The following is a 58850-nucleotide window of genomic DNA, read 5'->3' on the forward strand; positions in this document are numbered from 1 at the left end:
GAGCAAGAGATGATGCCAACAACTTTGGGTCCAGGTGACCACTTTGAGGAAAGTCACCTTGAAGCAGATCATCTTTGGCTTTTCCAGAACTTTAAAGTGTTCCCTTTTAAGGATGTAAATGTAAGGTGCATTCATACCATCACGTCGGGGAAATGGAATGACAGAGTTTTGCAGGTTATACCCTTCATAGGAGGAGATGAACAAATCTATACAGGGCTCAAGGAACCTCTTCTTTTTTTGTGTGCCACACAGCATGTGGGATCTTAGTTCCCTGAACAGGGATCAGACCAGCATACCCTGCGCTGGAAGCACGGAGTCTTAACCACTGGCCCACCAGGGAAGTCCTCAAGGAATCTCTTAAAAAGAAAAGGAGTGAGAGCGAATCCTTTCCTCATGAGAGTCTGTGTTACTAACAGGACCTCTAGGCTAGATTTGTGAGGTTTTGACTGAATCAGCTGACAGAATCTGAAGCGGTTGTAGAGGGCAACTCTCTGAGAAGAAGGGCCCCCTGGGTTGGTGGGGCAGGGCCCAGGGGCTCAGCGGAGGGCGGGGAGGAAGGCGGGGAGGAGTTCTGGCTTCTGCCTGCCTCTGGCAGCCCCTCTGAACTAGAAGCAGTGGAGAAGAGGTAACCAGTGACTTGACAGCCATGTCTGGTGGCTAGTTTGTTTGGACCTCCCTGTGTTTCCACAGTTCTTTGCTTCTGAAAGAGACACAAGAACCTGAGAATCTTTCAGCTTGCGAGCCTAGCACCCAGTGCGTGTCCAGAATGAGGCAAGTACTCACTAAAGATTGTGGGACTGGAGTAAGCCAGAAGGGCAGGCAGGACCAGGCGCTGGGAGCCAGGACGTCTCTTCTCTTCTTGCGTCAGTCCTGGAACCAAGTTGTGGGGAGAGTCCTCAGTGCTGGGGACTCTGTGAGTGAGGACCATCCTGTGGGACTGGAGGACAGGAGTTTTCTTCTCTTCCTCATGGTGCGTCAGAGTTTCACTCTGCCTTTTCAGCACTTAAAATCATAGCGTTTAAAAATGGAAAAGGTTTGTCCAAGGAATGAATCTTTTCATCTTTGCCTCTCTTTTCGTGGGTTAAAACCATAGTATAGTGAGTCCAGAGCATTAGGTCTAAATGGTTTTGCTTACAAAGGTGGGAAGAGCTGGCCTTTATCTAATTGTGCAAGAATACAGAGTGACTCTAGAGCCTGGCAAACACCTCTCCTGCCTCCTGGACCAGAACAAGAAGGCTGGTCTGCCTACTGTGTCTACAGCAGCCGGCATCGCATAAACGCAGCACCATGCTAACTGGCACAGTTTCAGATCCATCCTTTTATTACTTACACCTTTATCCCCCCTCTCTTAAACTGTCAAGAGTTGTGCAAAGAAAGCAAGTTCTGTGTGCTCCACCCAAACACATAGGAAGGGCAGACTTCAGCAGGGCGACCGAGGAAGGGGAGGTAATATCCACCTACTGGAAGTGAGACAGTTCTGGAATTCTTCTCCACAGACTAGCTGTGCGACCTTAGACGTGACTCTCTGTCTCGAGCTCCAGGTTCCTTAAAGGTCAAGTGGGAATGACAGGAGTAAATTCATCTCCAAGACTTTTTGGAGGATTAAATACACTAACAAGTACCGTATGGTAGTTCCTGGGTGAAGAGTTCCTCTTCTGTGGGGGCAGCCAAAGGGCTGTGTGTATCAGCCGGAGAACACCAGCAGGGTCTCCTGCGGGGCTGGAGGTGTTCATTTCCCAGGCACTCCCTGACATTTCCCCGGACATCCATATTTGACTAACTGTCACAGGCATATTCAGACAGAAGTTTCTAGTGTTCAGGACCTCCTCTCTAAACCGTTTACATCCGCAGGCTGCTTTTCAGTGGGCTCCCAGCAAGGGCTCCTAAGTAGGAACCGTTAACTCCTTCCTCAAGTGCTGCTGTTCTGCTCAGGATAAACTGACCCAGAGGAAGGCCCAGCCACCAGCAATTATGAGCAGCCCTGCAGTGCTTGGTATCTCCCTGCAGGGCCCTTAGGCTCACATCTGGGGAAACGGTTGGTGGGAGAACTAGAAAAAAAGATTCCTCTTGTTCTTCCTGATGGGCTGTACTCCAAAGGCAGTAGTTGACAGGAGCATCTTCTGGGCTTTTCCCAATCCATTTAAAGGCATCTAAAAGAAATGAAAACTGTCTTCACCCCACCCTTTCTTTGCTCTCCCTCTTTTTTTTCTCATTTTGTCACTCTTTTCTATTCTCATCTCCTAATAGTGATAGCTTTTTCAAAGTATCCTGGTACCAACAGCTCCATACAAAAAAGCACTATTTTCCCCTAAACTAAAAAAAGCCTATAATATAATTTTGAGGGAGAAAACTCAAGGCCAAGGTAAGAAGTGCAATTTTTAAATCTTTTTTTTTTTTTAATGAATGAAGTACCACACACTTGTGGGGAAAGGAATCCAATATAGACATGTGGGTGTTTGTATGCTTAGTCATGTCTGACTCTTTGTGACTCCATGCACTGTAGCCCACCAGGCTCCTCTGTCCATGGAATTTTCCAGGCAAGAATACTGGAGTGGGTTGCTGTTTCCTCTTCCAGAGGCTCTTCCCCACCCACGGATCAAAACTGCAACTCTAGTGTCTCCTTCATCTCAGCTTTTTTACCACTTTTTTCTTTTAACCACTTTTTTACCACTGAGCCACCAGGGAAGCCCCCAATATATGTATAGTATACATATTTTATGCAATGAATAGGATAAAAGCCTTCCATTCTCACCCATTCCCTCAACCCTCTTTCCTGGAGGCGATCACTACTTAATAGTTTGATATGCCTTCTTCCAGACATTTCTGTCATTTTTTTTGGTCATTTGGCAGTTATGTCGTGCTTGCCTACTAGGTTCTGGGCACAGTGATAAGTGTTAGAAACAACAGTGAATAAATGTATATAGATACACATACATGTATTTATCTGTCATATCTATTGGCAAAAGCGAGATGACCAGGGTAATGGGCTGACCCTCAGGACTCAACCGGCCACGCAGAGCAGCTGGAGCACAGTCCACCTGCCCACACCCAGCTGGCTAGAGGGTAACTGAGCTCACACCCTGGCCACCACTGGCCACCACAGCTCTCATTACGGTCTGCCGTCCTGGTCTTCCTGTTTCTAGGGTCTCCCTCAGCAACAAATTCTGTAGGCACCGATTAAACAAGGAGAAGGAAAGATGAAGAAATGAACTCGAGGACATGAAAAATGCAGCCAGAGGAAGACTGTGTGTGTGTGTGTTTTCGTAAAAATAGTCACTTTTTCATGCCTGTGGATGGGGTAAGGAATGTGTGTGCTGGGGTGGTTGGGGTGGGGGCGGGGAATGGGCAGTGTGTCCCCCCTTTGTGATTAAGAGCAGTAAATACAGTTACAGACAGTAAGAAGTTTTGCTCCATACTCCTCCCCACGATCTGCCCCACCCGTTTCCTGCTCTGGAGCTGCTAATGAGTAACCCATCTTACCAACCCTCCCCGGGCACCATCTCAGGCCTGGGTGCTTCGACAACCCTGAGGTTCAGGGAACATTCCTCAGCAGTTACTTAGCTGGGTGATGGGAAAAAAAAAAAAAAAAAGCAGCCTAATTGGCTAGTGGCCTTTTCTAGTGAATGAAGGTTTCTGTTTTAAGAAGTAAAGTGACTTCTCAGCGGCTGTTGATTCACTGCCCACAGGGAGATTTTTGAGCAGAGGCTTCCTAGCCTCGGTAGAAATTTGCATACAGCTTCCACTTCCTGCTTCGGAGCCTGTTCCACGGCTTACCTGGGCCGGGAGAGGGTGCAGGGAGGCCTGGAGCAACCCAAGGTAGAGAGGCCCCGAGAAGGAGAGAGCGTGACCACCCGTGGCCGGTCTGCCTGTCCTTGGCGGCTCTAAGGTAAGTGGTTCAGTTGTCACCTGACCAACCTTACTTCTCAACTTCTGATCCATTTTCCAAAACAATGTTTTCTCCTTTACCGAAAGTGCCGTCTCACTTTCCTCCGCCTGCCTCTCCCCACCTTTCATTTGTTGGTTCGTGTACAGAGAGACAGCTCCGGCTTAGAACATGACAGCTACGTGTCGGCTGTGAGACAGGGCCAGTGGTTTAGTATTTCAGACGGGAGAGTGAAGATTAACTCTTTGAGGAATAGACATCCACACCCACACACACACCCCTGTGTTTGAGGACTTAGTGTCCCCACAAGTTTTGATGAAGAAGACGTCCCCCCCGTCTCCCTCCCTCACCCCCCTTCTCCAGGGAGGGAGCCGGGGAAATAAAAAATGAAGAGTTTGGCTTCCAGCCCCACGATGCATCAGTGGCAGAGGTGGAAGGAGAACTCCCGAGTTTTCTTGATCCCTCTTTCACTCAGGGGAAAAAACCAACACCCTGTTCTTGAGCCAGGAAGTCCAGCCCTGTTCCGTGCTGGCCGCGGCTCTGCCAGCCCCTCTGCCCCAGCCCTCCACCCTCCCACACCACCCAGGCATTTGCTGGCACAGACAGCCAGCCTGAGCCTTTAGGAAAAAACAAGGAGAGAAGTGCTATTATTTGCTCTTAGAAGCTTATCAAGCTTCATGTGACTGTCAAGTTCAAGATGGTCTCTTAGTATGGGGGGATATTTTTAAAAGAACAGGAAAAGAAATAATAAAAACAGAGGACCTGAAACTTGGTTTCAGATTCTCCCTTCTCTGCTTGCTGACTCTACGCTGCTGATGCTGCTAAGTCGTTTCAGTTGCGTCCGACTTTGTGCAACCCCATAGGCGGCAGCCCACCAGGCTCCCTGGGATTCTCCAGGCAAGAGTACTGGAGTGGGTTGCCATTGCAACTCTGTGACTTAGGCAATTTACTTTTTTTTTTTTGACTCGGGCCTGGATTTCTTCATCAATAAAATGTGGATGGGGGTGGTAAGCTAAGATTATGTTGAAATTCACTTCTAAGAAAATAAGGCGACGGTGATGAAAATCCCAGAGGGGCAGCCATAGTGGGCGGTCTCAGAAGATACGTGTTTTTTTTACTGATGATTCAAATATATTAATCTTACCTAGCCTGCTAGATAGTCCCTGGAGGAAAAGGACTTAATCCTTCTTTACCCTCTAGCACTCAGAATACTATCAGACACCTCAGGGGCGCTCAGGTTTCTTCCACATAAACTACTCTGATTCGTTTCACTCATCTATAAAAGGTGAAGCCTTAGCCTGGGTGAAAGGCTGGGGGTGGGTAGAGGAGGGGACTGGGCAGCCGCATGGCTCTGTGGGAGAGCTGCCTGGAATTTAGGTATTATTTTTGACTCTAGTTAAATAGGAGAACACAGGGGGTTTCTTGAATTAGTTTATGTCCCATTTGGGTTACCCAGGAAGAAATGGCCTGTGCACTTGCCCACAGAGTCCAGGCAGCGCCAGAGAGCTGGCACACAGGCCTGGCTCCAGAAGGCTGTGTTACTGACAGCTGGAGCTGGAAATGACTCCTTGGCTAGACCAGTCACTTTGTGTGGGGCCTTTAATGGGAGGTGAAAGGAAGCTGTGAGGCACATCCTGATACCATGTAAGGGTGATGACTAGGATCAGACACATTATTAGATGGTAAACACCCTGAATTCTTAACCTTTTCCAAACCACTACTTTGTTTAAAAAAAAAAAAATCATTGTTTCTTTTGAGCTAATTGTCTCCCTCCATACAGTTCACACAGGCCCTGGCTGAGTGGGATGGGCTGACTCAGGGCTTTTGGTTTTGCTCAGCTGTTTCTGTGGAATATGAAGGCCCTGCTATGGTCCTCATCGTGCTTTCAAATAGCTATCTCTCTCATCCTGGGATGAGAGGACAGGAATTTCAAGATGTTTCACCTGTGATGCGTTACTGATTTTTATTTTCAAATAACATGCACCATTATCTGAAATCAAGCCAACTGTAGTTTGCTGCCAGCCAAGCTTTGACCCAGAAAGACCACCCACAGACATTCTTCATCTTGTGTCATTTGTGATGGAGCGGCCCCTGCTTCGCTCGGTGCTTGGGGTGAGCTGACTAAGCGTGAAGTCTGGGCGTGTTGGGGAGAAAACTGTTAACTCAGGATACTCACTTTGGGAGGGTTCAAAGATGGAAAATATTTAAGCCTGCTTCTCAAAATTAAGGAGCTGGTGACTTTCAAATGCTCTGAAAATAAGACGGCAGTCATAACTGCAGAAATTCAGAATCATAGTTGCAGGCACTCAGAAAGATCAGCTATGAGGGTAGTTTGCCTAAATTAAATCTATGTTTTGAAGAGTTGAAATCTTGGAAATATCCTGAATTCGAATCATTTTTCCACGACAGACAATTTTCGATTAGCCTTTCAAAACACATATGAATTGCAGGCCACTGCTGCATGGGAAAAAAAGAGCATACAGATGAGGCATATTAAACTTTAAATTCCTTTCAGATCCAATGAAATGACCCCTAATGTTTGATCATATTTCCTTATCAAAACAACCCTGCAGTCCTTCCGTGAGAAAGCATCTGAGGATCAGAGTCAAGCAGCTCTCCCCCGGGCCCCTTCTGTTTCTCCTAGTGCATTGTCACCAAGGTATTTTTAGTTCATGAAGCCCAGGCTGTCCCTCTCCCTCAGACATTCGGCATTCTTTGTGTCTCTTGCCCAGCAGGCCTCCTACTCACCCACATGTGCGTTGATGGCTGAGAGTTAATCTCGCTCTGTGCCTCTGTGCATGTGTGTATGCAAGTGTGTTTGTGTGCATGTGTGTGTGTATGTGTGTCTACACACAGAACTTCCTGGAGACTTGAAGCTATAAACTGGCTGTGGGAGGAAGGTGAGCTTTCATCCCCCTCGTGACCTGCGAAGCTGCGCCAGTCTGGAGTGATTTCCTGACAAGGCAGCTGAGATCAAGTCGCTTGGGACCGAAGGGAGCCCCAGCCCGCATGACGCCCTTCCTTCACCCTGAAGACCCAGGCTGGCTGAGGTCTGGGCAGCTCCTTCAGTGATGATGGGAACTTGGCTTTTCCCACCTCCCTGTTTCCTCCACTAACGGTTCCAGTGTTTTTCCTTCTTCCTCTCCCAGGCGGGGTTCCCAGGTCTGCCTCCCATCACCCTTCCTCCTCCGTGCTGTTGGCCCGACTCTTCCAGGCTCTGCAGCTCCTCTCCAACACTCTTGCCTTTTACCTGCACTCGTTCTCTCCCTCCCCTTCCAGCTGCCCCCTGTCTTACCCAGCAACACGTCAAAATCACAATTTAAGTGAGCCTTTGTCCTCCACCAATAAAGGACAAATTTTTTTAACTTTTCCTTCAAAGTTTCCCACTCTTCTGGCTTCTCTTCCATTTTCCTTTCCTCCTTTCCATCCCTTCTTCTCCCTCTCTGGATTTTTTCCTTTCTGTACCTTCTTCTCCTTCACTCTGGGATCTGGACTGAATTAAGAATCACAAATGTGTGTTTAGAGAAACCGTATCTGAAACAAACGAACAAAAGAACCCATGGGCTGGTTTGAGGTTGTTCTCTAAACAGTTTTTACCAGCTTCCAGCACGGTGGAGTCAGTCCATTCCACTAGCCCCGTCAGCCAGTTAAGCAGCTCAGAGGAGTTCCAGAGCGAACTTGTAATCAGGTCGGGTCACGCTGCACTGCCTTCAGCCTGCTGTGAGCTGTACTGTGCAGGACACCAACAAGGGCCAGTAAACGTTCCCTCATCTCCAGGGCTCACCACTGCTTCCAGTCCTCTGGCAAACCAAGTGGAAGAACTTCTCTGTCTGGGAAATTCTGCAAGTAAACTTGGAAATATTTACTCACTGGAATTTGAACCTGAGCCACACAGTTCACTCAAAACCAACTTCCACTAAGCCAACTGACGTTGGGAAAGTTTGCATGCATTTGGGTAGTAAATGAAGAATGTTAATGAGTTTAAAGTTTTGTTGTTTTTTTTTAATCCAGAACTTTCAGACACTTATTAAAAAAAAAAAAAATTACTCCCTGGAGAATGAAGTAAGACCTTGAGAATCTGTGATTGCAAAGATCTGATCCAAATTGGATCTGAGGCTCTTCCTAGCTGTAAATTTATATATTTATTAATATATCCCCCCAAAATATTCATGCTATGTGTCTCTAGGGCCTTTCAACCCCATGGTTGACCCAAAGAATGCTTAAAAAAAAAAATCCAAGCAGTTGGTAACAGCAAGACTTGATCATTTAGGAGCTAGTAATGTGGGTTATTAATTACTCAGGCTGCTCACTCCTGCCCTTCCTCTGCTTCTTGCTCTGCTATTTGTCTTCTTCTAGGGACATAACACCTTCATTAAATCCCATCCGTCCTTGCCTCAGAGGCGTCCCCTGGAAAATATCCCTTCTCTAGATGCATCGCCATTTATCATCACCCTTTGTTTGTGCTCTGTCAACAAGTTTTCAATTTATTTTGAATTCACTTTATGATTAAAATTTAATGAGATCCAATCAAGTGCTTTTCTCAAATCAAGATGCCTCGGCAGTCTCACCCATATCCTCTATTGTAGTGACATGAAGGAAAGCCATCACAGGTTTCCAGCCTGGCCATTCTTCATAAAACACAGGTGGCAGGTATCCACGCCTCCTTAGCTTCAAGGTGAATGGTTCTGAAACCTATTTATTCCAGAAGCTTCTAAGGTTTACTCAGCTCCTGCCACCCCCTTTCTCTGCTGCCCCCAAAAGCTGTGCAAGTCCATGCTTCCAACCAAGAATCAAGAGGATTCAGTGCACAGGCTCTGGTGCTGAACTGCCTGGATGTGAACCCTGGCTCTGCTCTTTACTAGCTCTGTGGCCTTGAGAAAGTTACTTAACCTCCTTGTGTTTGGTTTCCCCATTCCTAAAATAGGGCTGACAGAGTGCCTACGAATAGGCTGTCTGTGAGGATAAGGTAATACATCCAAAACACCTGGAATAATATTTGACCTGTAGGAAACATTTGACAGATATTAACAATCATTGTTAGAAAGGGTCGGCTTTCTTAAGTATATCCATTTCATTAAGTTTATATTGATTTATCAGTAAAATGTGTATCAGAGGTTGATAAACTACAACCCTTGAGCTAAAGGTGGCCTATGGTCTATTTCTATACCTGCCTATTGCTAAGAATTTATATTTTTAAAGGGTTGTGTACAAATGAGCTAACTAAAAAGAAAGTATGAGACAAAGACAGTTTGTTGTCCACAGGGTATGAACTATTTACTGTCTGGTTCTTTACAGAAAAGGTTTGCCAGTGTCTGATCGATGTGGTTTAACAGAAAGAGTTTGGAGATCTATAGGCTGGAATTGGCTGTGACTTTGAAAAAGCCGTGCCTAAGGGTCTCTATAGTAGGAATGGTAATGATACCACATATCCCTCCTCCGACCCAGCTGTTTCAGGACCAGATGAGATGATGTATACCGAATCTGCCGAAAATACACATGTTGGTTAAAAAGACACAGACTCCATACACTTCTTTGTTGTTCGGTCACTAAGTCGCATCTCTTTGCAACCCCATGACTACAGCACGCCAGGTTTATGTAATAGTTTTAGCATCCAAGTATAAAACAAGCAAACATGGTCTAGAAAAACAGTTCCAAAGCCAACTATTTGTTGTAAAAATAATAACAAAATAACCTTTGTGTTTTGAGAGCTTGATATGGGCCAGACTCCACAGTCAGCACTTTATTTACACCTCCTTTTATCCTCGCAATACCCTCCTGTGGGGCAAATGCTGTTATCTCCCCTCCACACACTTCACAGATGAGAAAAATGAGGCCCAGAGAAGTTCAATAATTTTCTCAAGATCACACATCTGATCCTGCCACTTCAGTTTAGTTCAGTCCCTCAGTCGTGTCCGACTCTTGCGACCCCATGAACCGCAGCACACCAGGCCTCCCTGTCCATCACTAATTCCTGGAGTCCACCCAAACTCATGTCCATTGAGTCGATGATGCCATTCAACCATCTCATCCTCTGTCATCCCCTTCTCCTCCCGCCTTCAATCTTTCCCAGCATCAGGACCTTTTCAAATGAGTCAGCTCTTTGCATCAGGTGGCCAAAGTATTGGAATTTCAGCTTCAATCATGCCACTAGCAGAGAAAGAATCCAATCATAGGGAGCTTGACTCTAGATCCTGTACATCTAAATCCTGCATATTTTCCACATCATAGAAATACGTATTGATTCAGGATAAGCCTGTCTGGATGGCAGAAGCCATAGTTAACTGTGAACATGGACATCAGATCTGAAAGTGTGTGCTGAAAGAGACTTGTGTTCTATGCACAGCAGGGTTAGGGTCTAATCTAACAGACCTGCAGAAAGACAGGCAGACATGATGGGAGGAAGAGAAGTTTTGGATGAACTATGAGAGGAGAAAGGTGGGACTATGAGATCAGACGGATTGATAATTGGAGGCAGAATGTGCTGGAGGAAAGAAAGGTTGCTAGGAACAGATGTGAGCAAAGACTTAGAGGCAATGAGAGAGAGAGAGAGATAGACAGACAGAATGAATGAATGGGAAATTCTATGAACGGGACACCAGGGAGCACTGCCACAGGGGATGTCAAAGCTGCTGATGTCTTGATAATTATCTGCAAACCGGGCTACTCAGGAAGGAGAGAAAGCAGAGAGGAAGCCAGAGAGACTGGGACAGAAAAACTGACAGATTTGAAGAAAGATGCTGGTCAGAATCTAAGGGCTAGAAACACAGCTCACAGTCCAAAGGGCAGTGAGATTCCAGAGAAGGAAAACTGCTGTCTCTTGAGTCAATCAGATTAAGAACCAGACCCACGTGCATCACTGGTTCACCTGGTTGTATGCACCTGGCGGCAGGGAGCGGCTCTCCAGGTGGCATGAGTGGTAAAGAACCCACCTGCCAATGCAGGTAGTCATAACAGACCTGGGTTCGATCCCTGGAATGGGAAGATCCCCTGGAGGAGGGCATGGCAGCCCACTCCAGTATTCTTGCCTGGAGAATCCCATGGACAGAGAAGCCTGGCGGGCTACAGTCCATGGCGTGACAAAGACTCGGACACGAATGAAGTGACTTAGCGTGCACACACGTGGGCCTGGAGCTAGTCTTCCGTTCCTAGCTCGTGCCACTCCAAGTCCACCCATCCCCACTGCGGACAAATGTCTTCACCCTCTGCTGAATGGTCTTCTGTATTTTAAGGAACAGTTTACTCTCCCCTAGGTGGTCAGCAGTGCTTCCCTCTCACTGACTCTTAATCTTTGTGGACATCAGAATCACTGGTGGAGCGTTTCCTTTCCCTTTTTTATCTTGTAAGTAGATATACAGGCACTTGGTACAAAACCTAAAAGGTAAAGAATGCTCTGAAAAGCAAGTCTCCCGCCCGCCTCCACGCCCAGTCACCCAGTTCCCTTCCTGGAGGTACCCTCTGTTCCAGCTTCCTGACCACCCAGCGTGGGCACAGACAGACTTAGATTGGACAAAGGGTAACATATACTCTACACAGTGTTCTGCTCCTTCCTTTTTTAACTTCACGATAAATTTTGGAGATAGTTCCAAGTCAGTTCACACAGCACTTCCTCAGTCTTTTCAAAAAGTTGCGGAGTATTCATTGCAAGGCTGAAACACAGTTTTTAAAAAGCAGAAGCTTTTTGGATGGGTGAGTCGGTTGCAGTCTTTGCTGTTACAAACTTTGCTGCATTGCCTATCTTCAGAGCCTCTTTGTTTTTACAAAATAAATGCATCTCCCTATGGAGGAAATTCTTGGAAATGAAATTACTAGGTCCAAGAACATTAGATTTAAAAATCCCAATAGTCATGGCCAAATCATACAGATGACACTTCCCTTAGTTAAACATGAGAGGACCTATTTACCTGTGGGACTTGGTGGTGGTGGTTTAGTTGCTCAGTCGTGTCCGACCCCATGGACTGTAGCCCTCCCGGCTCCTCTGTCCATGGGATTCTCTAGGCAAGAATATTGGAGTGCGTTGCCATTTCCTTCTCCAACCTGTGGGACTTAGAAACAAAAGGGCTCCCTGGCCTTACCTCAGAATGTCAAGGGCTGGAGCATCTGAATTGTGAGCCTCAGAAAGCGCTTCTGAGTCAGAAACTCTTCTGAGGGCCATGGCTGGCCAGCCGCTCCCTTTCTCCAGCGATCTGAAGCCATGAGCTAGACTTGTCTGTTGCCTGCATCCCCAACAGCCTCAGCCACTCCTGACTTTGTGAGCTCAGTGTTGTGCTGATGAGCTGAGACTGCCCACAGCATGACCACCAGTCGGGTTCATTGGTGGGAGGTCTTCTAACTGGGAGGTCTTCTGTCCCCCTGAGGTCACAGACTTCTCTAGATCATGGCGACAAAACAGGGCTTTTTTGCTTAAAGCCAATTTGCACCCTCTGAGGAAGATGGGAACACAGGCTGTGCCAGGGATACAACCACCTGGATAGCATATAGAAGAGGTCTGGAATAAAACAGGGGAAATGGAAATGGTTAGGAGAGATGGGATACTGAGTTAATTTTTTTTAATGTCTAGTCATCTTTTTTATTACAATATTGACATTAAAGACCAAAAACTAAAACTGCCACTTCCGACCCAACCCACTGACCTGCTCATGGCCCTCTGACGTGGCATTGTATTCTCTGTGACACCCTCAGGAGGGTGGCAGGGTTGTTCTGTCAGTTCTAGCTGAGGTCTAGGGCTGGAGGGCCTCTTCTGGTGACCGCAGGCCTGCCACACCTGCGCTGAGGATGTAGGAGGAGGCCGGGTATCCCGTGTCTGAGCAAAGAGAGCAGATACCCCACCATGCTGCGGGGTAGGCTCACTGTTACGCTGCCAGCAAGGGTTCAGGTCAGCCCTGTCGTGGATGGGACCTCTTCAGGCCTGGCCTCAGGGTCTGACACTTAGTGGAGCTTAATACATATGTGAGAGGAAGAGGGAAGGGTACCCATGTGGTCTAATTTCAAGAACTCTGAGGACTTGGCCCACCAAATCCTCCCCTTCACCCTTCATGGACCTGACTTCCTCACAGTCAGGGATCCTTCCAGCTACATGGATCTGTCTCCTCTCTAAAACAGGCATTGGTCCTTCATTCATTCAACAAATAGTTATTGAGTGCCTGCTAGCTACCAGGTATAATTCTAGATGCTGGGAATGCAGCTGTGAACAGAAGAGTCGAAAATCACACCCTCAAGAAGCTTACATCCTGGGGGGAGAGGAGAGACAACACAAGGAATATTGTAGTAGGTATTAGAACTGATAACGTCTCTTATAGTATATACAATGGTGACAATTGCTGAGAGAAGGATAAAGCAGGGAAAGGGAGACGGAGTGAGAGAAGCATGTGAAAATTTTAGAGGGTGACCAAGGAGCCCTCACAGAGAAAGTGAGAGCCGAGTAAAGACTTAAAAAGAAAAAGAAAGCCATACAGATATGTAGGGGAAGAGTGTTTGAAGAAGAAGAAATGATAAGTGCAAAGGCCCTCGGTTTGTATTAGTGTGATTTCCTGTACTAGTCATTTACCTTCGGCTAGATTACAAACCACTTGAAGGTAGGAATAATGTTTTATGTCTCCAGAAATAATTTTGTTCACCTTTTACTAGATACCCTTTTGGACCTCTTGAGTTATGTGTCACTTGTAGGTTCAAGCTGTAAAATAATTTTAATTGAGCTTATGCTTCAGAAGAGGGGGTTCACAGCACAGTGTCAGACACACAACAGGGATCAGTAGTCATTTGCTGTTTGAATATTTGTGGTGACAAATTTAAAACATCAGTGTTCAGTGTGTTTGTTAAAAATTACTAATCCCATAGTTTTCCTGAAAGGCTGTTCATTGCCATGCCAGGTTTATTCACTGTCATCCAAGGAACCACTTGTTCTTTTTCAGACCAGTTTCAAATCTAGAATTCCCCTCCCTAGGACACGACCTCAGAATTCCAGTTATGTGACCACACTCCGGAGACGACCACACTTGTCACCCTTTTTATTAGCTTCCTCCAAGTCCTTGAAATCTCCTCAGCTGGAAGAGAATTTGCAACTTTTTGAATTTAATTTTATAAGTTTTAGGGAAGCACTTCTAAGGCATTCACATTTGAAACCCAGGGAGAATATAAACAATTGTACCTGAAGTGTAGAAAATGAAAATGAATCGCATACCAAGAAATAGCCGACAGCATTTAGTTCTTTTGCTAGCTGGTTCTCTGGCAGCTTCTCTACCCTCCCCCCGGTCCCTCTCCCCGACCCCCATCATTCAGCTGTGGGTCCACAGATGCTTGCTGAAGATTATGTAACATGCAGCCAGTCCTTTGGAAAATACTTTTGCTTCCTGACCAGCTGAAGAGCACGTTGTATGGCATATCCAATTTCAGAGCTGTAGAAAAACTGTGAGAAAGAAAGGAAAACAATGGTGAACATTTTTAAATGCTCAGTAGTTGAAATATGTGTGTTTTGGGTAGGTCTAATCAACTGATATCAGTGGAAAGGTGTGTGTTTTTCCAGGGTCTAATCGGTTTCAGTGATGAGGTCTCTTCTCTGCAGAGCCGTGGGGCAGGAGCACACCCAGACTAGACAGCAACCTAGAAAGCCCATGGCAAGGAGGGAGGGAAGGCTGGCGGGGCCTTGGAGCTGAGGGAATTTTCTCTTGTGAGAAAGTGGTACGAAGGTTGTTTGGAGCAGATGGGTAAGTCTGATACCAAGTGAGGGTCAGAGAAGTGTTAGCGGACATTCATTTGGCAGGGAGTGCAAGGGAAACTGGGGATTTCCTGATGGGTCAAGCGGTAAAAGATTCGCCTGCAATGCAGGAGACAGGTTCAACCCCTGGTCCAGAAAGACCCCCTGCAGAAGGAAATGGCAACCCACTCCAGTATTTTTGCCTGAGAAATCCCATGTGTCCTCCATACATGTTTATACATGTACAAGCAGATGTGCACGCACACACACATGCACAATCCAGGGCTACAGTCCATATAGTCTCAGAAGAGTCAGACGCTACTGAACACACATGGCAAACTGACATCTCTATTTATAGGCCAGGAGGAAAAATGTGGGAAACCACTGATCCCACTTCTGCTCTGCAGGGCAGCGTTTTAAGATGCATGTGACTTCCCTAGTGGTCCAGGGGCTAAGACTCCAGGCTCCCAGTGCAGGGGGTCCAGGTTCCAACCTTGGTCCTTGTCAGGGAACTAGACCCCACATGCCGCAGCTAAGACCTAGTGGCAGCCAAATAAATAAAAATATTTTCTAAAGCATGTCGCTTAAAATGCATGCAGTCATGTTGCCATTGGGTTGGGTACTAGGCTCAAGAGAAGGGGAATTTCTATTTTTCTGACTTGTCTTAGAGCAGGAACTGATGGGCATCGTGCCTTGGGGCACAGTAAGCCCTCAGTGAGTGAGTGTGGTTGAAATTCTACATGGATGAAAGAGGAATTTAAAGATCCAACCACCAGCACCACTCCTTTTCTCTGTATGGCATTTGAGGCATGTTATGTACGAGGCCCTCGCGGAACAAACCACTGGGATCTTTTCTTGGGACTCCTTCACTCCCACTCTTTGCTCTGGCTCCCCATCCTCACTTCAGAGACGTCTTTTCCCCTGACCTGCCTCCTTCCTTCCCCTGGAGCCTAAGTATTCTGGGGCATCATTGCAACCAATCTAATGATAAGGGGAGGCCAATTTTCCTTCCCATTCTGTCATGTTGGTTAAGAGTTCTATTTCTATGGGTAAAACAGTATTCCCTGGACTATGGGCTGACTGCTGTGGGCTAAATGCTAGTTTATTGAGCCTTGTCCATGGAGCTGCTACATCACAGGCCAGATGGTCGTGCAGGCATCATGCAAGAGGGAATTAAGTCCTCCCAATAACCTATAGCTGTAACTGGAAAATGTCACTATGACCTTTTTTCCAGTGCTTTTTAAACTCGGGCTTTAAAATTCTTTTTTTCTTTCTTTCTTTTTAAATTAGGCAATAGGTCACATGGAGCAATAGTTTAAAAGCTCAGAAGGTGAAAATTCTCCCTCATCCTCCTCTCCCTCAGCTTAGCCCCATTCTCAGAGGCAACCAATGCACCAATGTCTTATGTGTCCTCCATACACATTTTATACGTGTACAAGTGGATGTGCACACACACACACACACACACACACACACACACACTCACACATTCCCTACTTCTAATATTTTCCCACAAAATAGCAGCACCATTTACACATTGGTCTGCACCTTGCTTTTTTTTTTTTTTAAATCACTTAACAGTATATTTTGGAGGTCATTCCACATCTGTTACTGATATTTCTTTCATCATGGATTCCAAACACACATGAAGCAATCCACGTTCTGATCATTTCTCTTTCCTTGGAAACTGGCCATTGGTTTTCATCTGTGTCTTCCCCTTGCTGGTGTATGACTTCTACCACACGATGGTCCAGTCACATTCTTTGACTAGCCTTCCAGAAAAAATGATCTTAATAAGTCTTAGTGCCTTTCCCTGGAGGATAAGCAAATGATTTTACATGACTGGGGGCTCTGCCAGCACGTTGGTGTCACACTACTGTTAGTTTAAACCACATCTTCAATGGGGTCTCTTAAGGTCATGAAGTGGGGACTTCAAGAACTGACCTGACTCCTGAGGTTGTGGCATGTTTTCTCTTGTTCCAGACACTAGAATGAACCGAAGCATTCCTGTGGAGGTGGATGAATCGGAACCATACCCCAGTCAGTTGCTGAAACCCCTCTCAGAATATTCCCTGGCAGAGGAGTCAGAACCACCTGCTCCAGATGCAAGGAACACGGCGCCTAACAACTTGTCTGCATCCCCGACTGCTCAGTCTTCCTCCATAGACTTTCCTCAGGCTCACCCGCCCCTGCAACTATCAAATCTCCAGCAGCCTGTGTCCCCGAGGGTCACCTGCCTGCGCGCCAAAGTCTTGGCAGAGAGTGAAGACAGCTTGTGGAGGAGACACCTGGATCCCAGCAAAGACTTCCCCTCAGGCTCCTGTGCAGCCAGGGAGCCCGAGACTCAGTCTGTGGCTGGAGCCTTCCCTCAGGAGCACCAGTTTTCCATTACGGAAAAACGTAGTCAATGGCTGGGATCTTGGCTTTCAGCAACTTCCCCCGACACCGGCCATGACTCTGAAAAATCCGACCAAAGTGTATCTAATGCCTCAGCAGCCCCCCAGAGTGGTGGCCAGGAGATGGTGCCCCGGCCCCACAGGAGCCGAGCAGCCCCAGACCCACCTACAATAGACACGGGGTATGATTCACAGCCGCAGGACATCCTGGGCATCAGGCAACTGGAAAGGCCCCTACCCCTCACCTCCGTGTGTTACCTCCAGGACCTCCCCAGACCTCTCAGATCCAGGGAGTTCCATCAGTATGAACCTCAGAGATACCCAGCGTGTGCACGGATGCTGCCCCCCGAGCCCTCCGGGCAAGCTCAGTGGAACTATCACTACTATTGTCCTGGAGACCCTGACCACCAGGTGCCATGTAAGTGAGTTGCTCTCCTCTGGATGTCGTGGCCCAGGTAACTGAGTAAACGGGAATCTCGTGTCAGTGTCTCGCATTGCTAGACAAGTACAGGCAGGTCAGAAGGCAGGGAGGGCATTCTGCTTCCTATGGGGCCCTCCATGTGTGTTTGGACTTGCAAGGGGCTTTAGAAATATGCTTTATCTTGGCCCAGAGCCTGTATCACTTGGAACCTGCCTCTCTAGGAAACGTTAAGAAGAAAACAGACTGCTCTCTAGGGTAGCTGAAGTGAAACTTACCTAGAGGCAGGGAGCCATCCCAAATGACTTCTAGAAATTTTTGTTGTCCAAATTCTTGGGCATTCCTTACATGCTTGTTCTCCACCTTAGATTTTCCAGAGAAAAATCTCTGAATTTTTTTGCCTTCAGTCAAAAAAATCAGAAGGTGCCCAGAATGTCATTGAGACTTCAAATTCATGGCATTACATGAAAGTCCCATCATTCCTGTATTTCTGTTGCTTAAAGCCCTTTGGAGGTTGAACCATCCACACCTACCCTACGATCCAGCCACACTCAAGGACTGGCAGCCCCCTAACATGTCGAGCTATTTCATAGACTCCTGCATTGTCCACATTCTTCTGTCTACCTAGGATTTTTCCCCTTCTTGTATGCATTTGAACCAGTTCTATACCTTTTAACTGTTTTCTCAAGTTCTAATGTGTATACTGTAAAGTTTGCCCTTCCTCATTCATTGAAGGGTAATGTATTTAGTGTATGCAGCCATCGCTACATACATTTTTTAAGACTTAGCTCAGGTGTCCCACTGACAGCCTCCCCAGATCACTCCCTTCTTCAGGCTCTCTGTTTCCTTATGCTCTGCCTGGCACACCTAATGCCAGTGTGGCATCTCCTTTGGGCCTTTTTTACTTCTCTTGTCAGACTGTAAGCTTTTCACATCAGCAAATTGTGTATTTTCAATCCATAATTCCCCAGCATTTAGCACAGTGACCAATATCATACAAGACTCTCAACAAATTATGTCCAATGAACGAATGAAATGCATCAGTACCGTAAGCATCTCTGAAAGTGATAAACTCTTAGACTGAGGTAGAAGGTCCATTACAGTTCTTGATGTCAAGTCTCCATGAGGCTGCTGGAAAATAGCAATAGGGCTTTACAGATGAAACACTGGCTGAGAGGCTGGGAGATGCAATAATTTTCTTAGCACATAAATACCATATCAAAAACAGTTTCAAGAGTCTGACCAAATCTGATGCCTAGCTTTAAAATAATCATGGAAATAATCACGAATCCTGTAGTCAATCACAATTTATTTATTTGTACATGTACATTTAATATAAAGCTTCCTAAAGCAAATTCAGCAACAGGGTAACTCATAGTTTAGAAAAAGAAAATGGGGGGTAAAGGAATTTAACTTAGATGATGCCTGAAAGAAAACAGGGAAGAATGAATGTGAGTTAAGAGTGAGGCTAAGAGATGAGGCAGCTGCAGGGCTTTGGGAGAAAGAGCCCCTGAGATCTACAACTGGGACTCTGGTGTTGGTGTTGGATGCTGGGCGGTCAGCTGACTGTGAGGCAAGAACACCACTGGTGCTCCAAGTTCAGGAACAGGGTGAGTGTGCTGGTGAAGCTCCTTAAGCACAAATCACTGAACCTTGGCAGGGTCAGGACTTGCATTTTTTTTCTCAATGATTTTTAGGTTAAAAAGGAATCCCACAATACTTTTTTATTTTTAAGGTTCTACTCTCTGCATTTAAAGGTAATTTTTCTGATCATAATATTTGTTCACTTTCAAAACTCAAATATACCCAAAAGCCTAATTCATGTTTCTATCACCCAAATACAATTCCTTATTGGGGTTTGACATATTTACTGGGGTTTTTTGCATGTGTATATTTAATATGATATTAAAATAACTTCAGTATAATTTTCTAGCATTGTCTCAAAATGTTGCATAGTATTTCATCTGATGGATCTATCAAGTTGTTTTTAAGCTATTATCTGTTGTTGGATATTTTAGTTTCCCATTTCTAATCCAATAAGCAATTATACGATACATCATGTACCTATGCTTTTCTCTGCATTTCTGGTTAATTCCTTAGATTAATGTGTGAACGTATGAATACTTCATCAAGGGCTTTGTGATACTAAGTCCCAAGCAGTTGCCTTAAACCACTAGCAAGAGAAAGCCTCACTGTGATAGACAGAGAAAGCGTGGACTATTATCATTTGAGGGTCCCAGAAAGATCTTCCCACTTGAAGATATTTTTCCTGTTGAACCCTGAAATGTCATCGTTAGCAATCTAGTCCTTGGAGGTAAGCACTGCCCTCCCAGGGCAGGCTCTGTTAAAATGCAAACACGCCCACTGGGAATACTCATAGTCTGTAACACCTGCTTTCTTTATTCAGATTGCCTCCCCTTGTTCTCTGTATTATATCCTTCTATTGACTTGGAGAGGAAAAGGGGGGGTCTTAGGATCCTGGGAGTGAAGGCAAGTGATGAAAGGAAGAGAGGAGAAAACTGGGACAGGAGAAGGGACTAATTCACGGAAGGTGTATACATAGCCAATAAGTGTATGAAACCCAGCTTCATGTTACTGAATTTAAGAAATGCAAAAATTTTAAATATATATTTTTCCTAATCAGATACACAAAAATAAAAACCTGGGACAATATCTAGTGTTAGTGGGATTATGGGGAAATGAACATTCCCATCTACTCTTGGGTTTTGTTTTTTTATATATTTTGTGATTTTATCTGTTTATGTTTAGCTGCTCTGGGTCTTCGTTGCTATGCTAGGGCTTTTCTCTAGTTGCAGTAAGCAGAGACTGCTCTCTAGTTGCCGTGCACGGACTTCTCGTTGCGGTGGCTTCTCTTGTTGTGGAGCACAGGTTCTAGCGCACGCAGGCTTCGTAGTTGCAGCTCCCAGATTCTAGAGTACAGGCTCAATAGTCATGGCACACAGGCTTCGTTGCTCTGCGGCATGAGGGATCTTCCCAGATCTGGGATTGAACCCGTGTCTCCTGCATTAGCAGGCAGATTCTTTACTGAGTCACCAGGGAAGCCCCCATCTACTCTTGATAGGAGTATAAATTGGTACAGTCTTCCAGGAGGCAATTTCACTATCAAAATTTTAAACATGTCCTATTTGGTCCAGCATCTCACTTGTAAGAATCTATTCTATAGACACATTCAATTAGCGTGTAAAAATACATGAATGAGGACATTTATTAAAGCATTGTTGCATTAGAGTAAGAATAAGAAATCTAAAATGCCTATCAATAAGGGGGAAATTATTATAAATAATTATCAAATTATGTTATAAAGGATATAAATTATTGTAAATAAGTTGTGATTTATTTATACAATAGACTATTAGGTCCCTGTTACTACACTCCGACATAAAAAAGACTAAAGAAGCATGCTATGTGGATCCCATACATGCTATTTTTTTTAACTATATATGTTTAAAAACAGCATGAAAAAGACTGGAAGATGGCCACAACCATTAACAGTGATCGTGACGGGGAGGGGAATAAAGAGTTAGGAGAGACAGGGAGATTTTTCCTCTAACTCTCTATACTTTTGTTAAATTTGTTATAGCAAACAGACATTGCTTTTTTTTAGGGATTACTTTTATAATTTAAGTAAAAGTTAAAAAGAAAAGAGAAAATGGAAATGAGAACATGTGGGCTCACCCTAAATCACCCCGCGTGTGCCTTGGCCCTAACCTCCAGGGACCCCTAATTACAGGGAAGAGGGTCAGGGTTGGGCTGATTTTACCTGGGAAAACCAGTGCTTATATTTTGTCCTCAGGGCACTGCAAACCCAGAATATTTCTGAAGCCTCCGATAGCAGTGGCTCCCAAGAAGGTTGCTGTGAGGATTAAATGAGATAATGTATTAAAGACACTAGGAAAGTGGCTGGCTTGTAGTAAGCTATCGATAAGTAGCAGCTCTTAGTTATTATTGCTGTTATTTAAATAGATCCTGCAGCCCAGCCCTGTAGAGTGCCCCTCTGCTTCTAGATCCCTCTCACTGGCACAGATTTTAAGCATTCAAAGCAGGTGTACAAATGATCCGTTTCGTGTCAGGCCTATCACTGCACTTAATTGCCAACAAAACCGCTTTAAAAGAGCTGTTCACCTAAGCAATGCTCTTGCAGCTGGAAACCATGGCTACATGATTCTACTTGGCTTTAGAAGAGCATTACTTCCTCATCTGCTAGTGAAAATATACATAAATGCTCATCATGCAAATGGCACAGCTTAGCCCCTGCAAGTTACAGCACATTGGTTACTAGTCACTGCTTTCATGTAAAAAAATAATTATCAAAGTAGGTGAAAACAAAAAGTGGAAAAGTCTATTTCTTTCCTTCCCCATCATCCCCCAGAGAAGTCAGCCTCTTACTGCCTCAAAATCCTTCCTCTGAAGGTCACCGGAATGGAGGTCATGGCTCTGCAATCAAATAAAACCCTTGATGCAAATAAATTGGAAAAAAAAAAAAAAAGAATGTATTAAGTCTAAAGTGCTCTTATCTTACTGTAAAATTCTTGCTTTCTATACCAAAGAGACTGAATAAAATAAACCCATGGACACATGCCCACTATGGCTCATATAGACCCCCAAACATGATTATTTGTGTGCTAGAATGCATGCGCAGTTAAAAGTAAGGAAAAAACAGAGCAGATGGAAGAGATGATAAAGAAAGGCAGTCCCTTTCAGGAACTACAGCTGTTTACAGCTGGGGGAGTTCCTGTAACAGTTTATGTTGGCCATCTTGTCTTCCTGGCTAAACTGATTGTGTTATATCATCATGGTTTTTTTTTTGACAACTTGAAAATCACATTTTACTTTCTCCCTCATAAATTCTTTTAATATCATTCTTAATAAGGAAGAAAAATGTTGACTGTTTTGACTGATAAGTGGAAAACCTCGTTTAGGATTTGGTTTACAAATTCCAAGTGGTCAAAGCCCAGTAACACGAAGACTGTGTGTAACTCAAGCCAAGAGGATCATAAGATTGACGAGTAACATGCAGTTCTGGGCACCCACGCATGATTGTGCAAGATTTGTATTTTTGTTCGGTGATGAACACTGCGTCAGAATCTAGGAGTTACTCTGCTAACAAATCACTTGTCTATCACATCCCCCACCACCTTCTAGTCTCCATCCTCTTGACGGAATTCTAGGCGCAGAGCACAAGTCTCTGGGGGAGATATCTTGGGGAGAGGTTCCTAAGTCTACCGTGTAGGTGGCTGCTGGCTTGCGTGTCTCCTACTCATACGCTGACGAGTGTGGGTTTATGTTTCAAAACAGACATCCACAGACAAACAGATTTTCTCTTTCTCTCCTGATTTATTTTGAGCAGCTCAGGAGAACTATAGCCTATTTATCTCTAGTCATTGCATGCCTCGCCATAGAAGTTCAGTAATATCTGTTGAATGAATAAAAAGAAATCTGTTCCCTACTTCCTAGAAAAAGAAGTGATTCCCTAATTATGAGTAGAGGCTTTGTGATCTCAAGCTTTTGAAAGGCCATCTCTTTACTTGTCTTATGGGAGGGCAGGGAAAAGAAAGGAGGTCCCTAGGATTTAGAAACAGACCTGCTCATTTCTTCATCAATTTATCCAAATATTTGCCCAGTTCTATGCTAGGCACTGGGTGTACCGTAGTGAATACAACACCCTGTCTTTGTGGAGTTCATAGTCTACTGGAGATAAGTCTACTGATAAGTAGAAAACAAACTAAATAGCAAACAAAATAACAAAGAGTACACATTATAAAGAAAACAGCCAGGTGTTAGAGCAAGCATTAACAGCATGGTGAGAGGAGGCCTCTTTGAGGAGGACACATTTGAGCTGAAATCTAAAGGATGAGAAGGTCCAGGAAGCAAGGACTTTAGTATTGTTAATGTACTGAGAGCGAGTGAATGGAGACACAGCAGAGTGAGCAGTGAGAGAATGATATGCTAGAAAATGAAGGAGGCAAGGACTGTGATATGGAATTTGGATTTTTTACTCAGTTTAACTTCATCTTCAGGAAAGCAAAAAATTAAACTCTATAATCCTGAATAAGGAACTCAGAACAGTACTTGGCATGTAACAAGTACTCAGGAAATATTAGCCATTATTACATATACCATACCCAACTAAACTAGCAAGCCTTGGTCAAATTAGTAGAAGGAAACTACCAAAACTTGAGCAATGAAAAGACGTTCATTTATCTGAAAATGTAGATTTTTTTTCTCAACTTCTTCACACAACCAGCCAAATTCCAGTGGAACCAGTCAAGTTCCACTAAGGAAATCTGATTTTTGATTGACCCTCTAATATTCAATATTTCTTTGTTTTAAACAATCAAAAGACAGCATAGAGAACTATTTTGTCAGTACCCTAATTTTAAAATTGAGGTGGATCATTTTCATCTGCTCACATAAACCATTGTAAGTTTTTATCACAGGTGGCCATTTCAGAAACAAGAGTTACAGCTAATCAAACACTTAGTCCTCATGCCTTAGTGATTTTAATGATATGATTTGTTGCTATGAGACAAAAACATGTTGTGTGAGAAATAATCTGTTTGAAATCATATGACCTTGCTTCAAAGGCTTTTGATTAACAGCGCTAACATACACTTTCTGGAAAAGAAACAAACCCTATGATTAGAGCTTGGTAGTCCTTTTAAAGCAAATAAAACCTTATTAGGCATTTATTAATGGATATGAGAAGCAAGAATGGCTCCAAGCATTAAAAACTTTCAAGGCCACTAGCAAAGTTGCTCCTCTTTTGCCTTTTCTTTCTTCTTTCTACCTCCAAAGGAGACATTGAAAAATACCCCAGATGGATAGCAGATGAGAAATAGACTCCCTAGAAGACCCAAGACCTAGCAGGCAGATTGTGCCATCCTACACGGCGTTGCTTGTTGTGCGTATGTATGAAGTTGACTTTGTCACTTTCAGTCTTCATTCATAGGTTGAGCATCCCCCAGGTACTGGCACTGTGCTTTGAGATGTGGTGGCAAACAGACACAGTGTGTACTTTTACAAAGCTTAGAGTCTAATAGGTAAGGCAGGCAAGAAGTTGACAAGTAGGAGTCATGCTTACTTACACAAACATGAAAAGTGCTAGGAAGAAGGTAAACTGATGAGATGGGATAAGTAACTGGTGAACAGATGATATCTGAGCTGAGCCCTGAATGTCAAGAAGTTGATCTGTAAAGATACAGGGCAAAACACTCTGAGCAGAGGGGATGGCAGACTCAGGCTCCCAGAGGTTGGGACCAGCTTGGCGTTCAAGATGAAGAAAGACAGCCAGGGTGGCTAGGGCTTGCTGGACTTTTGAGAGTATAGTAGGAGATAAAATCAAGAAGGGCAGGGAGCCCATTCATGCAAGGTGGATTTTAAATGCAATAGGAAATCTCTGAAGGGCTGTATCTATAGCTAGCTTTGTAAAGGGTCTATCCATACAAGACTCACCTAAAAACATGGCTGCTGCTGCTGCTGCTGCTAAGTTGCTTCAGTCGTGTCCAACTCTGTGTGACCCCATAGACAGCAGCCCACCAGGCTACCCCATCCCTGGGGTTCTCCAGGCAAGAACACTGGAGTGGGTTGCCATTTCCTTCTCCAATGCATGAAAGTGAAAAGTGAAAGTGAAGTTGCTCAGTCTAGTCCGACTCCTAGTGACCCCATGGACTGCAGCTCACCAGGCTCCTCCGTCCATGGGATTCTCCAGGCAAGAGCACTGGAGTGAGCTGCCATTGCCTTCTCCAAAAACATGGCTAGCCCTTGCCTAATGACCTGATGGCATTGGTACTTTTTGCTCTGTTCTAGCTGGGAAAGGGCCTTTCCTGGTGGCTCAGTGGTGAAGAATCCGCCTGCCAGGGCAGGAGACATGGGTTCAATCCCTAGGTCAGGAAGTCCCCTGGAGAAGGGAAGGCAACCCACTGCAGTATTCTTGCCTGTGGACAGAGAAGCCTGGAGGGCTATAGCCCATGGGGTCTCAAAGAGTCAGACAAGACTTAGTGACTGAACAACAACTGGGGCAAAGAGCAGCAAGAGAGACCAGGCCTATAGCCCTGAAACTCCAGCTGGTGAGGTGGACCCCTTGGAACTTATCTGACCTGACCCAGGATGGCCATAAAAACGAAACCTTGTTTTATCTTCTTCTAGATCATAGGGGTCTCTGTGGTCCTGTCTCCCCATTCTTAGAGATGCCATTCAAGTCCTGGTCTTTGTCAGCCAGCGGGTAGGCCCAGGCAGATCTTTTTATCCTCTTCCCCTTCCTTAAGCCCCAAATATCATGACCAGGCCTAAGCAAGAGCAGGGCAAGGGTCATGGTCAGGGGCACAAGACAAGCTGTGTTCAGAGGGATGTGGTCAGTTTTGCCAGAGGAAGCATGACCTGATGTCATGGGTCAAAGCAGACAATAGACTAAATCCAGGGAATCTGACCAAGCTTGAAAGACTGGCTGGGGCACATTTCCAGGGTCACCAGTCACGTTTCCTGAGCCCACACAGTGGGGACCCGGTAGTGGCCACACTAATGAACACACATATTATTAGTTTTCTGTACTTGAGGCCATATTCCTCTAGACAGTTCTTGGCTACTTAGCAAACCAATAAAGATCTTAACCACATTCTCACCCTCCACATCCTGGTGCTGCCGACCCGCTTCTTCTGTTATTTCTCACTTGCAAGTTTTGTTTTACCCTACTTCCCTGCAAGTATCCTACCTACACGACAGGCAAATTGGTTATCACTTTTGTAATCAGAAGAAGAATAAAGACCAGTAACGATCTTTTGAATATCAAGGTTCCTTCTTGCCCTAACTAGCTATGCCTGCTTGATCATCCAAGTTCTTACTTGGGCAGAGGTGGCAATACTTGGATCCCCAGGACATGCTCGTGGGGGGACCCACATGGCTCTTTTTGCAGGGTTATACATGCCTCTCTCCAGTCCTTCTACAGGCTGAGCTCACCCCAACATGCATCCAGCCTCTCAGACTTCCCACACTCGAGCCCCGTTGGATCTGGCCGGTCCCCCAGAGCCTTCCTCTCTCACCGTTCCTGGGTTCCTTGCATCCCTCCCCTGGCCCTCACTTCTCTTCTCTCACTGGGTCAGCCTAGTTGCCTTTAATCCTTTGGGATTCTGTTACTCCTGGGCCTGGCTGGGGCTAACTTTCTCCCAGGTTAGAAATTCATATAAGTTGATGCGAGAACTGGCTTTGCTCGAAGACCTGCCCTCTTCTAACTGCCTGGCCCCAAGTGCACATGGCCTTTAGCAAGAGAGGACTGACACAGTTGTGAGGTGTTGCCAACTGCTTGGCTACTTCCCAGGGATATGAGCCAAGTTTTCATTCATTTACTTCTTCCTAAGAGGGATTGAAAAAGCTGACTTGAAACTCAACATTCAAAAAACAAGGATCATGGCATCCATTCCCATAACTTTGTGGCAAATAGAAGGGGAAAAAGTGGAAGCAGTGACATATTTTTTTCCCCCTTGGGCTCCAAAATCATTGCACTGGTCATAATAGTCATGAAATTAAAAGACACTGCTCCTTGGAAGGAAAACTATGACAAACAGAGACAGCACATTAAAAAGCAGAGACATCGCTTTGCCAACCAAGGTCCATCTAGTCAAAGCTATGGTTTTTCCAGAAGTCTCATACCGATGTGAGAGTTGGACCACAAAGAAGGCTGAGTGCTGAAGAATTGATGCTTTCAATCTGTGGTGCTGGAGGAGACTCTTGAGGGTCCCTTATATGCAGAGTATATCATGAGAAACGCTGGGCTGGATGAAGCACAAGCTGGAATCAAAATTGCCAGGAGAAATATCAAAAACCTCAGATATGCAAATGACACCACCCTTATGACAGAAAGTGAAGAAGAAATAAAGAACCTCTTGATGAAAGTGAAAGAGGAGAGCGAAAAAGTTGGCTTAAAGCTCAACTTTCAGAAAACTAAGATCCTGGCATCCAGTCCCATCACTTCATGGCAAATAGATGGGGAAACAGAGGAAACAGTGGCTGACTTTATATTTGGGGCTCCAAAATCACTGCAGATGGTGACTGCAGCCATGAAATTAAAAGACACTTACTCCTTAGAAGGAAAGTTATGACCAACCGGGACAGTATATTAAAAAGCAGAGACATTACTTTGTCAACAAACGTCTGTCTAGTCAAGGCTATGGTTTTTCCAGTGGTCATGTATGGATGTGAGAGTTGGACTATAAAGAGGGCTGAGCACCAAAGAATTGATGCTTTTGAACTGTGGTGTTGGAGAAGACTCTTGAGAGTCCCTTGGACTGCAAGGAGATCCAGCCAGTCCATCCTAAGGGAAATCGGTCCTGCATGTTCATTGTAAGGACTGATGTTAAAGCTGAAACTCCAGTATTTTGGCCACCTGATGTGAAGTGCTGACTCATTTGAAAAGCCCCTGATGTTGGGAAAGATTGAAGGCAGGAGGAAAAGGGGACAACAGAGGATGAGATGGTTAAATGGCATCACTGACTCAATGGACATGAGTTTGGGTAAACTCTGGGAGTTGGCGATTGGCAGGGAGGCCTGGCATGCTGCGCTTCATGGGGTCGCAAAGAGTCAGACACGACTGAGCTACTGAACTGAACTGAACTGGACTGCAAGGAGATCAAACCAGTCAATCTTAAAGGAAATCAATCCTGAATATTCATTGGAAGCACTGATACTGAGGCTGAAGTTCCAATACTTTGGCCACCTGATGCGAAGAGCCAACTCATTGGAAAAGACCCTGATGCTGGGAAAGACTGAAGGAGAAAGGAGAAGGGGGCGGCAGAGGATGAGTTGGTAGATAACAGCACTGACTCAATGGGCATGAATCTGAGCAAACTCTGGGAGATAGTAGAGGACAGAGGAGCCTGGCATGCTACAGTCCATGGGGTCACAAAGAGTCAGACATGACTTAACAACTGAACAGCAGCAAAGAGGGGCTGGTGTGTGTGTGGAGGGGAGGTATGTCCAGGGAAGGAAATGAGCAAGTAGTGATTCTGTAGCTATCATGAGGATAATTTCTCCTAATCTTGGGTTTTAAAACTTGGGGAATTATGTTAGGAATAGTGGTGACCTGGACCCCTTGGAATGTATGTGACCTGACCCAGGAAGGCTGTAACAGCAAAACCTGGTGGTATAGCTCATCCTAGACCAAAGGGTTCTCTGTGGTCCTACCTCCCCATTCTTAAACATACCCTCCAAATCCTGGCCCTTATCAGCTGTGGGGCTGGAATCAGCTCAGTTTGGATTGTTTTAAGCATCTTATTTAAATGATGCCTAAACATTAAACTCATCATTTCACAGATGTTTTTGTTTAGGAAAACAATAAAGACAATGACTCAGTTTAATGAAAACTATGAAGTAAATAATAATACAGAAGTGTGGCAAACATCTCGGAGGTGGTAAATGATATATAGAACCCTCAGTTGGTATAAAGACAAAATTTTGCACTGAGCTTACCTCTCTTTTCATGCAAAGGAGCCACAGTCAGTCTTCCCTGTTTTCTTTGCTGTCTTCACCTACAGATGGCCATGACTACCCTCGAGCAGCCTACCAGCAAGTGATCCAGCCAGCTCTACCTGGGCAGCAAGTGATCCAGCCAGCCCCACCTGGAGCCCATTTGAGAGGCCTGCACCCTGTGCAGAAGGTCATCCTGAGTTTTCCCAGCTCCTGGGACCAAGAAGAGAGGCCTCCACAGAGAAACTACTCTCCCCCAGGTCTCCCCAGGTATCAGTAAGTACAACTCATGGGGCCAAATTTCAGACAGTTTTAATGTGAAAAAGAATGACGCCAATGCAATCAATATGTATCAGAACTCTATTCCTTTGCCACACAGGCTGGTGACCAAGTCTCACAGTTGAACACCCCACATAGACTTTTCAGGTCAGGAGGAAACAGAAGCTGTGTGATAAGAATCTGTTCACCAGACACATGAAACCCTTGAAGGAAAGGCTCTTAAGATGCTAAGTCACACCTGCTTTTACTTCCAGATCTCTTGGCCTTTTGAATCAAGAAATAGGTTTTCATTTTCACTATGACTGACTTCCAAGGCTACAAAATTCTTTTTTTATATCCCTAGTCTCTACATCTGTTTAAGTCCATTTCTTACTTTGAAATTTTGAATTCAGTTGGTTCTCAACAGAAATTTAAAACAACTGTTATTTTGTAATAAAACATTCACTCATGTTTAACACCATTATTAGGTCTTTCCAATATTTCTTCTAGAAAAATAATTTTGGCTTTTCTTGACTTTTATTGTCTAATCTTTTAATCATATTTCTCTTCATTGTTCTTTTTTGACTCCTCAATTTTTTTTTCTCTTCATTTATAGATCTAAAATATACAGGGAAACCTCATGTAAATGGAGCTTCCTAATTTATGACAAAATTGGAAAGAGAGTAGATAAAACATTTGCTATTGCTCAAGCACAACTTTTATCTATCACTCAAAGTAAATCTATATTCCATTTTGAGAACGGAATGAGATATGAACCTCTTATTGAAGCAATTTTTTTCAGAAATGGAGAAATAGGTAATCAGCTCAAAAAGTGTATTGAAAAAAGAGCCTACTCTATTTACAATGGCAAATAAGGTGCCTTTCCTCTTCACTCAAAAGCCAACAACCCTCAGATTTTCTTTGCAGACAGATGCCTTATTTTTTTTTTTTACAAACAAAATAGAATGGAATTTAAGTAATGGAATTAAGTAATGATTTTATAGTCAGATCAGCACTCTTGCAGAAAGCAATCTAAAATTTCAAGAAAACAAAATTTGAGCATCTCTATGTGTAGTGTTGAATAGGAGAGGCAATAGTAATTTTTAAAATGAACTTTTATTTTGAAATAATTTTGGATTTATTTATTGTAAATAGTACAGAGCAATCGCTTTCATAACATCAATTAAAGCTTGCTATGGTCTCCAAGGATTTATCATTTTAAGATAATGAAAAGTAAGTTCAGGTATTGAGATTAATTCTCTTCTTACTGATCTTTGGAAGGAGAACCTTAATACAGAAAGATTACTCGGTCATTACTCTCCATGATATTGTTTACATATGAAAGGTTTTTTTTAATAGTATCAAGGCCCTAAGATTTCTTTGTCAAATAAGCATGCATGCATGAAGTCGCTTCAGTCATATCTGACTCTGTGACCCTATGGACTATAGCCCTCCAGGCTGCTCTGTCCATGGGATTCTCCAGGCAAGAATACTGGAGTGGGTTACCATGCCCTTCTCCAAGGTACCATGCTCTTCCCAACCTAGGAATCAACCATGTCTCTTAGGTCTCCTGCCTTGGCAGGCGCGTTCTTTACCACTAGCGCCACCTGGGAAGCTTTGTCAAATGAGCAATCATCTTTTGTATACAACTAAGTAACTTTTTTTCAACATTCAGAAAAGGAAGATCATGGCATCCAGTCCCATCACTTCATGGGAAATAGATAGGGAAACAGTAGAAACAGTGTCAGACTTTATTTTTTTGGGCTCCAAAATCACTGCAGATGGTGACTGCAGCCATGAAATTAAAAGACGCTTACTCCTTGGAAGAAAAGTTATGACCAACCTAGATAGTATATTCAAAAGCAGAGACATTACTTTGCCAACTAAGGTCCATCTAGTCAAGGCTATGGTTTTTCCTGTGGTCATGTACGGATGTGAGAGTTGGACTGTGAAGAAGGCTGAGCGCCGAAGAATTGATGCTTTTGAACTGTGGTGTTGGAGAAGACTCCTGAGAGTCCCTTGGACTGCAAGGAGATCCAACCAGTCCATTCTGAAGGAGATCAACCCTGGGATTTCTTTGGAAGGAATGATGCTGAAGCTGAAACTCCAGTACTTTGGCCACCTCATGCGAAGAGTTGACTCATTGGAAAAGACTCTGATGCAGGGAGAGATTGGGGGCAGGAGGAGAAGGGGACGACAGAGGATGAGATGGCTGGATGGCATCACGGACTCGATGGACGTGAGTCTGAGTGAACTCCGGGAGTTGGTGATGGACAGGGAGATGGTGATGGACAGGGAGGCCTGGCGTGCTGCAATTCATGGGGTCGCAAAGAGTCGGACACGACTGAGTGACTGAACTGAACTGAACTGAAGTAACTTTGGGTACAAAGGCACTTAATGCAAAAAGAATATGGAATTGGATCCCCATTATATGAAGGCATATTGTGTAGAAATTTTTTACTATATTAATATAAAATAAAAGTAACTTCCTCAAACACCACAATTAGAAATATATTATTAACAGCATAGTTGAGATTTTGTATAATTTTAAATCTGGTTACATAGGACTTTCAGAATTTTTTGATTACTCTTTTGGGTAAAAATATGAAAGCAGAAGCAATAATCCACTAAAACTAGGCTTATACACATAGATATTACATTCAAAACTTTTTTAAAATTTATAATATAAAACAATTGCAAACACATAACAAGTAACATTCCTGTTCCCGCTACCTAGATTTTTAAAAATGTTAACAATGCCACATTTACTTCATTTTTTTTTGAAGAAATAAAATATTATAGATACAGTTTTAGTGCCCCTAGCAGTTAGAATTCACTTACCAAAAACAGAAACAACTCTAGCTGTTGTAAACAGAAAGGATTTAATATAAGGAATTGAGTGCTTATGACGTTGGAGGTTAGAGGTTTTAGGTTGGGCTTCCAGGAATGGTCCCAGGGCAATATCACAGACCTGGGGAACAGAGGGGCTGCTTCCTCTGGCCTGGTCAGAGAGGCAGAGGGCCAGAAAGCCACCACAAGGCTCTCCATTCTAGGCCATGCTGCCAGCACCAACCAGAATCAGGAAGCTGCCACCGCAGCTATTGGAAACATTCCGTGCCTACAAGATCTGCACTGGCAAAATACCGATGCCCATGCCCTTCTCTTGACACTGTGAAGCTGTACTGGAACACTGGGAGGCCTCCTCAGCACCCCATGGCAGCACTTAGCAACAGAAACCACAGAAGGGGCAGAAGCATGGCCTGCATGTCCTTCTGCCTTCCAAATCTCACACGAGTCCATCTGATCATTCTTCTCAGCAGACTGTTCATAGGAATACTGGTGACCAAAATAATAAGAATGATGCCATATGATAATATGGTAGAAATGTCTTTAGTAGGTCTTCAAAATTGGATTCATTTGTGAACTATTAGCAGCATAGATACTTTTTTTTTTGGCTGTGCCATGCAACATGCGGAATTTTAGCTCCTGGACCAGGGATCAAGTCTGTACCTCCTAGAGTGGAAGCAAGGAGTCTTAACCACTGGGCCAGCAAAGAGGCCCCACAACACAGATACTTTTAAACCTACATGGTCTTTTCTACCTTTTAATACATCAATAAATGTTATCTGTTGTTGTTGTGTTAGTTGTGACTCTTTGCGACCCCATGGACTATAGCCCACCAGGCTCTTCCGTCCGTGGAATTTTCCAGGCAAGATTATTGGAGTGGGTAGCCATTCCCTTCTCCAGGGGATCTTCCAGACCCAGGGAGTGAACCCGTACCTCCTGCATTGCAAGCAAATTCTTTATTGTCTGAGCCACCAGGGAAGCCCAAATGTTATCTATTATGAGCTTAAAGTCCTGTCTTTTTATCTGAATGCCTAAACATCAAACCTTCTATGTCACCCATTATATTACTTTGTTTTGTTGGTGGTCTTGTCTGATCTGAACATAAGAATTATCTTCCCCATTATACAGTCCTTAAATTCAGAAATCAAATCCTGCTTCCCTCTTTGACCCCAAGCACAGGCCCTTACAAATGCCAGCTGGCTGAACTGCTTATTGACAAAAACTCTGCGGAAAAAAAAACAACACCAAACCTTTGTCCTTCTGGCTCAGAAAAAAAATGGAGGCAGAAAGATAGCTCACTGGTATTACCCACAGTCATTAAAGGCTTTCTGTCCCTCTAGGGTTTGCCTTTATGCAACATGAACATTTACTGTGAATGTATTCCTTTCCAGGGACCAGCTGTATAACCAGGCACCTAATAGAGGTGGTGCTCCTGAGGGGTCCTTGGATTGTCCTGCAGAGTTGAGGCCACAGGATCCCCAGGCTCCATCGCCAGCTGCTGTCCCTAGACCCCCGAGTCACCCTCTAGCCAGAGGAACTCTGAGAACAAGCAATTTGCCAGAAGAATTGCGTAAGTTGTTTGCAATGTTGTTTTTTCCTTCTTCTTGGTCACGTCTTACACTTTGAGAGTACTTGATGATTCTTCATCTATAATCTTGGATATTTCTCACATACTACACAGTGAAATGAAATGTCCTCTTTTGCTTTTCGTTTAAAAACTAACCAGGATTTTGTGTGTGTTTGTAGTGATTCTGACACTACCTGCAATACTCCCAAAGTGCTTACCACTAGATTTTCTGCAACTGTACTCCAACAACAAATAACCCCCATGCTTTCTCCCTCTTCTAAATGATTCTCTTGAGTGGACTTGTCCCTGGATAAATTGATTGGATGTCCATGTGGTATTGGCCAGGGACCTAGTGTCTCACCATAAATTAGCAGCAGCCTTCAAGAACGAGGTCATTTCCTGTAGGAATGAGCAATCGTGTTTGGAAAAACCAGTCTCACATTCTCCATACTGCTGTGCAACCAAATGCAAACTAAGCCTTTTATTTAAAGAAACATTCGACTAAGTGTCAGGTGATGATGCTTTTTCCACATTTTGCAGCCAGAACCAGAAATGTTGAAATATCACCAAAATGTCCTCATATGAAGGTCAGTCAGGACAGTAAGTTCCAGAAATCTTAAGAAAACAGTCACCCGTTATGAAATTGTTATATTCTGTTGTGCTTGCCATAATTCTAATAAGCCCTTTCCAAATCTAGGCACTGCTTTGAACTAGACTTAAAATTAAGCCCTTTGCATTTGTTAATTCCAACTGGAGAATCAATGTTCTTTAGTCATTTAAGGCTCTGAAAGATTTCTATGACAATTGTTTTTTATTTAAAAAATTTTTGTTTTAATCTTAAAATCTTATACATTTAAATTTTGAGCATTTCTGGAGAATGGATACTGTTGAGATATAGTCTGGATATCAGTGTATAGAGCATATTAATTTTACCATAACCTGTAAAGGAGGTCCTAAAATTCATACAGAGGAATTGGTTGAATAGTATGTGTCGAGAAGAAAATATATTGAGTGCCATCAATATGCCTGGCTGCTTAAATGAGTCAATATGACCACTGAACATCCTCTCATTTGAGAGAGGTGCTTCAAAAACAAGAGCCTAGGTCCCCTGGAGGAGGGAATGGCTACTCACTCCAGTATTCTTACCTGGAGAATTCCATGAGTACAGGAGCCTGGTGTGCTACAGTGCATGGGGTCGCAAAGAGTTGGACACGACTGAGCAACTAACACTTTCAAGCGTAGTAAGTGGGTTCTCTCCAACCCGGCCCCACTGTCTTCTCCACCCTCTGCCCCCAGAGCTTCCTGAGATGTAGCCAGCTGATTTCAGACTAAATGCCAGCAGAGAGAGATTATTCATCTACTACGTTAACACGCTAGCCAGATAATTTACCCAAGACGTTAGCCTGGGAAAACACTGGTTCTCATCCTGACTGGGTTAAGCTTATGGGCACAATGCCATCTGCTGCTCTAGACTGACTCACAGACTAGTAAGGGAGTCAGTGATGCTGGACTGCCCAGAGGCAGGGTCTCTGCTTCAAGCTACTGAAGTTCTTAATAACATTTCTGAGCTGCCCTTTAGTCTACTTTAACTTCCTGGCCAGTCCCTGACCAATAAGTAGTGAGGGGAAGGAGGCAGTGGAGAACCACTTTCTCCCTCCCCTCACTTGCTCTCATCAAGTTCAGGGTAGCAGAAAGCATCACATCATGAGATCAAAAGAGGACATGGCTGGGTGGCCTCTTAGCAGGGCTCAACTTCCAGGCCTGCTGTGAGAGTATTTTCTTGGGCACAGTGCCAAGTGTGTCTCATATACCCGGGGTGGCCTAACCTTAAGGCCCCGCAGGTTCTGGATGATGGATTTTTTTTTGTTAATGCATCATGTGGTTTTTCAGAAGACCTCCTCTGCTTGTCTCAGCTTGCCAGCACTCTCTCTGATGCACCCTGAGCAGTCTGCGCACCCTGGGACGGACCCCCTGCCCCTTTGGGCCTGCAGATCTATGTCTTGAGGACAGTTCACCCTGCTGCAGCTATAAGCCCTTAGACTGCCCCCTCATTCTGAGGAGTCCCTTCACTTTTCTAGAAGGCCGCAAGACACTGCATACGATTTGCAAGTGTTGTTTAGAGTGGAATGATTTGACTGGTTTCTAATAATTGACAAAAATCTCTCTTTAGGGAAAGTCTTTATCACTTATTCTATGGACACAGCCATGGAGGTGGTAAAATTCGTGAACTTTTTGTTGGTAAACGGCTTCCAAACTGCGGTAAGTATTTTATCCAAAGAAAAGAACAAACAATTAAAGTGAGTATAATGAAAACAAAAAAATGAGAGAAACGTGTCAAAAGTTGTTGATGGCTTAAACTCTATTATTTGATTTATGTGATCATAACCTAAATGCTTATGGATTTAGGTAATTGTTTTCTAGAATTCAAACTATCCAAACTCTCCAGCATGTTTTTCCTGCATGCCTTTTGAGTGACCCCAAGTGCCTCTGAGGACTTCCCTGGTGGCTCAGACAGCAAAGAATCTGCCTGCAGTGCAGGAGGCCAGGGTTCAATCCCTGGATTGAGAGGATCCCCCGGAGGAGGGCATGGCAACCCACTCCAGTATTCTTGCCTGGAGAATCCCATGGACAGAGAAGCCTGGTGGGCTACAGTCCATGGGGTCACACGGAGTTGGACACAACAGAAGCAATTAAACAGCAGCAACAAACAAGTGCCTCTGAACAGCTAGCACGGTGTTAATGCCCAGCACGCATGCAGCTGGTGCCCAGCCTAAAGGAAAGCCGGCTCTCACTGCACTTGGCACCTTTGCCCTTCCTCACCAATCATGCCCACTTAGGTTGTGCTTCTTGTGGTCACCTGCTCATCTGACAAGATCCTTTCATTCTGCATTGGGTTGCACAGTTTGCAATGGAGGCCCGGCAGCCTGGGGCCCCCCACCCCACTGTGCACAGCTGGCAGTCCACACTTTGCTGCTGCAGCACCAACAATTCTAAACAGGGAGCCAGGTTCTGCAACCCAGGGCCGGGTTCTCAGTTTGGTCTAGGCTAGTTCAGGAAGGTAGACACCCCAGCCCTGCAGTCCACTGTGATCTTAAGCCAAGAAATTTCAGGAAGCACACACTCTTCAAGTGCCCTGCAGTGCCTTGGAAAAGCACAGCTTACACCCATGTAAGTCTTCCTTAAGATAAATAGAATACTGCAGGAGGCTACTCGGAGGACTGGCTTTCCTCAAACACTGATATCACTTCTCTTCCTTCCCCGAGGCCTCCTCTGGGTATTTAGTAACAGTGGATTCTAAAGAGTAGTGAAAAATTAAGGGAAATATCTATGAATACAAATGTTGAAGAATAAAGAAAGAATACTTAGTAACTAAATGTCCATTTTAAGGATTATTTAGCATTTCTAACAGGAGGTTTATTCAAATATTTCTTTAGTCTGTAATTATTTTTAAATGGAAGTATATGAAAATTTTTACAAGCATACACTCTACACCCCAACTTCATGACCATATAGATATATGAATATATAGAGATCAACATTTCAATTTCTCGTTTCTGGGATAAGAAACACTGGGGCAAGTCATATAAAATCAAATTACAGGACATAAGGCCAACATTGTAGAAAAGATCTTACTTTTAGTCCTTTCCACATAAGCATACTGATTGCCCCCAGAGAAGAGGACGGGTTTTTGTGAACTTAACAATTAGGGGCTGCTTAGGCCCAATTTAAATTTGTCCCTAAACCCTAATCCTCATCATTATGAAGTGAAAAGTGAAAGTGTGAGTTGTTCAGTCATGTCAGACTCTTTGTGACCCTGTGGACTATAACCCACCAAGCTCCTCTGGGAATGGAATTTTCCAGGCAAGAATACTGGAGTGGGTTGCCATTTCCTTCTCCAGGGGATCTTCCCAACCCAGGGATCGAATCCAGGTCTCCTGCATTACAGGTGGATTCTTTACCATCCAAGCCACCAGGGAAGTTCTTAAAGCTTGTGGTAAAATCCCAGAGCCTCATCCTGGATAGCTAAGTTATTGTATCTATACATCAAAATCCCCTTAGTGGATAAAAATTAATTTAATGGGTAATTTAATAAATGGATCATTTTCAAAGTTCTAGGTGAGTCACAGGAAACCCATAGAGAATGAGTGCAATAGCCCAGGACTAGCAAAAGCAAGGAGAGTCTACCACCCTGAGGCCTAAAGAGGCAAGGAAACAGTGACTCCTACAACCTAAAGGGGGCGCTATATTGGTTTACTGGGTCTGCCACAGAGTACCACAGGCTGCTGCTGCTGCTGCTAAGTCGCTTCAGTCGTGTCCGACTCTGGGCGACCCCATAGACGGCATCCCCCAGGTTCCCCCGTCCCTGGGATTCTCCAGGCAAGAACACTGGAATGGGTTGCCATTTCCTTCTCCAATGCGTAAAAGTGAAAAGTGAAAGTGAAGTTGCTCAGTCGTATCCGACCCTCAGGGACCCGGTGGACTGCAGCCTGCCAGGCTCCTCCGTCCATGGGATTTTCCAGGCAAGAGTACTGGAGTGGGGTGCCATTAGGGAGCTTAAACGGTCCTTAATTTCCACAGTTGTGGAGGCTCATAGTATAAGATCAAGGTTTCAGCAGGGTCGGTTTCATTCTGAAATCTCTCCCTTGCCTTGCAGAGGACCATCTTCTCCCTCTGTCTTCGCCTGGTCTTTCCTTTGGTCTTTCTTTATAGTCTCCTCTTATAAGGACACCGGTCATACTGCATCAGGGCCCACCTACGAGACCCCTTGCCCTGTATCCAAATACAGTCATAGTCTGGGACACAGGGGGTTAAGACATATACTGAAACATGAATTTGGAGGGACACAATTCAGCTCGTAACAGGAGCTGGGTGGAAAAGTTGGCCTGACAGAAGCTGTATATTTTAGTAGATGTCTGGAGAGACCAGTGGAAGACCTCCAGCACATTGTTCCTTCCAGAATGCCTACCTCCATAGCAAGGAAGAATTGAGGTGCTGGGATAATAATAAGAATGACCATTTATTGAGGACTTACTTTATGCCTGGCATTATGATATGCCTTTTCCACTCTAACTCATTATAATCCTCACAAGCACTCTAGGAAGCAGGTTTATTAACCACATACTAAGATGAAAATAGTAAGACTTAGAGAACTTCGGGAACATTTTCAAAGTCTTCCAAGTGGAAAGAGAAAAGCCACGCTGCCGGTCTCTTGTCAGCCCTGACATACATTGCTTCTCTCTCATAAAACAGAAATGGATAACTGATGCAATCTCAGAGAACTGCAAAGCTTCAAGGTTACCTAATGTAGTCATTGGCCATTGAACATTTTAAAGCAGGAATCATCCAAACCAAAAGGAAAGCCATTCCATCTTTTATGTTCCGTCAGTCTAAAAATACATATTCTAAATTCATATTCTATACTGTATATATCTGAGTTTGGTGTAGAGCAGGATCTTGTTCCATAGGAAGCTTAGAACCCGGCTCAAGAGATAAGCCAGACATCCATGAGACATTCAGTACATGAAAGAATGCCATAATAATGTGCTTGTTGTCCGGTACCATCAGTAGTCACAGCGGGGTGGAGTTCATTAAGGGGAGGAGGAGAAAGGCAGTGAGTGGGGAGGATTCACACAGCAGGGGGGCTTGCACTGTGCTTTTATGGTGCAGGGAGCGCAAATGTGGAGAGTAGAGTAGATGGGACATGTGTGGGGAAAAGACGTGGCGCTGGATCATGGACGGCACGGAAAGCTTGCTGAATGGCTGGAACTTGACTGGCCCTAAACGGCAGCATGACACTGAGGACAATGGACGTGGGAGCAGTGTGGCTGAATCAAATCACCCCTCTTCATGTACCCTCTCCCTGCATCACCCATCCCTGTACATAATCCATCTTCCAATCAAGAGCACCTTGTGCAGACACACACTCCTCTCTGGCTGCAGGACAAGCCTGAGCCCAAGAAAGGTCTTGTTTGGGCTTCTGTAAAATGGAAAATAACTGGTTTTTCTCCCCTTCAAAAATTTGATATTTAATACCAGTCTTTTCAAGGCCCAAGAGTTCTACTTCTCAACTTTCATCATAAACCTTTCCCCCACTATGTCAGTAATTGTTTTTGCGACTGTTTCTTGGATTTGCTTCAAGTTTCACACGATCCTTTTTAAATATATAGGTCAAAACTGGATATAATACCATAGTAATGACCTGGCTAATGCAAGCAAAGTACCATATTGTATCTCAGAACTTGCATACAATACATCCATTAAAATCCTCCAGAATCATGTTTGCCTTCAAATTACAGATATACATATATATATGCATATGTTTTGTGTATATATATAATGCATATGTTGCTGGCTTACATCCAACTTGGTGGTCTACTATGTCCCTCAAATTTTTAAAACATAATTACAAATATTAAATACTCAAATGCCTACTAATCTTGAAATAAGAAACATTTTAAGAAAATTACATCTTGATTTTTAGACTTTCAGGCTCTTCTTTGCAAAAAAGCATTAGTGACTTTTTCAGCCTTAAATGTATACAGCCTCTTGTGCTTTCTCTTGCTTTGCATCTAGACAAAGCTTCTCATTATGAGCCACTTTCCACATCTTTTTTTCTTGTAGATTGACATATTTGAAGATAGAATCCGAGGCATTGATATCATTAAGTGGATGGAACGCTACCTTAGGGATGTAAGTACATTCCAAAATTCTGAGCTTGTTTGCTGGTGAGAAAGACAATTAGCTCGTGGAGTTATTTTATGAAAGAAGCACTGGCATACCCACCAAGGCCAAAGCTGACCAAGTCCCAACAAAGCTTCCCTTGTTGGCAGCCGTGCAAAGACTTGGAAAGGAAGGATGGGGTCACCCTCCTGGACACGCACAGGCAGGAAATAACTGTCGAACCAGACACAGGTGGTTGATAATAATCAGAGCAAACAATTTTTTGACCAGAATAGGAAAGGAGGAAATGAAGGCGGGGAGTAGGGAGGGAGCAGCAGAATTCAATTTAATCTGAGGCCAGCACCAAGTGTTCTGCAGGATCAGCCAGCCTGAAGAGGCTTCCTGGGCAGCCTCACAGGCAGGGCAGCATGCCGCCCACCCCCCACCCCAGACGCCCCCTCACAGCCTTGTGATTTGTTTTTCACGGACAGAATCTATACCGGCCACTGGGACACGTTGTGCTTTAACAAGATAGAAATTGATTGCCGCCAGCCTGTCCGCGTCAGCCAGTGGGGGACGGAGTCTGAGCTGGCTGGGGTTTTGAGGCTTTTCCTTTTGTCTGCAGCCTGATGTTTGCTTTGTGCTGAAGGGTCTGCTCCTCCCGACTGGGCTAAGCGTCAGCGGCAAGCAGGGCAGTCAAGGGTGCAGTAACTGACAGCTTAGATCCCGCTGCCGGAGGGAGGCATAGCCTCTCTGCCACAATGCAGATTTACTTAGTCATTCTGGGTTTCATTAGACCTTTATTAGCGATGGTTGTGGAAGATGGTGGGCAGAACCGCGTCCATTTAGGAGAGGCTCTTGTGTTTGAAGGGAGCTGGGGAGGGAGACAGGGCGGTGGGGAGTGGGGAAGGAGGTGGGGAGCCAGGAGTCTGCCTGAGTTGGGGCCTCGCCTTTCACTTTCCGTGGATGGGGGCTGGCCCTCCACCCTGCAGTATATCAGAAGATGCTCACAGTCTTGCTGGCCGGTTTCCAGCCTGCCTTCCCCAAAAGGACCACACGCCACACTTCCATAAACATGCTTTCTCCCTCTCATTAACAGAAGACAGTGATGATAATCGTAGCAATCAGCCCCAAATACAAACAGGATGTGGAAGGCGCTGAGTCGCAGCTGGACGAGGATGAACATGGCTTACATACTAAGTATATTCATCGAATGGTGAGTGATGAAACCACAGTACCTTGCCAGCCCTCGGAGTCGGGCTTCTGCTTCTGTGAAAGCCTGTCCTTCACTGGATACCCACTGAGGTTGGGGGCTGATGGTTGAAGAATGAGGCAGGAGAGGCGGGTGTTGGTTCTGGCTCCGTCTACCTTGGGGATCTGGGGTAAGTCCCTATGCCTCTGGGACTTCCTGTTCCTTCTCAGTAACAGGGAGATTAATCTGTGATCTCTAAGTTTCAAGATTCGGGAAAGCAGAACTCTGCTGGTTTAATTGTTTACCCACAGATGTGAAGTCCTGGGAGGGCAGGAGACAGGGCTGTGAAGAGAGCAGGCTCCCTGCATCTGTCCAGTTCTGTCCTCTGCCTTTTCACAGAGCCAGAGTAGCACATCCGAGAAGACACACAGTGTCAGATAGCCCGTGTTCAAATCTGGCTTCCTCCTGTATAGGGTGTATGACCATGGAAAGTGAAAGTGTGAGTCTCTCCATCGTATCTAACTGTAACCCAACGGACGGTAGCCTGCCAGGCTCCTCTGTCCATGGAATTCTCCAGGCAAGAATACTGGAGTGGGTTGCCATTTTCCTCTCCAGGGGATCTTCCTGACCCAGAGATCAAACCCAGGTCTCCTGAATTGCAGGAAGATTCTTTACCATTAAACCTCTTTGTGCTTCCATGTCACTATTCAAAAAATGGGTCACTAAAGAGGAGAGTGAAAAAGTTGGCTTAAAGCTCAACGTTTAGAAAACTAAAATCATGGCATCTGGTCCCATCACTTCATGGGAAATAGATGGGGAAACAGTGGAAACAGTGTCAGACTTTATTTTGGGGGGCTCCAAAATCACTGCAGATGGTGACTGCAGCCATGAAATTGAAAGATGCTTACTCTTTGGAAGGAAAGTTATGACCAACCTAGATAGCATATTGAAAAGCAGAGATATTACTTTGCCAACAAAGGTCCGTCTAGTCAAGGCTATGGTTTTTCAGTGGTCGTGTATGGATGTGAGAGTTGGACTATGAGGAAAGCTGAGCACCGAAGAATTGATGCTTTTGAACTGTGGTGTTGGAGAAGACTCCTGAGAGTCCCTTGGACTGCAAGGAGATCCAACCAGTCCATCCTAAAGGAGACCAGTCCTGGGTGTTCATTGGAGGGACTGATGCTGAAGCTGAGACTCCAATACTTTGGCCACCTCATGCGAAGAGTTGACTCACTGGAAGAGCCCCTGACGCTGGGAAGGATTGGGGGCGGGAGGAGAAGGGGACGAAGAGGATGAGATGGCTAGATGGCATCACTGACTCGATGGACGTGAGTCTAAGTGAACTCCGGGAGTTGGTGAAGGACAGGGAGGCCTGGCGTGCTGTGATTCATGGGGTCGCAAAGAGTTGGACACGGCTGAGCGACTGAACTGAACTGAACTGAACAGTGTTGTTGTGAAGATTAGGTGAAATAAAGTCTGTAGAGCATAAGGCCTAGATCGGATGCTCAATCAAGGGAAGGGATGGTTCTAGGTCATGATAGATAGGCAACACATGAACTCTGGGGGCCTGGTCAAACTAAAACCAGCAGAGAAACCTTACAGGAAGTTAGACTTAGCATCTGACAGAACATTCTGGCTGAAAATATCATCCAGTTTTGAAATGGACTGTGTTATGGGCAAGCAGCCTCTCTGCTTTCTGTGATCATACTGACCTTTGAGGAGACGGTGCCTGCTTGACTGGGATACCAGACTAGGCTTATGACGGTCACATTCTCCTGTGAAGCCGCCCTTGTGCCCATACCTGCTGGGCACCTCCCCGAGAGCTGTCTGCCTTTTTCAGGCTTGTTTACCAAGGATTCTGAGACTTAAAAAGGCTCGAAACTCACTGGACTAGAACTTGTAAGCTCCATTTCAGCTTGAACATTCCATAAGGCGGGGAAGGCCCCTGGAATGGGCATAAAAGGTCCCTGATTAAGACAGGAAGATGGGGCAGGAAGCAGAAGTGGCTCAGACGGAATAAGTAAGCAGCCCAGGGCACCAGAGGATCAGGAGAGGCAAGGACACACAGCTTTACCTCAAGGGAAGTGGACTGAAATCCTGTGCCTCAGGAGGAGCACAAGAAAAAGGCAGGCTGGATGCGTGGATATCCCCATCTGGTTCTTCAGAGTCTCCGGTTCCTCTTCTACCAAGTGCTGACCCCTTACTTGAGCTCACAATCAACCCAAAGTAAAAGCCAAGGCAAGGTGGGGAGGTCAAAGAGTGAGGCCAAGGAGTAAGATGAGTATCCCTCTTATTTCATTCTTACCCAGCCTGGCAGCCCCTGGGGGGAGCCCAGAAAGGGGTACTGTTTCTGCCCTAAAAGGTCACAGCTGGCTCTAGGTGCTGTTCCCCTTCACTGTCTGCCAAAGCACTTCATGGCCCCAAAGCACTCCATCTCTAGGAACTGCCAGTCCCCAGGCCGTCAGCTCGTGTGTGTGTTGAGGGCCCCAGGTCGCTGCCAGTTCCCCAGGAAACCTGTCAAGCTCTGCTGGTGTGTGGTGTCGCCTGGCAGTAACAGGCAGCTGAACCTTGGAGCTTGTCTGACAGCGCTCAGCCGTGAACCAGACTGTCTCCAAACTCCGTTTCTTGCAACAACAGTGTCTCAGGCCCTTCCTCATCAATGGAGGGATCGAAGAGGCCAGATAGGAAAGTGCCTTTCTGCCCAGCTGGCTGACCTCCTGGTCCCCTCCAAGCAGAAGAAAACTCCAGGGCAGAGGGGTCAAACAGAAACCCTGGAATAACTGCATTCTAGGGCCAACAGCTTTCCAGAAGGTCTATCTCTGGAAACATGAGAGAGAATGAAAAAGCGCTGTTGCTGGGGTAGCCTAGTAGACAAGCAAAATTTTACAGGATGCAGTGTCCTGGGAGTCAGAGACTGATCCAGTTCTTCACGTTTATCTTAGAAGTGCTTTGCCCTTCCTCTCGCCTGTTTGTACTCGTGTGGTTGGTGCTTTTAAGTACACCGCTCCAGCGCCCTTTTAAAATAGGCTTTTGGCGTTATCTTCTGATTTTTAACAGGAGGTGATTCTGAGAAAACACCTCCTGGAAGATTTGTGTGTGTGTGTGTTTATGAGGGGGTTTCTATGGTGATTTCAGTCGTTACCACTGTCACTTTCCTCTCGGTTTTGTTTTTACTCCCATGCATGGTGAAGATTTCTCAGTTATAAAATTCAGTTGGAAGATGAGATAGTTGGGAACACATAATTCCTCATGTCCTTTGTCATCAGGTGACTGAAAGCTTTGTGCTGGTCACAGGATTCGGAAGACTAACTCCTCTCATGCTGAAATTTCTGGTTTTGATCGCGTTCTTGGCAGCTAGATCTTTTGGGGGCTGCCGCTGTGTCAGAGTAGTGTGGGGAACCTAAGGCTTGGCAGATGGAGCTCATCTTATTGACCTCCAGCTTCGCTTCCCTCACCCTCCCCGGCCCCCCTGCATTCCTAACCAGTCCCAGCCCCCAAACATTCCTTCACACCTCCAGACATTTGCTCATATACTATTTCATTTGCTGAGGCCGTCCTTCCCCCACCTCTCTCCATTTTCCCTACCTGAGCAAATTCTTCTTTTCTTTTAGTATCCAAATGACACCTCCCTTGTAACTCCTTCAGACCATTGATGTAGAAAAGGATGGCCCCCGTTGGGCTACCGCAGCAATTTGTTCATTCTTTTCACACTGCACTGTGGTCGGTTATTTTCTTTCTGCCTGCTCGGTAAGCTGCTGGCTTTATAGCTGTGGTACCTGGTAAACTGGTCCTCAAAAAACAAAAAGGAGGGAGAATCCTGATTTGTAGCAATTTGTCCATTTCCATGGTACAAATACGCTCACAGGACTGACTTCAAACTACCACTGCGAAGTCACTGAACACAGACTTGGGAAGGCATGCACACGAGGCTTCTGTGAACTGCTGTGCAGCAGCTCAGCACACCTTGGAAAGTATCCTAGTCCTTGAAACCCCAAGTCTAACACAGAGCTTGACTCTTAATAGGCTTTCAATACGTGATTGACGAATGAGCAAAAGGCATGGATGTGTGATGGACAGCTTAAAATTAGGAGTGTGTGGCACTGACGGAAAGCAGAACAAAAATCCTTCGTGGGCTTGCATGACTGTGAGAACCATTAATTCCTCATCCTCAGTCCCGAAATTAAACCTTCAAGTGTGTTCTGTTCCAGATGCAGATTGAGTTCATCAAACAAGGAAGCATGAACTTCAGATTCATCCCTGTGCTCTTCCCAAATGCAAAGAAGGTAAATGAACAAACAAACGAGTCTTTAAGTCCAGCTTTGGTTTCAAATCTCCAGGATTTTAAGTGGAAAACCTTGTCAGCTCTTTATCAATCCTTAGCAGTGTTGCCAGAAAGATCAACAAGTTTTAGCACTTGGTGCAGAAGCCTGAATCAGGAAGATTTTAAAGCTTTATCTGATAGACCATCGCTGTCCTAATTGTTCAAACAGCCATTACACACAAAGAAACAGTTTGTGTTTTTAGCCCATGAGACAAAAAGAGGCTGTTCATCTGATACTTCTTATCTCTTGTACTTAAAAGTCAAGATGTGAGCATTTTTGGCTGGCTGTTGCAAGGAAATGTTTTGTTGAACTTAGCTCAGTGCTCAAAGCTGTAGAATACAGGAATTAAACCTACACAGTTACCTAAGGGAACATTGCTGTGGCTCATAGGAGGGATTGTGTTCACTAGAAGGGCAGGCCAGAGAATTTGGAGAACAGGGACGAAAATCATCTGAGAGCCTGTGCCAGGCTTGGAGAAGTGATGGCAGCTGTGCAGTGAAGGTCTTGGGAGCAAATCCCAGCACCCTGAGCTCAGGCCCAGCCTTGCCCTGGATTATCCCTGGATGTCAGCACTGCATTGAGACTTCTGCCCTGGATGAAGGAGGGTCCAGTTTATGGGACCAGGACCCCTGGGCTGGCCCAGTTCACAGCCTGCCCAGCAGCATGCCTTCTGTCCCTTGCCCAGCCTCTGACTGTTCTCATTGCACGATCTCCTTGCTCGCTGTGCTGTGTCCACTTCGATTCTGTACCAGCCATCCTCTGCTCTGCCATCAAAGAGGAACATCCGAAATGTAGATCTGATCTATCTGTCTCCAGCTTAGAAGTGTCGTGGTGGGTTTCCTACCGACTACAGATCGCACTCATCTTCCTTGTGTGGCATACGAGGCCCTTGAGAAGAGGGCTCTGCCTGCCTGCTCAGCTTCCTGCCTTGCCACTGTGCACACGAATGACACTGTGCTCTGGTCACTGTGGACCGTTTCAGGTGTCCTGCCACATGCCACCCTCTTCCTCTGTCTTTGTACTTGTGTCCCGGCTGCTTGCAGCACCCTTCCCCCGCTTGCCTGTCTGGTGAGCTCTCAGCCCTCTAGCACCCAATCTCTTAGCCTTTCCTGACTGCTTCCCCTTCATGCCCCAAATATTGAATAGTCCCTCTCTTGAGAGTACCTGGAGTCAACAACGGTATGTGGCTGGGGGTGGGAGTGTTGGGAGTAATTGTTTAGAATTGCTGGAGCATGGTGACAGAAAAAAAGCAGACCCACTTTTAGTTGGTTTTGTTAATGTTTTTTAAACTTCTTCAAACAATCCTCTTATTACCCACACTCAGGGCAGACTGCTCCCATCTACCTGTCCCCCTGGCATGCTGCTGCCTGGAGAATAGTTACATTTTGACTCCATCATAAGACTATGAATTCCTCAAGGCAGTAACTGTTTTTTTTTGTTTGTTTTTTTGTTTTTTTTTAATATATTTGTTTGTTTGGCTGCACTGGGTCTTAGTTGTGGAGTCAGTAGTTGCCCTACGGCATGTGAGATCTTAGTTCTCTGACCAGGGGTTAAAGCTGGCTCCACAAAGTTTCCTCACTCTACTTTTAACATCTTTACTTGTTTTCTCGGTGAGACCTTTCCCTGTGTGTGTTCAATCTCTCAGCTGCATCCAACTCTTTGCGACCCTTGGACACCAGGGGAGCCTGGCAGGCTACAGTCCATGGGTCTCAAAGAACTGTACACGACTGAGCAACTGAAAACATACAAGGAAAGGTCTCACTGAGAAAACAAGTAAAGATGTAGAAAAGCAGAGTGAGGAAGCTTTGTGGAGATCTTTCCCTAGTGCCCTCCTTAAAACCGCAGATGTTTCCTCCCTGCCCAGCACTCCCCACCCCTTTATCTCTGTTTTATTTTTCTCCACGGCCTGCGTTGCCATCAAACACACTACACCTCTGCATCCTCTGTCTGCCCCCAACAGAATGTCCGTTCTCTGAGGGCAGTCTGAAACTGCGCTCTCTTCGATCCTTGGCTGACAGGTTCGGCTTTTGCCGGATCGCTGGGATATGCCATGGGGGAACCTCCTTCTTCTGCGGGTCAGACCTGGGGCCGGAGTGAAAGGATAATGAGCTGGATGAATGCCCACAGCCTTGGCACACTTCTGCCGGAGCCACTGGGGAATTCACGTGGCTCTGTGTGACCTCTGTCCTACCCCTTTCAGGGGAGGGTGCTGAAAAGCATGCTGAAAGGCGAAGGGCAGGTAGCCTGGGAGACTGATGGGACATGCCGTGCACATGTGCTTACTGTAATGAGCTACACAGCTGGCACCCGGAGCCAAGAGCATTTCACACGCAAACCCCTTCCGAAAGCAAAACAGCACAGCCCCCAGGAGAGTTCAGCAGGAGATGCCTGCGAAGGGAAAACCGCGGGTGTTGGGGAACTGAGCCCGGGGTCTGGAATCCAGGTTTTTCTCTGATGACTTTTGCTTGTCATTCTCTCCTTGCCCTAGGAGCATGTGCCCACCTGGCTGCAGAATACTCACATCTACAGCTGGCCCAAGAATAAAAAGAACATCCTTCTGCGGCTGCTCAGAGAGGAGGAGTATGTGGCCCCTCCCCGAGGGCCTCTGCCCACCCTTCAGGTGGTCCCCTTGTGACCCCGCACCCCCACCCCCAGATTACAGCTCTTGTGGCTGAGGCCAGCTGGCAGCACTCAGGGCTGTTGTTTTCCGTCCCTCCTAGAGGGGCCTTCCAACCCCCAGGAAACCTGTTCTGCAGGGGCCGCTTCCTTCTGAGACCTTGAAGGACCTTGTCTTTGAGATGGAGGCCGTGACTGTTCTGCATTCCCTGCTTCTTAAACCCACTGCCGTGCATGTTCCCCCAACACTCTGAGTATCCAGAATGGGCCCTCAGCACCTAGCGCATAGACAATACAAGTGACGTTACTGTAAACACCAGCGACCACAAACACTCTCCGCTTAGGGCAACATTTCTGAGTTCACCAGATGTGGTGTGTCCTCAGACCAAACTGATTCATGTACAAATAATAAAAGGTTTACTCTTTTGTAAAACTGTGTTTTCACTTATCTCAAAGGAGATAGATATATTAACTTTTATGGGCAGTTGCTTCCAGGGACATCAATAAATCTACTTCAGTATAACATTAGACCGATGTAACAGACTGCTTTGTATTAAAAGATGAAGGCCAGATAGTTAAGCATCCCCTTTTAACTTCATCTTGAAAGTTTTATTCCTTTAGTAGAACTTAATAACAATACAACTTTGTACCACATACTACCATGATCCTAAGTAAAATCATAGCTCTTAGGGCCTGGGCTACATATATCAAAATGTCTGTGAATTGTATGAAGAGACGGGGGGACATACAGTGCAGGCTAGAATTGTGGATTGGGAGACCTGAGTTATAGTCTTGGGTCTGCCACTAACTAGCTATGGTTTCATGCCACATGGCCTGAGGGACGGTTCCCTGTTCAGGGATCAAACCTGTGCCCTCACAATGAAAAGTGCCAAATCCTAACCACTAGGCCACCAGGGATCTCCCCTGACACTAACGAGCTGCATGACCTTAAGCAAGTCCTTTCACTTTTCTGAAAAACCAGAGATTCATTTCTATAATTATGTGGACAAAAATATTCCTAATGATCCTACAAGGTTTACAGCCTAGAACCTAAGTTATAAATACTCTTGAGGAGTAACTGAGTTTTCATTTTCATAATAATCTCCTAACAGACTGAAATTACGTTTTCTCAACAGGGATGTTTTCTTCTTCTTTTTAAAATACCTTCAACAGTACCTTCACATGAATAATATCTTGCTCATCTGGTCTCCACAGAAAGCATACAGAAGCACACCCACATATGAAATATATATGTACATATATGTATGTGTATGAATATATATAGTATACATAGTCTACTACATAGAACAAGGTGAAATTAATCATGGTCCAGGAGAATAAGCCGATATGAAGACTTTTGGCAGGGCTGAGAGCCATTGCTTCCTCTTCTCTGTCTATCTAACCTCTTTGTTGCTGTTATTTAGTCACTTAATCATGTCCAACTCTTCACAACCCATGGACTGCAGCACACCAGGCTTCCCTGTCCTTCACCATCTTCCAGAGTTTGCTCAAACTCATGTCCCTTGAATCGATGATGCCATCCAACCATTTCATCCTCTGTCATTCCCTTCTCTTCTTGCCTTCAGTCTTTCCCAGCATCAGTGTCTTTTCCAATGAGTTGGCTCTTCGCATCAGTGGCCAAAGTATTGGAGCTTCAGCTTCAGCATCAGTCCTTCCAATGAATATTCAGGGTTGATTTCCTTTAGGACTGACTGGTTTGATCTCCTTGCAGTCCTAACCTCTCAAACAAGGCTAAATTGTATTACAATATAGGTCAACCCTTATACGTCACCATGAAAGTGAAAGTCACTCAGTCGTGTCTGACTCTTTGCAACCCCATGGACTATATACAGTCCATGGTATTCTCTAGGCCAGAATACTGGAGTGGGTAGCCTTTCCCTTCTCCAGGGAATCTTCTCAACCCAGGGATCGAACCCAAATCTCCCATATTACAGATATATTCTTTACTAGTTGAGCCACAAGGGAAGCCCTAGAACACCAGAGTGGATAGCTTAGCCCTTCTCCAGCAGATCTTCCCGACCCGGGAATAAAACCAGAGTCTCTTGCATTGTAGGCAGATTCTTTACAACTGAGCTATCAGTGAAGCCCATATGTCACACAGGAAAGAAAAATACTTATCAATTAGAAGGAATTTTGCTGATGAATTGCAAAGAACACTAGTTTTCTTTACATTATAACCTAGATGTCTACTGTGTACAGTGAATGTCTTTGTTTTTAAAACTAGGAAAAGAAAAGCTCATATACTGGAAGTCCTCGTTCCTAAGACTCTCTGATGAGTACCTTTAGCATCATAGCATTTGAGACCTGATAAAACTGATGTGCTTGTTTAATTAACTCAAATTGCCTGGAAAACACCCCACACACCAACATTAAATCTTCTCTCTCTCCTTTTATTATCTTTTTTTGAAGGTGACAGCATCATCAAGGATTCTACACACAGTTGTAAAAAAAAAAAAAGGCATCAGCAAGGATTACTCTGAAATGTTTCTAGTTTGCGGAGGTTTAATAATGTGATGTTATTACCTTTCCCTCTCCTTGGAGACCTGTCCTGAGCCCTCAGCCACTATTCCTCCCCCTAGGTGAATGATGAGGGAAAGTCCCTTGTGTTCCACGAATAGTCATTAAAGTGTTACAGCTGGTAGCACTGGTAATGAAAACACACACACACACACACACACAACAACTAGCCAAGTGATAGATATTTGACCCCTGGAGTTTCTTTGAAATCTGATAGAAACATCAGAGGAATTACAGCAACTATTTTAGAGCACCGACACAGAGATTAACACTTGGTTTATTTAGACACTACCCTGGTCCTCTTGCATTCATCTGCAGATATTTGTGGGGTGGAAGTGGGGTAGGTCTGACTCAATTAAAAAAACCTCTTAGCCTCAAGGCTTTGTTCAGACCTGACCTGAATATTTAAAATGTAACGTTTAGGGAGTTCCCTGGTGATCCAGTGGTTAGGACTTGCCTCTTTCACTGCTGTGAACCCAGGTCCAATCCCTGGTTGGGGAACTAAGGTCCCACAAGCTGCACGGTGGCCAAAAAAACAACAAACTTTTAAATATTTTAAATGTAATTTTTAATGTCAGTGACTAGTTCCAAAGCATCTGTTTAACTTCTGTATTATTCAAAGACATCTCAGTTCATGGCTATAGTCAAAGTATTAGACTATAGTCAAAGTCTTTCTCAGCTCAGTGCTCAGAAAAATTGTTGATACCCTTTTTCTTTGCTTCCTATTAAATAAATCACCTATTTAAAGACTGGGTTTTTCTCAGAGTCATGTCAGCAAGAGAGGCAAGCTCTCCATTTTGAACATTCCAGAACTTGGTTCATGATGTTTTGCCAACAGCATTCTTCTCAACCTCAGTCACTTCATCAACCACCTCATCCACTTTGCCAAATGCCCCATTGTCACCATCATGTTTGCCAAATGAATTGCGAAGCCCTGTGATCACTGGGAAATAACCCAGAAAGTCTCTCAAAACACAGGATCTTTCTGTTTCTTCTTAATTAACCAAGAAGAATCAGTGAGACCCACCTCCTAATGGCAAATGAAAGAGAAGGAAGGTGAGACTGTGGGAAAATGTCCCACGAAGAACAAATGCCTCTTCTCTTGAAGAATCATGCAGTATTTTTCAAGATAAATAGTTCTGTCCAGGCCCACCAACCAATAAACAACCACCCAAACCAAAAAGGATGAATGAAATCACCAATACAAATTTAATTCTTGTATCATTTATTTCTGCCCTGGAGTCATTGGTCTGGAAAGGACCTAAAACTCACGCACCTCTGCAGTTTTGTTTTATGCATGAGAAAAATGGGGTACAGAGAAACCGTGGCTCCACCAAAGCCTCATCCTCGGGCTAGAAGCCAGATAACCCTGGCTGCACATCTGCAGACATTTATTCTGTGAACCTAGAACTTTTCTAGGGTTTGAAGGTAGATTTATTCAGCAAATGACCCAGTATCTCCTGGAGGTAAACTGAGCCTCATGAACATAGGCGGCCTGAGGGAAGCTGCACCTCGGTGGCTAAAGGATTAAATGATCACGTTGCAACTTGTTCTGTGGGAAATTCTTTGGGGAATTAATTATAGTTGTGATTACACGGAGTGTGACTTTTCTTAAAGTCGTTTGACATATTTATTTTATCCTGCTCGTCCAGGAAACTGAGGCACAGTTGAAAAGACCATGACACCTTCCAGAAGCCTACAGACAAAACCTGCTAGGAGATTGGTTTCTTTCTGTTGTATCTGTCAATTTCCAAAACAACAAAGCAAAGGTTTTTATTTTTTAATACTGTGATGGTCATCTTGCCCTCCCTCCTTTTTTCTTTTGTCCTCTCCCCTCTTCTGATTCTATAAAAGTGACCCTGGTTGGAGTGATATATAACTGTTTGGAACACCTGCACCACCTTTCAGATGAAGCAATGAGAAATGGATGGGTCTGGCTACCTCTCCTGTGGGTAGTGGGGAGGCTTTGGGAAGAGATGAACGTCAACAACATAAAGGAGCCCGGCTCATTCAATACAGCTGGCATTTGGGAAGGCCTGGTGCCCAGGCAGGACAGCATGTTCCTAACGTCATACTGATTTGTTTCATTTTCTATTGCAAAAGGCTTTCAGATAGAATCATGAGATGCTGGTGGGAGGCTTTCAAAGACCCTGGGCAGTCACGTGCTGCCAACCCACCCACGTGTGCCACAGCCCCTCCATCTGTGCCATGCTTTTACTCACAAATCTTTAGCCTCAAGCCAAGCAGGTGGGACCTGCAAGGGGGATGCTCAGTGTAGTTCAGTTCTCTATTGAATCTCCCAAGGACTGTCTGAGTCTGGGGCTCAGTTACACTTACACAGGTGTTTAGGAAGTGATATTTGAGCCTTTGGTAAACAATGGAAGTCTTGGATCGGCACGTACCTGGGCAAAGGTGACCATGGTCTGGACCTGCCTGCTCTTTTCCAGAAACACTTGTATGGAAGGCGCAATTGCAGCCCCTGTGTCTCTCAGGACCTGTGAACTAAGACCAGGAGGGCGCAGGCTTCTTGCCCTTTGCCTGACCTCCCTTGGTTCCCTTCATCAGGAAGGTGCTGATGGTAGATGGCAGCTGGGGAGAGAGAGAGGGAGGGCGAGAGAACTCATGCCTGATGGATCCCATTAGGCTTAGTGTGCAAAGCAAGTTGAGATGAAGTAGCTGCTCTGGTATGCGGCCAAAACTGCTGTTCTATTTTTAGTCCCTCCCGCGTGCTTCTCAGCCCCGCATTGTAAGCCTGGGCACCTGGATCGGCAGCGAGACAGGGAACTGAGCCACTCGTTTGTAAAGCTGGAAGGAAGGAGGCCATTGATGCGGGGCTTGTTTATCGCTGACAGGGAAGGGGGAGCTGGAATGTTAATGAGGACGGCTCTCTGAAGCACGCCTTCATGGTGAGCTAGGAGTTCAAAGGAGGAGGCAGGCTCAGTCCTGTGCCCAGCAAATGTGAACCGTTGATAGAGGGAAGGAGAAATCAATTATGCTGTCGCAGGCCTCATGTCATTGTGCTGGAGTTGTTAGGAAAGGTAGGACAAGGACCAGATCGCAAAAGGAAACAAAGCCACATGGCCTTGAAGTATAACGAGTTTGCCATGGCAACTGATGGAAATGAGCCTCCGGGGCCCTGAGCAGGTGTGTTATCTTACAGAATAAACAGACTTCTCTCACTCCCAGGTTTTTATAATAAAACCTGTGTTTGGATTACTTTCCCCCTCCTCTTTGTTACAGGGAGAAGCTGGCTGTTGCTCAATCAGCCCAAGGCTCTGGTGAGGGAAATGTAATCAGTGTTATCAAAAGGGCTGTTTTTGAAAAGCTGGCACTCGGCTTGGCTGCCAGCCTCATCGCTGAGCAGCAGCTGGGCTACAGGTACCTGTCTGGGCTTTGCCACCTTCCAGGTGATGCCTGGCCCAGAAATCCACCTGTTCACGCGTTCAACAGTGTGATGGGGAGGTGGGGCTCTCATGCTGGTGGTGGTCAAAAGCTGCAATCTTCCAGGGAGAGGAGAAATGTGTTTAGGTGAGTCTGGGACCCAACCAGTTTTCAGTATCTTGCATTATCTGGGATATGGGCCAAGGGTTCCTTGGGTTCAGGGATTAACTGATTCTATCTCCCAGTCTGTTGCTATAACAAAGTTCAGTTACTCAGAAACTTGCAGAGAGCTGCTGTTTCTCTGAGCTTTAAATCCATCTGAGATGGGGTCTGAGGTGACAGATTCTCATGTCCAAAATGTACACAAAATATGGAGATTTTGTAAAACCCTCCTAAATCAGAAAGAAAAGTTGACACTCTATTGTTCCAAGGCCAAAACCAACACAGCAGGATGGTCCTATTTTCATTGCTCTCACTTTGTGACTAAAGGAAAACGTCCATTCTGGCTTCAAATTGAGTTTCAAAACAAGATGCTCAAGAGTTTCATAACAGGCTCTTAGGACAGGGACAATTCTATTCTGAAAGTGAAGTAGTTGCTCACTCATGTCTGATTCTTTGTAACCCCATGGACTGTAGCCCACCAGGTTCCTCTGTCCATGGAATTCTCCAGGCAAGGATACTGGAGTGGGTTGTCATTCCCTTCTCCAGGAGATCTTCCCAACCCAGGGATCGAACCTGGGTCTTCTGCATTGCAGGCAGATTCTTTACCATCTGAGCCACCAGGGAAGTCCAGTTTTACACTAGGTTTGGGCAAAACACATCCAACCCAGGAAGAATTGTGCCACCAGCTGTGTCTAAAACTCTCAGGCAGCAGTTACTGCTCCACAGCACTACACTGCACCCCCTGCTTCTTTCTTTCCTCCAATAAGATGACCCACATCAGCTCCTGCCCCTCTGTAGAGACCGATCCCCCCAGACAACGCCCTGGCTGCCCCTCCATGCATCGCCTGATCTTTAAGCTTGGTAAGAAAAACGTGGCCTGAAGAATGGATTTAAGCTATGGTGTCAGTGTGGAAACGATTTCATGCACAAACCGTCTCAGGCAAAGTGGCATCACCAAGGCCAGGCACTAAACCATGCTGTGAGGTAGGCTTAAGGGTGGGGGGCATTCCAAAATGGATGGGCAGGGCCTTCCCACATTCAGACTTTCGAAATTCAAGATTCTAAACTAGGTCTTTGGATACCAGCATATACTTATTCTTTGAAAAGACACACAAAGCGGAAGTTTCTGATAACCCAGGGTGAGCATGAGAGTTCCAGTGCATCATTGTTACCATTTCTAAAGAAACTGTCCTGCAAAAGCTAAACCAGAAGGGTCAGGGGTGTGGTGGGGGGATGGGGAGGTTTAAGCAGCAGTCACAGATCGGCAACCAACCTCCAATTACTTATTAAATGTCTACTATGTGCAGGGGGCTCTGCTTGGCACAAGGATCGGTGAGACATGCTGTTGCCCTCCAACTATTTAAAATCTAACTGAGGAGCTAGGCCATCCTGTGAGAAGAGAAAACCCAAGGCAGCGTACAGTAGAAGCTGAGCAAGTTGTTGGGCCAGCTGGTCCCTTTTCCCTGGTCCTCATATGACCGGGGACTGAGCTCTCATTTATGCAGTTTCAAGGTCAGATCTTCAAAGAAGTGTGAGATTGGAGATTTTTCCTAATAGGAGATGTGCTCACTCCTCCTAAACACATACACCTTTTAGATTATAATATTCAGAGTCCCTATAAATCACCATGTAAATGAGATCTGAGTTAGGAGACAGAATGTAAGAAATGGGAAAGTATAAAAATGCATCACAGTGTGCACATTAAGCCAATAAATGACAGTGCAGCCCACAGGGCATATATCAGTCCTCTGTAAAGAGCAGCCTAGACACATGCCTCAAGGAGGGCCAGGCAACACTGTAGGTAGTGGCAAGGTAAGGAAGTGCTACTTACATCTGGGGTTGGGGGAGAGACCTAGCTGGTGCTGGGATCACCTTAGAGAGAGCAAAGGGATTCATGCACTCTGTTGGGTAGGTTGTAGAGAATGTTTGAAGCTAATCCTATCAGCTAAATATACAAGTAACTGAGCCAGAGAGCAGAGAATGATAACGTGCTGGAATGGACAGAGAGACTCTCCATGAATGAGTACAGGCTTTGTCTGAAAGAAAGAAAGTGAAAGTGAAGTCGCTCAGTTGTGTCCGACTCTGCGACCCCGTGGACTGTAGCCTACCAGGCTCCTCTGTCCATGGGATTCTCCAGGCAAGACTACTGGAGTGGGTTGCCATTGTCTAACATGCTCAAACAACATCTGTGGCAGAAAACACTGACCAGCTTGGTCTGCGATGTGTTTTGACATGTTTTGTACTTGAATGAGTAGTAATCAGACACACCTGAGTTTGAATCTCGGCTCGCTTACAAGTTGTGTGTTCTTAGACACAAGTTATTTTACCTCTCAGAGTCTCAGCCATTGTAATGGGGACAAGAGGACAACTTCCAGGGCGGTTATCAGGATGAGGGAAGATGGATGATACAAATATTGTAGAACAGTGCCTGGCATGCAGTAAATGATAATCCTTCGTTTCTTGCCCTTTCCTTCTTGCTTTCTACCTCATAATGAATGATTACTTATGGGAACTTTGAATCTTTTCTTATTTTTAAAAAGTCAAATGGCAAATCCTAACAACAAACTTTCAGTTTAAAAATGAAGCCTCAGGAGAAGTCAGCTTATGAGCTTCTAAGCTGAAAACTTCCATTTAGATTTATTTGTTTATTTGACTGGGCCAGGTCTTAGCTGTGGTACACGGGATCTTTAGCTGCAGCATGTGGGACTTTTAGCTGTGGCATGCGGGATCTGGGCTTTCCTGGTGGCTCAGACAGTAAAGAATCTGCCTGCAATACAGGAAACCTGGGTTCAATCCCTGGGTTGGGAAGATCCCCTGGAGAAGGGAAAGGCTACCCACTCCAGTATTCTTGCCTGGAGAATTCCATGGACAGAGGAGCCTGGTGGGTTACAGTCCATGGGGTCTCAGAGAGTCAGACACAAGTGAGCAACACACACACACACACACACACACACACACACACACACACACACACACACACACACACACACACACACACACACACACACACACACACACACACACACACACACACACACACACACACACACACACACACACACACACACACACACACACACACACACACACACACACACACACACACACGATCTAGTTCCTTGAGCAGGGATCAAAGTCAGCCTCCCCCTCCAACCCCCAGTGACCACTAGACCACCAGGCAATATCCTTCCATCTAGGTTTTCAGAGAAGCTCACCAGCACAGTTTTAATAAGACCTGCAAGAAGTCACAGCAGACCCAGAACAACCACGGCATCTGGAGACAGACCTCTTTCCTCCAGCATCTTGCTAGGGAGTAGGGCGCCAGCAGCACTGGCTTGGATGATGAGAGGTATAACATGTCAGACTTGGCAATGAGGTTTGACGTGAAAGGAAACTGACTTTAGAGATTCATAATGGGGCCTCAAAAATAGGACAATGGATTTGAAACTGTTTTAAAAAGTAATCTGAAAGGCAGCTTTGTGTTCACATTATACCTATCACTTAAAAAAGGAAGTTTTGAATTTGGATTGGGACAACTGTTATGCTCTCCTCTGGCTCTGCTTTTCTAAGAAATGAGATAGCACCACCTTCTCTCTTCAGAGCCTGCCGTGAACTGTCTAGCCAGGGAGCAAAGTGGGCGTGGCGTGCGGCGAACATTTAGATCGAAAGATAGTTACCGTGTTGACTCAGTCCAGTCGCTCAGCTCAGCCGTGCGTCGCACTCTTTGTGACCCCATGGACTGCAGCACGCCAGGACTCCCAGTCCATTGATTAGCATTTCTTAGACCTCCTCCTTTTATTTCCAAAAGGAAAAAGTTCTCTTGAGAACTTCCCCATGCTGATTTAAATGATTTTCATGTAAGGAACATATTGTTCCTTAAATATGTGCCAATAGATAGATATAAATGCTTTTTACATATATCTCTTTAAAAACTATAAGAACACAGAGTGAAAAAGTTCTAGACATTTGTAGTACCCAATGTATGAGGACATTCAACACTCCCAAGCTGTACACTTAAAAATGGTTAAGATGGTAAGTTTTGTATTATGTGGGGTCTTTTCAACCACAATTAAAACAAACTACCAGGAAAAAAATCAAATTTAACAAGTTAGAGGGAATTCCCTGGAAGTCCAGGGGTCAGGACTCTGCCCTTGCACTGCAGGGGCCATGGGTTCAACACCCCCCCATCCCCCAACTAAGATCCCAGAAGCAGTATGGTGCTGCCAAAAGCAAAATTTTTTTAACAAGTTAGATATGAACAAGATCATCAGATAAATTAAAATAAAAAACATTAATTTAGTATAAAAGTAAAATTTTGCTGAAACTAAGTTGTCAATGTTGGATTTAATTATAGTTTATACACATAATTATAAAAGTATAATAAGATGTTTTTATGCATTTTGTGTCTCAGTTGTTGACTTAAATATTTGATTTTGAACAGAATG

The 58850-nt window shown here is 45.0% G+C and overlaps 1 protein-coding gene across 6 annotated transcripts; it reads left to right on the plus strand.

The window, feature by feature from the left end:
- The first annotated feature begins 3639 nt into the window (after positions 1-3639).
- TRAF3IP2 (TRAF3 interacting protein 2) lies at positions 3640-48747 on the plus strand. Of its 6 annotated transcripts, none has more exons than XM_052645696.1 (10): positions 3640-3886; positions 16557-17387; positions 28931-29138; positions 33359-33537; positions 35705-35793; positions 40156-40224; positions 41294-41410; positions 45595-45669; positions 48197-48328; positions 48429-48747. In XM_052645696.1, exons 2-10 carry the CDS (start codon positions 16565-16567, stop codon positions 48576-48578), a joined length of 1842 nt encoding a protein of 613 aa, XP_052501656.1. In that variant the 5' UTR covers positions 3640-3886; positions 16557-16564; the 3' UTR covers positions 48579-48747. The 6 variants fall into 6 exon arrangements, with proteins under 6 accessions (XP_052501656.1, XP_052501660.1, XP_052501657.1 ...); XM_052645700.1 differs by having other exon boundaries at positions 48197-48288; XM_052645697.1 differs by having other exon boundaries at positions 28931-29132.
- Positions 48748-58850: the final 10103 nt, after the last annotated feature.

Source organism: Budorcas taxicolor, chromosome 9 (assembly GCF_023091745.1).
Source record: "Budorcas taxicolor isolate Tak-1 chromosome 9, Takin1.1, whole genome shotgun sequence".
NCBI lineage: Eukaryota > Metazoa > Chordata > Mammalia > Artiodactyla > Bovidae > Budorcas > Budorcas taxicolor.

Coding starts and splice junctions, on each gene's coding strand:
- TRAF3IP2 (XM_052645696.1), top strand. CDS start 16,565: ATGAACCGAAGCATTCCTGTGGAGGTGGATGAATCGGAACCATACCCC. Junction 35,794..40,155: donor TAAACGGCTTCCAAACTGCG/GTAAGTATTTTA, acceptor TTTTTCTTGTAG/ATTGACATATTTGAAGATAG. Junction 45,670..48,196: donor TCTTCCCAAATGCAAAGAAG/GTAAATGAACAA, acceptor TCCTTGCCCTAG/GAGCATGTGCCCACCTGGCT.